The 72,089-nt window shown below is 40.5% G+C and overlaps 1 long non-coding RNA gene across 5 annotated transcripts; it reads left to right on the top strand.

Annotated features, from left to right (window-relative positions):
• Positions 1 to 34,891: 34,891 nt before the first annotated feature.
• Positions 34,892 to 61,080, top strand: LOC144327521 (uncharacterized). 5 transcript variants are annotated; one of them, XR_013392598.1, is made up of 5 exons: positions 34,892 to 35,034; positions 48,521 to 48,651; positions 51,123 to 51,165; positions 53,698 to 53,775; positions 60,545 to 61,080. It is a non-coding gene; the product is annotated as an uncharacterized LOC144327521 (long non-coding RNA). The 5 variants fall into 5 exon arrangements; XR_013392599.1 differs by having other exon boundaries at positions 53,695 to 53,775; XR_013392597.1 differs by lacking the exon at positions 51,123 to 51,165.
• The last annotated feature ends 11,009 nt before the right edge of the window (positions 61,081 to 72,089 follow it).

The following is a 72,089-nucleotide window of genomic DNA, read 5'->3' as shown; positions in this document are numbered from 1 at the left end:
GAGATCAGCCCTGTCCCTCCAGAGACCAAAAGAGAGCTGTGTTTCAATTTGCATATTGTTTCAGAAAGTGCAAGTCTGATAAAGTCACCTTTAAATGCAAACTGAATTGAATTCCCACCCCCACGCCCGTTAAGGGATCAGGGACTTCCATTACATCCAGTTCATAAGTGGACTATGCAGCATCTGACCAGCACAGTAATAGTGTATTCAGATTAAGAACTGGGACCAGCGATTTTTCCACTGGACACTGATCTCCTGCCTCTTTGTCTCCTCCGTCCCCTTTTAATCCTTGCTTACTGGGCTGCTGGCACACTGCAAATGCTCCAATGCCGGTGATGCCCCCTCTATCCCAATGTTCACAGAAGTATCTATATACACGTGTGAATCAGCATGTACTAACTTGTGTCACGAGCCTGTGCTCTGAGTCCTTTAAAGACCTAGCAACAACCCAGATAGTGATGGTCTTAAAATATGCGTAACACCAGAACAAAACTGCAACTAGGTTTGATACGCATCCCTAATTTAGTCATTTACCACTATGCAACATGAACTACATAAATGAACATAAGCCCTCTTCATTGTTCCATGGTGATTAAAATTGCACCCAACATGTCTTATCTTCTAGACTATTCAATTTTCATGTAATTCACGCATTATTATTTTTAAAGCAACAAAGCATTGCCATTGGCCTGCATTAAATGTACCAGTACAAATTTATGCATCTGAACCCAGAAATGGCTGTATTTCTTTGCTTGGCTTAACAATGCTAACATTAATTAGTACCGTAGCAGCCTGATCGGATAATACTTTCTAACCCAACAGCTGACTTCTGATTCATCATTCTGATGTATAACTATGTCACCCATTCAGTACCACAAACTTCTGATTTAGTATTGCTTAGTGCTAAATTTTACAACATAAATTTGAAAAGCTGGGTGTAAATAATTTCCTGACTGCTTTACGACATAAAATAATCCATAGGAACATACAGGCAAGTTTTTGTGTGTGTGCAATTTGCTTAGAAAACCAAAAAGAAAAAGGGAGCCATTTGGCTTTTCCTTTCCCTCCAACTTTGTTTGATTTAGGCCAAGTGAGGACATCTTGAGCTTAAACAATGAAAACAACCCCATCTACAACCTCAAAAGAATAATTCCATTTGACAGGTTATAGAGTGGAAACCAAAATCCATTCTTAAATTTTCAAAGGCCAGGGTAAAGTGGTGCATCTTCAGCAACCAATGGAAGGTGGAAAAGGATGATGGGAGATGCACTTCCGTAGGGAGAGAGTTCTACATCCTCAGGGCCATCATTGAGAAGGCCACCTGAGCATGATAATAAGGACAACAGCTCAAGGCTGAAGCCTCAGATGGCAATCCTGTTTAAACTACTTGGAACTAAAGTTGCTATCCCATGTCACTGCCACGTCATACATTTAAAGCATGCTTACACCATGTTAACATTCCTGGCTTCTTCCAAAGAATCCCAGGAACTGTAGTCTATTCTGGGTGCTAGGACTTGCTGCTCCCTGGTGGGTCTCCTAACAACTCTCCACACCCTTAACAAACAGCAGTGTCTAAGATTGGGGGAAGAAATGACACCTAAAGGGATATACGAGAACATTAAATGTAAGGTGTGGATGTGACATTAAATTAGGACCTGTTGGTGTTACTTCTCAGTAAGCATTCTTAGGGTTGCACTGCAAGTCCTGCTGAACGTAAAGTGGTCTATTTCTGAGAGAACCTGCACATGGCAGAATACAAGCCTAACCTTTTCTATTAATTTCTAGATATTTGTTCAAAATATTTATAGACCACTTCTCATTAAAACACCACTCAGGTGGAATTCCATGTAGCCCAGTGGCATTCACTTCTGAATAAGCATCTTTACTACAGGGCTGCAATAAATATTGTGTAATCTTAGTGTGATAGTGAGTTGGGAGAGCCACTGTTCAGCTTTTGGAGAAATATATTAATTTACAGGTTTACTCCACCTACCCGAGAGGAATTATAAATATGTATTAGGTTTGAAAGTGCACACTAAAAATACAGATACCTGTACAGAAGGCTATTAATTGCACACCTACTGCAGTTATTTATTAATTCTCTGGCAAAATGTGGTAAGATAAGATTTATGATTATCCGTTTTGTGCTCCTATCTGCTTAGAGTTAAGTTACTGCCCTCTGGCTGGGACACATTATGCTTATGGTGAATAAATATGGGATGCCAAAGCAGGTTTCAAAGAACCTGGGCAGGGATTATTCAAATAGAAAAATGATTTCATGTGGTCCCTCATCCTCAGTAAGGAGGATTTTATGGTATTCATAAATAATATAGAAATTTCAGCTGATCCTCTTTAACGTTTCCTCTCTTTTTCCCTCCCTTTTCACCTGTTGAAACCAAGGAGCAGTTTCCCGTCAAAACGTTTGAGCTGCTCTTCTAAGCTAAGCCCTAAAGACATTTGGCAAGCAGCAAGGGAAGGTATAGCTTTGTAATTCCCTTAAGGTCAAATCTTGGCTGTGGTGCAAATCTGTAGTTTGAGAAAGTAGTCACAGAAAGTATTCAATCCAATACAAAACACATTATAAACATAAAACAAGATAATAAAACACCATTTCTGTTGATGCTGTTATTATTTATTTTATTTATAAATTGCTTCTTAGGAGGCACTCCCCAAAATTACAATATAAGAAAAAATACATAAAACAGTTACATATATGAAACAGTTAAAATAATTGCACATATCCAAAGAAGTTTTTTGTGTCTATTGTTTTATTTTATTTTTTTCAAGCTTATTTCCATGCTTATTACATACAAAAAAAACAATACCGAAAAGGGGTACAACTTAAGAGGGGAGGGAAAAGGAAAGAAAATAAATTTTACACAATCTGTTAATAAGATAAAAATTATGACATACAATTATGACATACAACAAGCGTACAATTATATATAAATAAACAGTTTAAAACAACAGCAGCATATACATAAAGTCAATTCAAATCCAGTACTGGCACCAGCTGGAATAAAGATCTCCATTTAGATAAGACACCTGCCTGATATATAATGGGAGAGAATCCGAAGGTTAACTGCTACAACACTAAATACCTGATTCTTGTACCTGAATGGTACCTGAAGGAAGGTAGGCCATCTATTTGATCTCTGGATCCCAAGCTGTCTAGGGCTAATACAGTGGTACCTCTGGTTACAGACGCTTCAGGTTACAGACTCCGCTAACCCAGAAATAGTACCTTGGGTTAAGAACTTTGCTTCAAGATGAGAACAGAAATCATGCTGCGGCAACACAGCAGCATCAGGAGGCCCCATTAGCTAAAGTGGTACTTCAGGTTAAGAACAGTTTCAGGTTAAGAACAGACCTCTGTAATGAATTAAGTTCTTAACCTGAGGTACCACTGTACCTAGCTCAGTCATTAATTGGGAGCCAGCACAATTCTTTAAGCAATATTCTGCCCCAGTGACCAGTCATGATGCTACATCTTGCATAAGCTGCAGCTGCTGGTTGGCTTTGCAGTAAAGAGCTCCAGGGTTTTCCCCCTTCTCAAACAGCAGGCAGGTGCATTGCTCATACACTTCAATTCCAGAAATACAACCCAACTAAAAAAAATATTCATAACCATTTTCTATATGCTGAAACGGTATAAGTTACAGTAGCACAGTTTTAAATAGCTGTGAATTAAAAATTTTAAAAAATCTAGGCAAGTGAAAATTCAAGCTGATGAGGAATAACTTTGAATGGGTAATTTTAGGTATATAAATATATACTCCACAGTTTTTTAATTCTCCGCTCCTACCTGACTATGGTTTGCGTATATTTCCCAGACTATAACAACTGAATTTAAAGAGTATCACAACCTCATTGCTGAAATAAGAATACACAGACAACCAGCTCTTTAAAATGTTTCTCTCTGTTTCCAACTCCAGATTTCATTCACTTGCAACAATTCACCAAAGCTGGATTCCTGTAGCTCAGTAGAGCATTGTGTTCCCTAAAGGTAATTTTCTCGGCTTCCATAACTCTCCGCATTGTCCTCCTCCTTAGCTTCTTCCTTGGTTGCCCCAACTGCACAGTGACAAAATTCTCTCAACACCCTACATACGTAAGCCATGGTAGCAGAGCTGCCCTCCTTCTCTGATGCTAATGCAGCTCCTTAATTCTTTTGTTAACCCTTTGAAAAGTGGCAAGTCAAGATTTACAATCTCTTGTCCCTGCCGGGTTCGGGGGGGGGGGGGGAAGAGCCATCCAGATGGTGTAACAGAACCCAGCAGCTGCCCATCTCCTCCTCTGCCAAATGCAGGAATTCTGCTAAAGGCACCCAGCGCTCAACACAAGAATGTTCACAAGCTATTAGCAATGGTGCATCAAAAAGCATAATGAAGAAAAGGGGGAAACGGGGACTCCACACTCTGCATCCCCTGGGCTTGTTGACAGCAGCATATGCGAGAGAAATCGGTGTCACGTTTTGCATAATGAGTGCTTCTTGACATGCCACTGTATTCAAAGAGACAAGATGGCTTTGCAGTGGAACGGCGGGAGATTAGGAAGAAGGAGCCAAATCAGCAACAATAAGGCCTGGCACTGGAACTTAAAAACCATATGCTTCAAACTATTACCCCCTAAGGACTCTTTACTGATTCAGCTTAATAAAATTGACACAGATGAGCTTTATGTATTGCACAGAGAGTTAATATCACTGCAACGCATGAACATCACAATGTAAGAAGAGCCCCGTTGCATTAGGCTAAAGGCCCATTCAGCCCAGCATCCTGTTCTCACTGCGGCCAACTGGATGCTTGTGAGAAGCCCATAAGGAGAACCTGAATGCAACAGCACTCCCTCCAGTTGTGTTTCTGAGCAACACAATTGAGGCATACTGTGGCTAGTAGATGTTGACAGCCTTATCCTCCATCAATTTGTCTGTCTTTTAAAACTATCCAATCTTGTGGCCATTCCCCCCCCCCCCCCCCAGTTTCTTTTTAAGTATAGAGAAAAGAAAAAGGAACTGCTTCCATTTGACTGATCTTTGCTGCTACTCCGACTCCCTCCTTTGGGACCTTCTGAATGGCTCTGATATTTTGACAAGCTGACAAGGACACACTTGAGGTGGGGTGCTAATTAGGACATACAGCAGAACCAATAATATAAGCCACGCTGCAAGAAGGCAGAGGTTACTTTGGAGGGGGGAATGTATAACTTTGCAATTGTAATTTTAATGCCAGAAGACTGTCATTTTGTTATAAATTGTAACATTCAAAGGTTTACATCTTGGCTGTACATATTTCTTCAGACTGAAACTTGGCACACAAGGCTCTTGCTTGAAGCCAAAAGTGTACATTGCTAATTCCAAGCAGGCTTAGTCCGTCCTACCTACCTACCTACCTACCTACCTACCTACCTACCTATCTGCTTTTTTTTTTTTTGCTTTGGCATTAAGCCAATTGCTTAACATGACTGTGATTTGGAAGACACTTTAAAATACCATATTGACCTTAACTAGTGACATTTTTACATTCAGTGGCACTTTTCTACAACAGATAAGGCAAAGGTTGTTATCTGTTTCCTATTTGGCAAATAGTCTGTGGTTGCAAAATGAGGGGGAGAAACAGGTAGGAGCAGTTGGGCTGGGCAAAAAGAAATCTCAGCCAATGGTAGAGACAGCATGTCTTTGCAGAAAAATAGTACATGGTTAAATGAACCCACACCCAGCTCATATGAGACTTGTAGGTATAACATATGGGCTAGCTGTAGGCCCCATAAAGCAGTAGACATGAGCATCATGCTACAATGTTCTGAGCAGGCACAGGGCCAGGTTGAGGGGTGTATGAACTGAGCAACACTTGGGTGCTAAGCAGAAGGTGTCACTGAGCTGAGCTCAGTGGTTTGCTTTTTGTCCCACCCTAACAAAGTCCCCCCCAAAACCCTGGCTACGCCCATGTTCAGAATAATGTCTGCTGTGTACTAGGACAGAATTACAATACTGTATTTAGAAGTAGCTCTGGGCTCCTTTCACAGACATTGATGGGAAAGCCTGGAAGAAGGAGAGCCTTTTAGTTACAAGGCTGGGTTTTGAAATCCAACACAAGCCACACAATTTAGGAACACCTGAAAGCTGACCACAGGGAGGGCATTGGCACGCCTTGCTCAGCCTGCTATTTATCCTAGGGCTGGCCTGAGTCAGGTATGCTGGGTGGGTGGACTATAACAATCCCTGTCCCTCTCTCCTCTGTGGATCTCATATGGTATTGCAGCAGTGGTTGCTAGGTTCAAACACAATGCATATGCACACCATTCATGGTTGCTTGATCTGGTGCATTTTGAAAGTGAATGGGTGAATATATCAGCCTACAGGGCAATGGATGGCATAGGTATCGATGGGGTTGTTCACGCCCAATGAATGGATCCACAGCTTCACCCTTTTGTACAAACTCTTTAACTAGATCAAAATTTTGTGGTGTGTGATCCATGATTTTGTAAATCTGTCCTGCCAGAACTAAACAAAATACCATCCTCATGGAATACATATATATGGCAACCTCAGAACTGTAAAACAGTGAACAAAATAGAATCCTTTTAGAGTGAGAGGTATATGGCTATACTCTGTCTGCATTGTAACATAACTCATCTCATAACTGGATACATTTTTATAAGCCATTACATTATACAGGCTCTTTAGAACATTGATTTACCCATGAATAATTGACTAGAGATTTGTGCTGCTTTATTATTATTATTATTACTCTTTAGTGTAAATAGCCACTAAATGACAGAAAAGGAGCAGGTTTGCGAAAGGGGTCGGGGCAAGAAACAAGCTTGTTCCAGTTACCTGCCCAGTGGTAATCGCTACATCATAATATTGATTTGGCTCAATATTTTTTTCTCAATCATCTCCTCTATCAACTTCCATTTCCCTTACATTTTCCTCCAGCGACTGTTTATGTATTCTTTCTACTGCACTTGATTCTCTTGCTTCTTTGTCCATTTCAAGGAACTTGTGCTCACCTCCTTTTCTTCTGCTAAATGATCCATAGTTGGTTTCCTCTCTTTCTGGTTCGTTAATTCTCTGGGATTAATTCTTTGCTCCATCCTTACTTCCGTCAACTTAAAACTCCTCCTGTTTATGCTCATGGTCGTGTCCCCCCCCCCCCGAAAGCTGCTTTTCATTTCTCTACGTCCGATAGTTCTCTTTGCTTTTCATGCTTTTCTTTCTGAATTTTCCTTTCTCCTATTTTGTCCCTATTTCTGCTTCAGCCATTCATCATATTCCATCTCTCCCCACCTGCCTTTAAACAGTTTGGTAACTTGCTTCATTTTTCAAAAATATAGGAGAAATTCAACAGAGCACTATGGCAATTGTTCTGTCGGGCCTTTTCAGCTTGCCTGATGCAATGATATTCCCTCTCATCCATATTTTAGGGGGCTAAAGGGGGGACACAGGGGTTAGAGAGAAGGGGAAGACCTATTGTGCTAATGGGAGCCCTTGAGCTGGCTTCTCCTAGCGTGACTTGTTTGTTGAATCTCACCCTAAATGTTTACTATTTCATTGGATTCTGGTTAGTTTATCTTCAAAACTGCTTATTTCTGCCACTAAAACCACCCCCATACTGTTCTTCTTTGTTGGCCAACTCTGAGTTCTCTTCTTTCTTGTTTCTAAATTGCTTGAGCATGTTATTTTCTCTCAGTGTATGGATTTTATTTTATCATTTTTTTTCTTTTTGAGATGCTTCTCAATGTTTGTCATTCAGCAGAAACTTTCCTTAACTTTTTATTTCCTTTTTATTATTGTGTCACTGCAGAATTCCATTCTTAGCCTTGGCTTACTCTCCTGTTTCAGGGTTGAATGCTTATTCCTTTCTTTTTCTTTATATAATCTTGATTTTTATGGTTCTGCCTTTTCATGGCTTTCTACTTAGCATTCTAACTGTAACAGCTCCCATTAACTTTCCATCAACAACTTTTCTTTTCTTCAAGATACTGGGTTCCCCAAAGTTCTATTTCTTTATTTAACATTATTTATATATTATTTAGATATATTGCTTTTCAAAATTAGTTTACAAAATGAAAACACAACAAGGCATCTTCTAAAATCAAACTAAGCTAACTATAATTAAATTCGGTCAGCAGCTGCATATCAGTCAATAGCCTCTTTCAGTCAGTTTTTGTCAGTTTCCAAAGAGCCATCAGTGACGGGGCTGAGTTCACCTCATGAGGCTGGTCATTGCACGGTGTTGGGGCAACCTCTGAGAAGAGCCTGTTGCTGGGAGGTCCCAGTATAACATTAATACATTTGAGCAGGGTCTCTCTGACATTGTGTAGGCTCTTTGCTTTCCATTCTTTGCTCTTAATCATGATGACTTTGCTGTCAATACTGAGGGCTCATCCATACTTCTGCTTGTCCCATGCCTAGAAAGCACAGGGCTGAGTGGTTTCCTGCTTAACCTGTGTTTCTAAGAATATGTCAAAGCCATTTTCCCCTTGCTCTGCTCCTTTCCAAGGAAAAAATCTGCTATTTAGCAATAGATTGAAACAAATGGCAATCTGGGAAAAACTCAAATGACCGTTTGCTCTGATTGAGCACTAAAGAGCAGTTTTCCTGGGAGAAAGCAGCGGGACAAGAGGAAGTTTGGATGAGCCCTGAGTTGTTATTTTTTGTCCTCTTTTGCCCATTGTTCATCATGTCTTTGAGCTTCATGGCTTTCTGCTCATTTTTCAAAAGTAAATTTCAAAGACAAAGTGTCTTATTTTTCACCCAGATTCTTTCTTTTCCCTTTCATTTTTTTATACTGTTGCTAATCTTATAATTTCTTTTCTATAAACTAGAGTACTTGGTACCCTCTCTGTGTGTTTGTGTCTACTATTTATGTTTAGCTATATCCTGCCATTTTCAGATGTAACGTATTGCTAAAAGTCTTTATTTTCTTTCTGTCGATTCTGCCTATGCCTTTGGTAGGATTTCTTATTTTAGCCCGATTTCATTGCTGTAATGTTATTACATTCCATTGTTGAGGATCTCCCTCATTCTGTTCCACAGCTAGTTTGGAGATTTTCATGTCCAGGAACTCTCTGTTCTGCTGATCTGCTATGATTTTCTACAGGAACTAAATTGATATTTTATTGCATACACTCATATCTGAAGTCTGGGAGGCAGAGCAGTGGGTGGGTGGTGCAATACAAACTCACAAGGACAAGATAAAGAAAATAAGGACTATGGCTTCCATAAAGAGAACTGAATACTGTAATTATAAAAGGACATTGTGGCCTTAGAAAAAGAAATTGAACTAAGGGATACCCTTAAACAAAAATGAGGAGCCTCTGAAGATTTAAAAGGCAATAAAGTAGAGCTAAGGAGAAAAGTAGCACTCTATTGTTAATTACTTTGAAACAAGAAAAGAGGCCTCTCTGGGGAAAATCAATAAAGGCCTTAACTTCAGGCCTCTCTGCTTGCTTGCTTTCACATTCAAGATACTGTCTTTATTTGAGAATTTATCCTCAGAAATACGGTACTGTAGTTTGTTTATTTAAACACTTGAGGTAACCTGAGGTACCACTGTACAGACATCCAGTATGAACAATTATTAACACCTAATTTTGAGACTGAATTAATGTTTCTTTTATGTGGAATGTCTGAGAGGTCATTTCTGGACATAAATATCAATGAGGAAGAAAGTAAAAATGCTTTTCTTAAAAAAGTATTCTTCTTTCTAAAAGTGTAAGTCAATAGTGGTCTGCTTGGTACTTAAAAGATCCCGGCCTCAGGCTCTTATTTGCAAATGCTAATTTATATGCATATGTGCAAATTTAGAAATAATTGCTAGAATTTACTTTTCTCAGAAGGAAAGCCACTTAATTTCCCATTCAAATCACCCCAAATAAAAATTTCAATCAATTTTTACCCCATCACAGGCCACCCAAGTCAGTTCAATTAATTTTTCCCATTGCCCCCAATTAATTTCTTAGGCAGATGATCCAGGTCCTGCTCCTAAGTAAATTTCTCTTCCGTTATCCCTTTCATTAATGTATTTTAATGTATTTTAAATGGGATAGTTAGTATACCTTGGCTATCTGAGATCTTTTTCTCATCCTCTTGAGATGTTATTGCACCTCTTGTAGATTCACATAGCTTGAAAAGTGCTGGTAGTTTTAATACATTTTTCCATCACAAAGAACGCCTGTGAATGCTAGAATCATATGAATTGGCCACTCATATGAACAATTTGACTTAGCATCAGAGAGAGAGAGAGAGAGAGAGAGAGAGAGAGAGAGAGAGATGCATTGCATCATAAAAAGGAGGAAAGGGGATGAGAATGTGCACATGTCAATTTATATGTACCATTGCATTTATATTATGCAAATGTAAATATGCAGCTATGTATAGAAATAATTACTGTGATTTCAACAGAAATACAGAGTCAAAGATATAGGTCCCCAAAAGAACTGAGACAGTGGCAGGCAAATACTGCCATAAGCTGCAGTATATCCTGTGTGCTTTATGGATATTTCCCAAGAACCTTAAAGTCTTTGCTTGCTTGCTTTCCTTATTTAGTCCACCTTTCTTGTGCACAGACACACAACACACATGCTCCATTTGTCTTCTACTACGCAAACACACAAATGGCCTACCCTCCTTGCTCCTCCCCTTCCACCTTACCTGCTGCTGAATGACTCAGGGCACCACTGCATGAATGGCAGACTGATGCTTCAAGCTGTCAGTACACCTGCAAGCAAGCATTAACCATGCTGCCACCTCCATACTTCCTAATATATACAGTCCGTATAATGTACAGGGTACACTGGGTACATCAAGTTGGCAAGAAATATCCATGTCCATAATAGCTGCCTTGGGAATGAAAAGGTCTGAATAAGCCAAGGTACCTCCACAAGCCACAACACAGAATTAAGTTTTGCTTGTACAACTTAAGCCCTCAGATGTTGGCTTTAATACTTGAATGAATATGTTTTGCCAATGCGCTGCAAAAAATACACTTCATACTTATTGTGCATTATTAAAGCAGCCTAGGCAAAATTCAGACCTTTTCTTAGCATAATAAAAAGAATACTAAATGCAAAGTTAAAAGCATTTTCAAGCAAAAATTCAAATGTGGATTTAAAAGTAAAGCAAATAAATGAATTACCGAATAAATGAGCATGCACTGCATTTAAATACAACCCTTGTTGAAATGAAATTAATTCAACAAATTACTTTTAGGCTTTCCCTTTTTTAGTGTGATTAAATTGTTTCTAAAATCTCATTAACTGAGTCTATGAAATTCCAGCTTCATGACTACTGATCTGGACTTTCCTTCGCCCACCACACACAAGTTTCAGGCTGTTATTCACTTAGTGTGGTCCCAAAGCAGTTTCCAACCTAAATAGAACATATCAATAAATTCACAAATAACAGTTATAAACAACAGCACCAACTTGAATGGCTTTATAAGAGAGTCCACCTCAGTCAGAGGAGCATACTACTGATAATGCCAAGGGTGCAGGTTTGACCCCTGTAAAGGATAGCTGCATATTCTTGCATTGCAGGGGTTGGACTAGATGATCCTCAACTCTACAATTCTGTGATTCAATGAGGAATTACAAATTTGTTGAAGATAAGGCTATCAGTGACTACTAATCCAGATAGATTTGTTCTACCTCCACAGTTAGAGGCACAGTGTTTCTGAATATCAGTTGCTGGAAACCACAGGACAGGGGAGGGCTGTTGTGCTCAGGTTCTGCTTGTCAGCTTCGCATGGGCAGCTGGCTCCATGCTGTGAGAACAAGATGCTGGACTAGATGGGCTGGTCCAGCAGGTTTCTTCATACATTATTTAAAAAGCAGAGACATCACCTTGCCAACAAAGGTCTGTATAGTTAAAGCTATGGTTTTCCCAGTAGTGATGTATGGAAGTGAGAGCTGGAGCTTAAAGAAGTCTGATTGCCAAAGAATTGATGTTTTTGCATTATGGTGCTAGAGGAGACTCTTGAGAAGATCAAAGCTCTCCATTCTTAAGGAAATCAGCCCTGAGTGCTCACTGGAAGGACAGATCCTGAAGCTGAGACTCCAACACTTTGGTCACCTCATGAGAAGAGAAGACTCTCTGGAAAAGACCCTGATGTTGGGAAAGATGGAGGGCACAAGGAGAAGGGGATGACAGAGGACGAGATGGTTGGATAGTGTTCTCAAAGCTACCAGCATGAGTTTGACCAAACTGCGGGAGGCAGTGGAAGACAGGAGTGCCTGGCGTGCTCTGGTCCATGGGGTCACGAAGAGTCGGACACGACTAAACGACTAAACAACAACAACAACAACATGGGGGCTAATCTGTGTCCTCTTCTGCTTTTCTTTTTTGGTGATGTATTACCCACATTTCTGCAATGCTTTGGAGATTACCCTACATGACAGCCAAGTAGTCCCACAGATCTCAGAACAGAACTGGAAACATCTATGGAAATTTTACTACAGTTTATTTTAAAATCTTTTTCTTCGGTAGGTTCCTGTAGAGATCACTCTCTTTCTCAATATTTTCCCTTTCCCCATGGCTGCTACACCTCAAGATAGTAGAAAGCCAAGACTGTAAAGCCAAGATATAAATCACACATCATATATGCCCAGTCTATTGATATCACTGCCAGTTGTTATGGTATACACATAGCTGCACCAACTCCAGAAGTGCACCCAATATTTTAGTGAGCAACAGCACGTCGCATCATATTCTTACATGTGAAAATGACTAAGGCACAGCTCTTGTCTGCTGGAAATAGGTCAGGATCTTTGCTCACCTGCTTTGCGCCTGACCTCAACTACTCTGTCGAATCAGCTTTTTTCTCTGTAAAAAGGGAGTAGGAGTTGTTAACCCCGTAAGTGTGACGATGCCAATCTGTTAATGTATGCAAAGTAATCATTCTAATTCCCTATAGATAACATTCATGAGTCATATTTGTTGCTCTGCAAGAAATAAAATGTAGTGACTAGTTTTCCGTAGACTGTTAACTCTGAACATCTGCTCATGTTTTATACAGAATTTTATGCTTCTCTTTATTCAGAGCTTTTCCTGAGTAAACTTAAAATAAAAACATTTCATGCCAATATACATCTTCTATGGTGAGGAATTTGAAGCAATTGGAGGAAGCAAAACTATGGCAGGATGATAAACTCTATCATATGTTACAGATGGAAGCAAAAGTGAGCTAAAAACTTTTTGCCTTCCCTATGAAGGTGATTTAATTTTGCAGGTAAAGACTAGAGACAGTGCAAGGCTGAACTGTGTACTCACAATCTAAATGTACACATCATTGTTGAAATGGTAGCAAATAGAGCTTGATTAATGCTCTATAGCCAGGCTTCCTCAACCTCGGGCCTCCAGATGTTTTTGGCCTACAACTCCCATGATCCCTAGCTAGCAGGACCAGTGGTCAGGGATGATGGGAATTGCAGTCTTAAAACATCTGGAGGGCCGAGGTTGAGGAAGCCTGCTCTATAGCTGATATTATGGAGCAAGGCAGAGATGCTTACTTGACCTTCCATAACCTTTCTCACTGCTGCTTACTGGGAGGAGGAGTCAAGGCCATATGAGTGCTACTGCCCCACCCTACCAACTTTCCCTCATCTTAAAATCTTCAAAATGTTCTTCCAGTGCTCTGTCCCCCATGCATATGTGGGTGTGAAACACTGAAATAGCAAAAAGATAAAAAAAGGCTCCCAGTGTTCCTGGCTAGGGAGGAAATAGTTCGGGGGCAACATAGAATACATTGATGTTCATATGTTAGACCCCCATTATGATCAGCACGTCTCACCAGTCAGATTCTCCATGCAAGGTGCAGGGACACAGATGGATAACAACCATCTTCTTACCCCATAATAAGAAAACACTGATGGCATAAAAAGGTGTCGTATTAGATGAAATAGAAGTCATAGAAACTGAGAAGGCTATTGAAAAGTAATAAGAGACATAATAAAACTGCCATTATGAGTTCAAAGCTAAAAATACATGATGCACCCCCTGCATTTCTAGCCCACACACTCAGTACGGCGGTGGGCAAGTCGCAATTTATAAAATCATGAGCAGAAATCCAGCAGATATTTAGAGAACGGAGGCACATATACTAAAGCAGCCCACACACTGAAGTTTGCCTGCAACCACCAAAAATCAGACCAAATAATGATAAAGCTCTAAGAATGCTTCTAGAATCTGTTCAGCCCAATTCAGGGAGACACCACACTCGCCTCTCCTTCTCTTATCTTCTTTGTTGCAACACTGGGCTGAGAAGTGAGTTTTGAACCCCAGCACTGCAATGGGGTGATTTCCTTTTCTGTAATGGCACCATCACCAGAAGCGCTTACTAGTCAGGAACAAGAAGGAACAAGTAAGGCTTTCTAGGAGTGCCATACTGGAAGATGCACCTTTGCAGAAAGGAAAAGAAGCACCTGATCCTGGCTGGTGGGCCACTCATTGTGACTTTGCAGGTTTCATCCAGCTGATGGTTTGCCACTCCAGGACCATGGAACTACTTGCTCCTTCTAGTTTGCCATAAAATAAATGGCATATTCTTTGACTCTATGTTTTGCTCTGTGGTCTGGCTGCTCATTCCCTCTTGTTTAAGTGTTGTTTGCCCTGTGGTGCAACGTGACTCAGCTAGCACATGTTATTTCTGCTCATGTGGATAAAAATATGCAGGAGCAGACTTCCGGTCGGTGCCAGCGCTTAATGGCGGTCCTACCTCCGAGTTCCGGAGAAGGACTGCTCCGCAAGTTCGGGTCTTACCCGCTACGGCGAGTGGGGGACCCCTAAAATCTCAGGCGCGGAAGCCTGAGAGCAAGGAGACTCGGTGGGCACCTTTGCGCCCCCCGGTACTGTGAAAGAGCCTTTTTAAAGGCTCCGGAGCGGCATCGGGAGTGAGCGCGGTGCTGAGAGTCGCTACCCAGCCTGCGGAGTGAAGCCGCGTCGCCATTAGCGGAGAGCGCCGATTCCTTCCTGAAAAGAAAATCTGGACTGGATTCCCGTGAGTAAGAAGGGAAAAAAAATCAGGAACCTTTAAAAATAGAAAATTTGGCTGAAAACGGGAGGGCAAAAAATAAGGAAGTCTGCCCCCCCCGACTGCAGGAATTTAAAGCAACGAAAGACCTCGCTGCAGTTATTAGAAACTTAGTTGCGAACTGTCAAACCTGAGCTGTCAAAAGTATCTCTCCCCTCCAGATTGGCAGGAGAAGGGGGAAAAAAGACAGTCTTGTGAAGATACTTTTAATTTAAAGGGAAACAAAGTTTTTCACTGCTCTGATCCCCGGGACGACCTGCCAGGACTTAACACCGGGAAAACTGTTCTTTAAAATAACTTTGAAGTGGATATAGACTATACCTTAAATGGTGAAAAAATTTTAAGACATTTAAGATTTGAATGGGACTTTGTTATTGACATTGGACTAACCAAATTTAAATTGGAGAAAAAGTTTTACAACTTTAATGGCGGACTTGAGATTTTCTACATCCGGCTTTCTGTCTCTTTGTTGTTTCTAACTTGGAAACTTTTAACTGCTCCCTCTTGAGGGCTAAGAGGGAAAAATTGCAAAGTAACTGACTAATAGTGGGATTTTCCATTGCAAGTTTTTCCTGTGAGAACGGCCTTGGGATATGAGTGGCACGGCAGAGGAGATAAGAACCAGATCTAAAGCTAAACTAACACAAAAGAAAAGAGGTTCAATCTCTGGCAACACAGTGCCTGCACCGGACAGTGTGACAGCAGCATCAATGGAATCTATGACACAGGCACTGCTTAAAATAAATCAATCCCTTGAGGCCTTAACAAAGCAATCTACAGAAAATTCAAAGAAATTGACAGAACTTACAACAAGATTGGATCTGAATACCACATCGGTGGCAACAAATACAGAATCTATAAATAGACTGATTCAGGAATCTTCAGAAACAAGGAAAATTGCAGAGAGTGCAAAATCTGTTGCAGGTGAGACACAGGAAAGACTCGTGCCGATTGAGAAAAAGGTGAATGAGCATGAAGCGGCCCTCTCCTTACCTTACTGGAATTACAACGGAAAGAACGAAATCTGAAATTTAGACAGGTTCCAGAGAAAGAAGAGGACAATCTGGCGGAATTTCTCACAGAGGCAATTCTGGAAAATTGGCAAGGAGATCTGGAGGAAGATGAAGTGGGGATAACAACTGCTTTCAGACTTGGTAGAAAGCAAAGCAAGAAGTCAAGGGATTGTCTGATTACCTTTAGAACCAAAGAGGAAAGAGACAAGATACTGAACCTTCATTATCAAAAAGCTTTGGTGATTGGAAACATTCAAGTCCAAATCTTTAAGGACATCCCTAAATACATCTTGGAAGTGAGGACCTTTTATAGAGACCTTGCCAATTTGCTGAGGAAGAACTTCATACCCTTCAGGTGGGAATTCCCACAGGGGTTGTCCTTCAACTACAAAGGGAAGAAAGTAAGAATAAGAACAGTACAGGAGAAAGAGTACTTTTTGGAGAGAAACCTAGAGGACCTACAGAAAGGTACGGTGGATCCGGCAAGAGAAGGACAAGGATTAACATCAGAAGGAGGAGGGCTAACGGACATTGCAAATCTATCATTTGGACTACCACAACCGCCAACTGAAGAGGAAGAAAAACTTGGAGCAGTCGGAGGATCAAACATTTAACAAACAAAATGTCTCTGCAACTTCTAAGCTGGAATTGCAACGGTTTGAACCATCCCAGGAAAAAACGACAGGTTTTCCACATTTTGAAAAGGGAACAACTGGATCTGATATGTCTACAGGAAACTCATATAACTAGAGCACACAGGAAATTGTTGGTGAACAAAAGATTGGGACAAGAATTTATATCTTCCGATAAAGTAAAAAAGAGAGGAGTAGTGATTTATGCAAAGGAAAAATTGGACCCAAAATTAAAATTTAAGGATGAAGAAGGAAGATACCTGGCGATTGAAGTACAGATCCAGGGGGAAAAATATTTGATAATTGGAGTATATGCACCAAATGATGGGAAGGCAGAATTTTTCAAGAAGTTGCATGAGACCTTACTAGATTATCTCGACTGCAAAATAATAATGATGGGGGACATGAATGGAGTGGTTTCTACAAATATGGACAAGGCACAAAGACAGACAATATCTAAAGAAGGAAGATTACCAAAGACTTTCTTCGAGATGACGGAAAATATGGACTTGATTGACATCTGGAGAACAAAGAATCCTCTCGAGAGAGAGGGAACTTTTTTCTCGGAATCTAAAATGACATGGACGAGAATCGACCAAATCTGGGTATCTAGTGTGATGGCTACAAAGATTAAAAAAGTAGAAATCTGCCCAAAAACCTGCTCCGACCATAATGCCGTAAAGATGGAAATGAAAATGACAACAACTGGATCCTTTAGATGGAGAATGAATGACTCCCTATTTAGAGAGGAACAATTCTGTATAAAGGCCCTAAAGACATTGAAAGATTACTTCGAGATAAATTTGAGAACAAATGTGGAAAAAAGAACAATTTGGGACGCGAGTAAAGCCGTGATGAGAGGCTTCCTGATACAACAGAATTCAATCAAGAGGAAAAAGCAAAATGAAAGGAAAGAAAGAATTTTAGAAAAAATGAAGGAAGGAGAAAAGAAACTGAGGTCAAAACCAAAGTCTCAAGAAATTTTGAGAGAGATAAAATATTATCAGACGCAATATATGGAACTGACAAATCAAGAGATAGAATGGAAAATTAAACAAATGAGACAAAGGACTTTTGAGTCGGCAGACAAGTGTGGGAAGCTCCTTGCATGGCAATTGAAAAAGAGGCAAAAATTGAATACAGTTACTTGTTTGGAGATAGAGGGAAAGAATGTTCATAAGCCAAATGAGATAAGTAACTGTTTTCAAAGTTTTTTTAGGAAATTATACACACAAGGGCCAGTAAACGAACAAGAAATAGAAGAATTTCTTAAAAATTATGGACTACCGAAAATTCCAGAACAAGGCAAGTTGATTTTGAATGAGAAAATAACAGAACAGGAAATAGAGGAGGCCATTCAAAAGGCACAACTGGGAAAGTCTCCAGGACCAGATGGACTGACGGCTAGATATTATAAAGCTTTGAGAGAAGGTTTAGTGCAACCACTGAAAGAAGTTTGCAATGAAATATTGGAGGGGAAAAAGGCACCTGAAACGTGGAAAGAGGCCTTTATTTCACTTATACCAAAGACCGAGACTGAAAAGAACCAGGTTAAGAACTACCGCCCGATATCATTATTAAATGTGGATTACAAAATTTTTGCAGACATTTTAGCAAAAAGACTGAAGAAAGTATTGACAGGTGAGATTCATAAGGATCAATCTGGCTTTCTCCCGGGAAGACACATGTCTGACAATGTGAGGAACATAATAGACATTGTGGAACTGTTGGAAATGAACATTAACAGAAAAGCGGTTTTGATTTTTGTGGACGCGGAGAAAGCCTTTGACAATATTTGTTGGAGTTTTATGAAAAAGAATCTCCAAGGGATGGGGGTAGGCCAAGGTTTTGAAAATGGTATAGGTGCAATTTATTCTGAGCAGAAGGCAAAGCTAATTGTGAATAATGTGGTAACGGAAGAGATAGCTATAGAGAAAGGAACACGACAGGGATGCCCTATTTCCCCCCTACTTTTTATACTGGTTCTGGAGGTTTTGTTAAATATGATTAGAAAGGACCAGTTGGTTAAAGGAATTCAGGTCGGAGTGAGAGAGTATAAATTAAGGGCATTTGCAGATGACCTAGTTTTGACTTTGCAACAGCCAATCACTAGTACAAAAAGAGTTTTAGAACTGATCGAGATATTTGGTCAAGTTGCAGGATTTAAGTTGAACAAACAAAAAACTAAAGTCTTGGAAAAAAACCTAACAAATGAAGAAAAAGAGACATTCCAGAATGAAACAGGTTTGGAGATAGCAAAAAAAGTGAAGTACCTGGGGGTGAATTTGACATCGAAAAATGTGAATCTTTTTAAAGACAATTATGATAAATGTTGGACAGAAGTTAAGAAAGATTTAGACATATGGTCAAGGCTGAAACTTTCCTTGTTAGGCAGAATTGCTGTTATCAAAATGAATGTATTGCCTAGAATGTTATTTCTGTTTCAGACATTACAAATAATAGACAAGATGGACTGTTTCAAGAGGTGGCAGAAAGACATATCGAAATTTGTCTGGCAGGGCAAAAAGCCAAGAATAAAATTTAAGACATTAACAGATGCGAAAGATAGAGGGGGTTTTGCCCTGCCGGACTTAAGACTTTACTATGAATCAGCAGCGTTTTGCTGGTTGAAAGATTGGCTGCTCCTCGAGAATACGGACATTTTGGATCTTGAAGGATTTGACAACAGATTCGGTTGGCATGCATATATATGGTATGACAAGGTAAAATTGCATAAAGGTTTTAAGAACCATATGGTGAGGAAAGCTCTGTATAATGTTTGGATTAAGTATAAAGACCTGTTTGAAAGTAGAACCCCCAGGTGGTTGTCACCAATGGAAGCAAAAGAGGTGAAAAAATTGAATATGGGTTCTAATTGGCCTAAATATTGTGAAATTATAGAACAAGATGGTGAAAATGTAAAATTGCAGAGTTTTGAGAAACTGAAGTTTAAGGTGAGAGATTGGTTACATTATCGACAGATAAATGAAGTATTTAAACAGGACAGAAAGAAAGGCTTCCAAGTGGAGAAGTCAAAATTAGAAACAGAACTGTTAGAACCCAATACTAAAAATTTGTCAAGAATGTACAACTTGCTGTTGAAGTGGAATACTCAAGATGAAATGGTGAAATCTAATATGATTAAATGGGCACAGGATGTTGGGCATGACATTGAACTTGCTGACTGGGAGCAGTTATGGACCACTGGTGTTAAATTTACGGCATGCAATGCCTTAAAAGAAAACATTATGAAAATGATCTACAGGTGGTACATGACTCCTGCTAAGTTAGCAAAGATCTATCATTTGCCCAACAACAAGTGTTGGAAGTGTAGTGAAACGGAGGGAACCTTCTATCACCTTTGGTGGACCTGCCCGAAGATTAAGGCTTTCTGGGAAATGATCTATAATGAAATAAAAAAAGTTCTGAAGAGAACGTTTGTTAAAAAACCAGAGGCCTTTCTCTTGGGTATGGTGGGCCAAATGGTGCCAAAGAAGGATAGGACATTTTTTATGTATGCCACTACAGCAGCAAGAATTCTTCTAGCAAAGTATTGGAAGACGCAAGATTTACCCACTTTGGAAGAATGGCAGACGAAGGTGATTGACTATATGGGACTGGCAGAGATGACTGGCAGAATTCGAGACCGGGGGAAAGAGGCGGTGGATGAAGATTGGAACAAATTTAAAGTTTATCTTAAAAACTGTTGTAATTTGGAAAAATAGGGGCTCAGAGTTATAAGAGATAAAGAACTACAGTTGTATTAATAACTAACTGAAGTTAAATACATGAAATATATTTAAGTTATGTTCTGAGGGTTGCTGAAAAATCTTGAAACAAGAATGCAGAAAAGGGGTGGTATGGGGAAGTCGTGTTTTTGTTTGTTTATGTTTATGTTTTTGTTTTGTCTTTTTTTTATTCATGGAAAACTAATAAAAATTTATTACAAAAAAAAAAAATATGCAGGAGCAGGGCACTGTGGGGAATTAAAATGGCAGACTTGCACTTAAATGGTTTTAAGTAGGACACGGGCCTGGTTGTGATATCTCACAGGAGCAGAAGAAGGGAAGATTACAGGTTTTGAACATGTTGCAAATGTAGGAATATAGGAAGCTGCCTTGTCCTGAGTCAGATGATTGGTCCATCTAGTTCACTGAGTGGCAGTAGCTCTTCAAGAGTCTCTCCCAGATCTTCCTGGAGATGCTGGGGATTGAACCTGGGACCTTCTGCATGCAAAGCAGATGACCTATCAGAGAGCTAAAGCTCTTCTCCTATCCCAGAGAGGATGCATCAGACAGCAGGAATGGGAGGAATGTGGCACATACTTTAGATTCCCAGATTTAGATTTAGATTTAGCTATGCATAGTCAGCCAACTGGCAAGGCTGAACTTTAAGTCATATTGATGACTTGCCTGTGCACACCTTTATTTCTACCACCTCCGTTTTGTTTCCATAATATTCATAGTCTTCCAAGAAATCCATTTAACTGCTCATATGGAATCTTTTTAGTATTTGACAAATGTGCCAGTGTACATAGCATACATTATTCATGTCATTTCTGCTGCAAATTTTATATACTTTTTTGAAAAATGATTTTTATCCAGGCTTTCATTCCTTGCCCAAACAGAACTGAGAAAGCCCACCAGAGCTGTCTGAAATGACTTTAAAGTAACTGAGGCCACCATAACATGTTAATTTGCATTTGACAACAACTCAACCTTCGTATGCATTTTTCCAAGGTTTGTTTCTCTGGTGCCTGTATGATGCATGTGTTAATGGAAATACTCAAAGTCAAGTCCATTTTGAGCCACACAACAGGAATGGCATGGCCACACAGCACAAACATATATCTTCAACATAAAACCAATCATATGGATATAAGGCGGCTAGAGCTGGGGGAGAAAATGCCCCTTGAAGTTCATGAATTGGACCTGGCATTTGTGTTCCTCAGTAGCAATAACAAAACCCAGAATTAACTTGTATTACCTTTAAGACACTATCTGCATCTGGTTCTTACTTCAGTTTTTCCTAGAGTGGGGTAGTTAAGCAAGTCAAGGCCTACTCTCCCATTGATCTATAGTTCCTCCTAGCAGGGGCAGCCTAGCCCATTTTGCTTCCATGAGGGAAGTTGCTACCCTCCACCAAAGCTTTGTTTACTGGGGTTGTACAGCCATGGCAGCTTCTGGTAAGATTTCGTTGGAAGCTGCCACCACCACTTCTGGTGGCAGATCCCACCACCCAAGGCAGCTGTCTCATTCCACCTCATGGGCCGGCCGGCCATGCGTCCTACTTCTTGTTGCATGTGGAGGTTGTATAACAAATCAATGGTGAGAAACCATGAAGGAAGATGCTCCTAAAACATCTTCAGGGCAACTCTCTTCTACAAGTTTGTTGGTTCTTTACTATTTAATTAGTCTAGGAAATGTCAGTTACAGAAAATGTCAACCTAACTTTATCTACTAGAATTATCATACTAGAATTTATCATACTAGAATTAAGAAGAGCAACAGAAACACATTGCAGTTTTGACACAGAGAAGCCAATGAGAGAGATATTAGTTGTAAAAATAAGTTTCTTAAAAAAGGTTTTGCTCTTTGATCTGAAGGACATATTCTTCATACAAACGTCACACATTAGTTTGAGAGGGAACAGGGTGTAAGGTGGGGACAAGAAACTTAATGTTTTGCAAGAAAAGTCTAGAAATCCTGGAGATGGGCTATTTTGGGATGGAGAATTACGTCAACCATTTCTTTCCCCCCCCCTGTCATAGCTGTTCCTTGGTAAATGCAGCTGCTATCAATGTGAAATTATCATAATTTACACCCAGTAAAGAATCTGGGAGGATGGGGAAGGAAACACAATGCTCAGTACAAGCACACAAAATCATGGCTTTGGTGGTCTTCACATATCGTTACTCATACCTCAAATCCTCTGGAAGAATTAGGCCTGCTACACATCTTTCGACCCTTTGTATAAATAATGACAGCCTGTTTTAGGTTCTTTTTCCTCTCCACTCTTGCTTTTAGTGTGAAACTTAGCAGAGCAAGCTGTACTATTAAGATTTCATAAACTAATTTTGTGAAGTGCCTAGAGGTGTCTTGGTATGATAATGTACTTTAATATTAAAACCAGTGAAGTGAAGGAATATCATGTTTCTAGTTATATATCCATATTCATTTGTACCTACTAAAAGCCTTTGTACATGCAGTGGCAATTCCCTCTCCCCCTCCTTTTTTTGGGGTGGTAAAAAGATCTCACCTCCCCCCCCCCCGGCTGAACTGGCTGACACTGAATAAAACTGCTGGAGGGTTCACCTGATCCCTTTCCTGCATTGGAAAGCATGTGTCCGACAGACTAGCCTCTTCTCCGATGATGAAGCACACAGGGCTCCTCCATTGGATGGGGAATCATGGTTGGCAGTGTGTGCACAGGGAAGCTTCATACATGGCCACCAAGTGCACACATAGTGGGGTGTGGGGTTCAGTGCATATGTCACTGAGTAGGGGTAAGCCTAACTGGTCCAACCAACCAGACAACCTCACATATGGAGGCAGGAGTGTGGAGAGGGCAGCTGAATGGGGCACAGCTGTGGGCAGCCTGCGGAAATACCATCCACTTTGGTTCTGCCCATAAAAAGCAAGTCTGGCATGAGACTTTCTAGACCTGGGTCTGAGAGGTTCTTCTTTTGTCTCACTGCTTTCTTCTGGAAAACCCACAGTTTATTGCTGAATCAGAACAATCTGCAGAAAACCTGTATGAGGTTTGTTCCCATTCAGTAGGGAAAGTAGCGGGACAAAACAAAAATCGCTCAGAAATTATGGGACTAACAGAAGTGTGGATGGTCCCTTAGTTTGCTCCAGCAGAGCTTTTTGTATGCTCTCCAGCTAAAAGTGACCTAAACTAGGCAACACTAATCACAGTCGTCATTCAGAGCCACTTTCATGAGCATTGCAAAATCATTCAATAATATTGTAAAGTTTTTATTGAACTGACAGTTTCCATCTAAAAATGGAAGATGCAGAATAAGGTACCATCTTTCCCAATCAACTAGCTTTATTCTTAAAAAGACCGTCAATTCATAGGGTTGAAAAACATGACTATACAAGCTCTTTTCCCCCATGACCTTATTTATCCCTAAAAGAATATTGGCAAGCATGGGGATAAATTCGCTGCAAATGATCACAAGGGTTAAAATAAAATTTGTCAAAATAAACTTTGTCAACCAAAACCAAAAGCCAACATAAGAAAGGGGCAGGAGGAAAGATACAGGAAGCCATAACTGTGATGGAGCTGGTGCGTGAGGGAGGAGGGATCTCAGAAATAGTGTAGTAATGGATTGAAAAGTGTATATATCCCTCATTGATTTCTCAGCTAAATCCCCTGGTGGGAAAATCAGCAGATTGATTCTGGGAAGTTGGTTAAGGGCTAAAGACTGAAAAAGGGATGTATGGGGAAAGCCTAAAGTAAGCCTCAGGCTACTGAGTGAGCTGAACAAACTTGCCTCAGAAAGCAAGGAGAAAGTGGGGGTTTTTTTGTCAGCTGGCTGCTTTTTGTTTTGACTTATAGTACTTGCTGTTGTCTGAAAGGACATATCAACTGGGTTTTGTCTTGCTGCCTAACAAAAAGAATGGAGAATCAATATAAAAAAATACACATTCCCCTATAAGTTGCCCAGAAGGTTTTCCTCAGGTCTTCCCCACCCTCTCAGCCTTATTTTCCCATGTGAATGTCTACTCTGTATGTAACAAGCTGAGCCATGGAGAGTTCATGACTCAAGTGAGATGTAAACAGGGGTGCTCCTTTGATTCACTATAGCTCACTGGAACTCTGATATATGGCCAGGTAGTATGTCCCAAGTTTATGGGAGGCTAATGGATGTATTAAAAAAAACCTGCCAATGGGTCGCTCCTTAAAATGCTGCTTATAAATGCACTATGTAGCCTTAAACCGCTATTCTCACAGTATCAGCCCCCCATTTACGATGTGAGTTTGTTTAACAGCCATCATGCAATATCATATACAAGAAACTACCAAGCCTTTGAAAAATAAATGAAAATAAAAAATTGTAGGGAAAACTGAAACATGGAGATTAATCAAAAGTATAAAATGCAAATAATAGGCCTGTCCTGTAAAAGTCCTGTTTAGGTTTCAGCTCAACTTACAACCAGTTTACTAACAGCAAAAAGGAATATAATATAATATATCTATATACAGTGAGGCTATCTATTCTGCCATAGTGTGGTTTATAACTATATTCAGGACATAGCTTCAATACAAACATAACCTCGTTTAATGATATTTTTAAGAGCCTTCACCAACCAACAGTACTCAGAATTCTTTGGGAGAAGCTACATTAATTACACTGATACAAAACAAATATATGCTTCTATTGAAGATAAACTTTTAGATACACAGCATGTGAAATTAGCAATAATCTTTTGTATCCAAAGCAGTTTTCGCTTGGGTTTTATATTTGCATAAACTCATATTAGAATTGCATGTTTCACCAGCAGCCCCTAAATTAGAAACTGCATATGACCAAACCTGCTGTATGAAAACCCAGTTGAGAAACACATACACACTTTGTCTCTCCCTTCTTTACTCTAGTATATTTTATGTCCCTCTTCTAGACTAGACTGGAAGCTGTGTTCTCTTTTCTCTGGCCTGCTTCCTTCCGTATTCCTTTAATCTGTCATTGGAGTACTTTACTCTGACCATTTGGACTTGATCTTTGCCTAATTTCTGGACTGTTTGACCCACCTCTTGACTGGCACTTGCAGAATCACTTACGCAACTGATCACATGCCACACACCACTGAGGGAAGGGGAACTGCATTTGACAAGACAAGTTGTACAATGCAGAGTCAATGTATATTGATGGATCAATGTTAATTGTAATGATTGTACATGAAGTCATGAAAATCCTTTAAATTGTGCTATTTCAGCTCATTTACATTGTGTGTTATACACATCCTGTCACCTGAGTGCTGTCTTTTCTATCTACATAACAATTCATTATTCTTGTAAGTAGCGCTTTAATGGATGTGGTGGACCTCTTCGCTCAACTATTCCTGACATTTCAATTAAGCCCTTGTATCACATGTCTTCCAGCATCCGTGAAATATCATCATGAATAGCCACCTGAATGATTTCAAATCAACGTTAAATGAAAGTCTAAGACAGTTTTGCCCTAAAGCCCTGCACATGCACTAAGAGAAGTGGAAAACATTATCAATAAATTGCTATGTGGAAATTACAGTTTCATATAGTTTAAAAACTGAATGGCAAAGGCCCTGCATGGTGAATAAAGTACTGAGATCCCACTCCAATACATTTTGAGGGGAGGGTGTGAAAACTCTGCTGTTAATATGGAGTTCTCTTTCCCATACTAGCTGCCTCATACAGTACTGTGGAGGAAAGGAAAGAGATGCAAATGTACATTCAATCAAAACGTAGAGCCTTGCTGGATCTAGCATCCTCCTGCCACAATAGCCATCCAGATGTCTTTCAGATGCTATGGGCAGGGCTTGAAGGCACAGCCTCTCCTAGCATTCTCCCTCAAAAGCTGATTTTCCACAACCTACTGTCTCTGAAAATGGAGACTCCATTGAATCATCTGAAACTTTTGGACAAGTAAAGGTGAAATGCTATATTGTGGGCCTTCTATCTGGCTCAGCCCTGTAACTGATACAGGGAGCCACAATAATGCAGTGGCTGGAGGGTTCAGACTTGGACAAGGGAAGACTCGGGCTCAAAACCCCTCTCGGTCATGTAACTCACTGGGTGACATTAAGCCAGTGACTAACTCTTCACATAATCTACCTCACAGGTGTGCTGAGGGTAAAAGGGCATAACTACATGCCCAACATGGTAAAAGGTTCCATTCTCCTTTGTGCAACTCCAACATTTTTTGAATATGATTATTTATTGCCCCAATAATTGCAGGAGTCCGACAGCATCATGCTATACCTTTAAAACAATTTTCTATTACATTTGTGTTCAAATAAAATTGATGATCTTTTCTCCACAATTTCTCCCATGCCTCCATGTTTATGATTACTGTGTCCTGAGCCTACCTTATGTATAATCTTTTGCTTGTTCCTGTTTTCAGTCAGAATTTAACAACAGATGATATATCTTAGATAATTGGCATTTGCCTTTCTTTATGACATTTTCCAAATTTTGTTAGTTCTCTCAGCATTACATTCTCCCTTATAAATTTTAATACTATATTTTGGACTACGTTTTGCTTCTTTGACTACTGAAAATTGAATCATTGTTCCATCTTGAAACAGTTGTCTGTACCTGAATAAATCCTTCTTGCCCATCCACTATTACAACACAACCCCTTGTTCTTATGTGATGCCAGGGCTCAAACGAAAGGGCTCCTGTAACCCCATATCTTTTGTGACAGGTGCCTTAACTCTAACGTGGATAACATGACTTCTCTAAACCTGGAGGGTGTCTGGGGTTGTGTTTTGTGGCTGCATTTTCCTCCCCACCCCCCAATAATTCAAGCATGGTGTGATATTAGATGTAGCATTGCTGTATAAATGACCCAGAAGTAATAGTTAGCAATCTGGCATTTAGAATGCAATTAAATTACAACTGAATACCAATAATCCAAACAGAAACATTACATCTCAGCATGTGTTAAAGAGGTATGGAGAACTCAAATGCAGCAAATGCAGTTCTTCATGTCCACACATGTAGACAAATTCCAGGGGCAACAGTGATCTCATCTGGAGTGATCTCATCTGGAGGAGAAAGCACTCAATATGTGATGGTTCTTTGTAATACAGTATTTGGTTTGCTTACAAATCTATAAGTAGAACATATGTGGTGGCAAATAACATACTTCCTGCTATCAGACAGCAGACCCACTGCCTCACAAAGGCTCTCCAGAGAGAGGCATCTGGCAACTGAAAATGCTTCCAAATAACTCTTAATTCTCTCCCTGTTTCTGCCTTACTCTGTCTCAAAACTGCTTCCCTAGTTGGTTTTTTTCAGCGCATTGCTTCTTTGAAATACTTAGGCCACCTCTCAAGGTGGCTTACAGAATAGAAAAAAAGTTTAAAAGCAACAATAGGTTAATAAAAGCCAATGAATGTGATAAAATAATCAATCAGGCCACATATATTAAAATTCAATACAGAAATGCAGCTAAAACCCATCAGGCATTATTGAATAAAACAACAGCTCAAGAGACCAAATGGGTCTTTAAGGCTCTCTGCCATGCATGTGCGGCGCGCTCACACACACCTTAATATGCTGAATGGAAAAGTGCAAACCAAATTTATTTTGTCCAGCAGGAAGCACTAGCTAATTTTTATGGCTAAGTTTTCAAGGAGCTGCACATATGATACAGATCCGGCTAAAATCCTCTCCATCATGCTGTATGCATATGTGTGCAGAAAGCAGGATGCAGGATAGCTTTACTTAGGACACAGGCAGAAACCTTCTCTTCCCTTCCTGGCTGCTGTTCCACTGGGCAAGGGTCCCTGTGTGCTCCATCACATTACTCAGGCAGGAGCCTTTCCATGCTATGCAGGTTATGATCCAACAGCCTGTTTCTCACTGAGTCCACCATGTGGCCCAGGGGGTTCTGTTGAGAGAGGCCTGTGCAGGCTGCTGGATCATTATAGGCAGAGTGTGAAAGGGCTCTTGCCTGACAGCAGTTGGGCCATAGTCCCAGTTTCCAATTCTTTTTTCTTTTAGCATTTTTGCTGTGTTTTACCTGCTTTTGATAGCGTGATTTTGATTAGTGCTCACCACAGGAACACCAACATGGAACACCAAGAGGAGTATAGGAAGGGCCTGGAAACAAATATGTTCTCTTAATGAATGAATGAATGAATGAATGATGAGCCAAGATTTCTGCTGTTATATGCTAGGGTTTGTGTAGAGTTGGAATTGACCATGAGGTTCATCTAGTTCAACATCCTGCAATGCAGGAATCTCAACTAAAGCTTCCATGAGAGATGACCATCCAATCTCTGCTTACAAATCTCCAAGGAAGGATAGTCCACCACCTTCTGAGGGAGTGTTCCACTGTCAAACAACTCTTACCATCAGAAAGTTCTTCCTGATGTTAAGTTGGAATTTCCTTTCTGTTCCTTGAACACCACAGAACCCTATGGCATGCCACTTGTCACTTTTCCCCCCAGGAAGACGAGAAACCATTAGTGAGCATTCTTTGGGTTCGGCCAGTCAAGCAGCTAGAAATCCACTTAACGGTAACCTGATCCAGACCACATTTTACCAACTTCTCCACAAGAATATCATGGGCCACTTGCTTGCACTTTCTTCAGGTGTCGTTTTGCATGTTCTCAGGCAACATGGCACAGGCCTTGCAGGTCACTGCAGGAGCTCCCACGCCATCCATGTCTTCCTTGCTACGTGCCCTTGCAAACAATCCTTACCAATCTTGAACTCTTGCTCACAAGCTCCCAGAAGCTGCAGTCTAAACAGTACTGCTGCTGGCTGTTAACTCCACCCCCAACTCACTTTCTCATGCAGCCTGGCTTCCTCTCGGCAGTAGGCCCTCTCCCTCATGGCCACATACTGCATATCAACTAACCAATATGGTGGGAGATATATTTTGAGCTGTTTCTAATCATCACACACTTTTGCCTTCAACAGAACCACACACCTGACTACTTAGGAAAATACAGACTTGTGCAAATTCCATAGGCTTGGCTATTAATTCTGCATGAATTATCACCTTTTCACAAATCAGCACGAGGCAAATGCTAATGATTTGCAATTTATAGCTCGTAAACATTTAGGTGCTTTATCACCACACATACTTTTGTGCTGCTTGTCACTGCAATAATCATTAATTTATTTGATATCTATGTGGATATCATAGTCTCTCCCTTGAGATTTCAACTGTAATTCAGCATTAATTAAACACATCATTAAGTATTTAGTATTCATCATCATCCTATTCATCTTAATTGATTCATTTGATATTAATGTAAATGTCGCAAACGCTTCAACAGAATTCCCAGTATAGTTCAGTAGCAGTATGCCATTATGACAAGTGTTAGGAGCACAGAGTAAGCTGGTGTGGGGCTGCATTTTATGTGTTAGCATTGATGGACCACTTCCTTGATGTATGGCATGGCAAAGTGGTAAAGAGAATAGCACAGCCACTTACAGCTGATTATTAGAATCAGTAGTCAAATGCAAAGTTATCTATTGAAAGGGATGGCACATAAATAAGCTAGATTGCACATTAATTAATTAATTAATTAGACTTTGTTCTCATTAGAATGATAAAAATAAGCTTGTATGGGATTTCAAGGCACTGTTCCCATCCAACTTCTGTATCGTGAACAGGGTATTCTTCACTTGGGTTAACTTTCACTATGTTGTGCCCAATGGTTTTTTGTCAATAGAGGTATGATATATGTATCTTAAAGAGTCACTTCTCCCACATACAGTTGCCATTTTTGTAGTGTATGTGGCCCTGTCTGGATTGGGAACATATATTGTGTGGAAAGGCGCTTAACCCTTTACCCTCATTCCAGTTTGCTACCAAAAGTTCCCTAGTATTTGCACTTGTACAAATTGCTTCTTTATCAGCTGTTCTTCTGGTGCAACTGGAGAACCTTGATCACCACACCAAATGAATATTCTTTAACTAGCCTCTTCTAAACTGTGCTGGTCTCTTTATGAGTATAACATACAGATCATGGTTATGGGTCTGATCGTTATCCTGTACTGCCACTGTACATACACCCCGTGGAATTATCTTTTATCCTGTGCATGTTTTCAAGCATAATACCTGCTTTGTACAGTGTTGAATGTTCCTTGCAAACCCTTTATGATGAGTAACAGATGTAAATAAGGCTATGCCACATTCCATCTTGTGCATTTCGCCCTCTATGTGAGTTACCCATATAGGCTCTTTATTGCCATCTCTTATGCAAGACACTCAAAACACAAACAACCTTTAGTCAAGTGTTCTTCACTATTCTCTGCATGTATTTTATGCAGCTTCCAGCTTTATGCTTCCAGCTTTTATTTTTCTACCTTTTTATTCTGTTATGTGTGGTAGACTCTCCACCACCACATCACCGGCAAGTCAATTTTTAGAGATAGCATCCATTGCTTTATGACCTGCCTTGCCACAATGACTCCATTTTCCTTTTGTCTTTGCTTTGAAATTGTCATTTGTGGATAGTGTTTCCATGAAGATAACTATTTTTCTTGACTTTTGCTAAAGTAACAGTCAACAGGAGGTGCTTCTGAATATTTTAATCTCTGAGGCCACCACAGTTCGTAAAGCCATCTGTAGATTGTCCTCAAAACTGTGGTTCTCCCCCAGCCTTTAGAGTGCATGAAGTTCCATGAGTCCTCACCCCTTATTTGTTCATTATGCTTATAAAATCAAAGTCTCTGCAATCTCCAGGGGTTTTGGTGTAAAATGTTCCTGCAGCAAAGTCACAATTTCAGCAAGGGATTCAGAGCATGGCTTCTCTGGGTGCGTCAAACCACAAAACAAGTGCACTGCCATTCTCCACATATATAGCAGTGCAGAGACTTTGTTTTCATGTGGAGTACCATGGAGTGGGAAATGCTAGCGCTTCTCCTGCATTTTTACAACCATCCCACAACAATGAATGCGAAAATAAATGCATTTCCAAAATTATGAAGGGGGAGAGAAATAGTCAGTGAAATTCTCATGGGTGAGATGCAATGTTTTTGTTGTGCTTCACTTACATTCCAGGTGGCCACGGGGTGTTTGTGAGTCTACAAAGCATTTCTCCAATGGTCTGCATTCCATAGACTTCATAGGACCCCACATTTCCTGAAAATCCCATAATGTCCTTGGGCTGGACTTTCCTGCAATCCAGAAAGCAGGGATATCACTTACTACATGTCTATTTATTGTTGTTTTCAAATAAAGTAATGTCATTTTACCTTTAAAGTAATCTGTTCATAAATATTTTAAAAAGGACTTTACTGAAAACAAAACCATTGAGCACACTGACCTCAGGTGCTCTGCAGCCACCAGACTTCAGTTCCTTCCCAAACTTCAATTAAAAAACCCGTGTCATGAGGGAAAATGCCATGAAGTTAACTTCTCCTATGAGGCCTTTTGAGACCAGACTGCTCAGGGAGCTGGGCAGCTGTAGAGTGCTGGAGAAATGTTTACTGGAAAGGAAAGCAAGCACCAGCCAGGGATGCCTTGCAATAACAAGGCAAGCTCAAGTCACACCCACCAACAATATAAAGGAATTCTAAAACTCCCTATGAAGAAGGCTATAAAACAGAAAAAGGCACTTCTCCTGTGAAGAATACTGTGAAATTGGAAAACAGGCTTTGGCTGAGCACTACAAAATACTGCTCCAGACATTCAATATAATTAAACCAGTCTTCTACAGTAAACCAGAAGGGTCCATATACCTTATCCGGATTCTCATTTTAAAAAATATTAATCTTCATAAAGTTATTAGATGGTGACCTCACATGCCCTCCCAACTCTTCCTCCTTGAAGCCTATGTTCAGGCCTAGTTTTTATAACATCCCTTAAATTCCACTGCTCTTCTACTGATAACTTTTTATGAAATTAGGTACTACAACAACCGTGAGAGTCCTTCCCATCCTCATTACCACCACTCAATATGTGTGCTGCGTTAATAATTTCTGGAATACAGCACTGTAACAACTGCTTGAGATCTTGGAGGTCTATGGGAAGGGAAGGCAATCTACTTCTGAATCCCAATTGCTGAGAATCACAGGCAGGGACAGGGCGTAGGTGCTCAAAGTCTACTTCACAGCTTTCCATAACATGCGACTGCCCATTATGAGAACAGGATTCTGGACTAGTTGGGCCATTGGCCCGATCCAGCAAGTTCTTCTTATTTTTTTATGCAAATAAAGTATTTTGTTGGGGCATGTGCAGCATACCCATCCAACACACCAGCAGATTGTGCAAATGGAAAACCCAGAATGGGATTGTCAAAGAAAAAACAGCAGGCAGTTTGGGTAGGGCCAGTTCCTTTCCTGAGAGGTAGTCTGAAGTACAATGCAGTTCCTCAGCTTAGCAGTTACACACAATTGTAAAGTAATCTGACCTCAGTCTGCCCCAACAGACAGCAAAAGTAATACAGTGGTACCTCGGGTTACAGACACTTAAGGTTACAGATGCTTCAGGTTACAGACTCTGCTAACCCAGAAATAGTAACTCGGGTTAAGAACTTTGCTTCAGGGTGAGAACAGAAATCGCACAACGGCGGCACAGCGGCAGTGGGAGGCCCCATTAGCTAAAGTGGTACCTCAGGTTAAGAACAGTTTCAGGTTAAAAACGGACCTCAAGAATGAATTAAGTTCTTAACCTGAGGTACCACTGTATAAGGTCTTCTCAGCAACATGTCCTCCTTGCAGCGTTCCAACATAGATTAGGCAGGGGCTGAGAGTAAGCTTGCTACAAACACATATTAATACTTTATTTATTTATTTTTATTGAATTTATATACCGCCCTATACCCAGAGGTCTCAGGGCAGTTCACAGAACAAAATCAAAATATAAAACCACAATATATATAATCAAAATAAAAACAACGCTCTGACTCACTCTTGCAAATTTGCTGACTCACAGTTAACCAGCTGCAGGTATGGGGCAAGCACACCTAAATTCACCCTTTCTTGTCCTAGTGTATGCTCAAACCCACATACACTAACATATAGTTGTACGTATGTATGGTAAAAATAATAATAATGGGGAGAATACAGCACAATTCCACTGAGTTCACCCATCTGTACATTAAGATCTGCAGAAAGGGATGGGAGGTGGTGAGTGGAAGGAGGCTGATTTAGATGAAAACTATAAAATGTTTGTGAAGCAGATTCTCTAACCTCTCTTTCCCCTCCTGTATGTCATCCCAGCGAAGAGATGCTCAGAGTGCTTGCCAGAGGGGGAGGAATATGACACAGAAAGTGAGAAGGATGACACAGCTGCATTTAGACTTAGGAACTGATAGATATAATGAGGCATGTTTTAGTGAGGGTGGACTTCGTTATCAGAAATAGAAAATAAGTCATCTGAGTGTGGGCATTCAAACACCTGCTTCCCAGTTGAATGGAGATGTCGGTGTGCTACTTTCTATGCAAACCTCTCACCTAAATTTTGATGCCTCTTCCCTTGCTTTTTGTCCAAGCTGTACTCGTCATCTTTTGAGCTATTCAAAGCATTGACACTTAGAAGCTGCCCACCAGTCAGTTCAGGGTTGTGTAGTCATGCATATGCCTATATTTCCAAGTAATAATTTCACAAGTGACAAAAATGGGATGGACTGAGATAAAGGACAGATCACTGTGGAAAGGACAAATCTTCTGGATATACGTCTCCAGTGGAATGTGAATGCCATTAACTTGCCTATTTAGTTAACCATAATGTATTTAGGTCACATTTCACAACAGAGTCCTCACAATAAGTGTGAACCATAAACAATTTTGCTAATGTGGTGCAATTTAGGAACAAAAGAAAGGCCCTGCTGGGTCTGTCTAATGTTCTCTTCTCATGGTGGCCAACCAGGTGCCTAGTTTGTGAATCCCCAAGCAGGACCCGGGTGCAAAGGACTTTCCCCACATGTGACTCCCAGCAAATGGTATTCAGAGGCTGCTGCCTCCAACACAGGAGGAAAACATAGCCAAAAATAAAAATAGAAACAACCAAGAGCAATACTTAAAGCTCATAAACCATTATAAAAATTCAGCACTTTCGGCATGCATGTGTTTCCTTTACCTTTCATCACTCATTTCTCGGGCCCTTAACTCGCACTCATGCCTCGCTTCCATTCCCATTTTCCAAGCATCTAATGCCCATCATAACCTTTCTGAGCAAGAGAGCATGTCACTTATGTTCTGTTATCACCCTGCCTAGCACACCATGGGCACTAAATAAAATTTAAATAGTAAGGGTAGAAGTTACTTGAGCAGTAAATCTTCCAAGCTTTTGAGCCTCGCAACATTTCTCCCATAAATCAATGTGGGCTGTGGGCTCCAACATTTTTAAAATTTCATGACAGAAAGCTCCGAAAAGGGAGACAGCAGCAATTCCAGGACGCGATCAGCCAACGCAGTTTGTTAGCAGACATATGCCTCTGTCTAGTCATGTTTGCTTCCTTGGCAGCTAGAGTCATTTGCTGTTGTACATTAGCCGGCATTTCATAAAAAGAGACAGCTTTGCAGTGCTGGATGAACAAGGACATGAAAGTGCCCAGGCTGAACCGTGTTCCAGAACTCTGACTCATATGCCACACTGTCTCTTCCATTTCATTCACCCTGAGGCAGTCACAGAGAGTTGCGAAGAACCACTCTTCAACCAAACATATTGGGAACATGGTGAGTTAAGGCTAATTTTCAGTGGACTTTTTTTTTTTGTAAAATGGAATAGTAAAATGGAATATAAGATAATGTTGCCTGGATTCCAAGTAGGCTTCATGCAGCCACCCCATTTCTGAGAAGTCACACCACCACATGGGCCTGTCCATGGTTTGCATGTTCACAGCAGACTTTGTGACTGTCATGGACTGAGGCAGCTGTGGGAAGGTGGGGACCTTCAGTCTCTGCAACTGTTCCTTAGGGGCAGCTCACAGAGAGTAGCACCTCTACTTTATACCTCTCCTCTGTTCAGAATGGATAGGAGGCTTGGGGTCCAGTTCTGGCATCCAATGAAATGTAAGCATGTTTACGGGAGTGTGTTTAATGTAGGGGAGGCTGCGCCAGTGCAAACAGGAATGGAGCAGGAAGAGCAAACAGGCTCTCAGGCAGCGTGAATTTTTCAGGGGTTCTTTACTGAGACCTGCTGAGGGCACCATGAGAGGTACTGGAGGGCACAGTGGGACACACAGGTGCTGCATTGGTGACCCCTGCTTTAGCATGTAAGAGTGTGTCTGTGCATACATGTGTGTGTTACACACACACACACACACACACACACACACACACACACACACGTCTTGCAGTGGCTTTAAGATTATGCTTTGTTATTTTTATTTTTTGAAGCACGTTTCCCAAAAGAAAAAAAAACCAAAAGCTTTATAGCAAGCCAGATTGGTTTTTATTTTTACTTGAATATTTGTCAAAATAAATATCCCTCAGGAAACAGTTTGGGCAAGTAACTGACTACTTTAGCTGTTTATTTTCCTAATATGGATGTAATTATGGGTAATGCAGTATGTTGTTATTGCATTAATTGTGGTGGAGCTGCTAGTATTTACACAGCAAGATTCTCGGAGGCAGAGTTTGCTTTGTATTGCAGCTGGTATGGGTGTCTTCTGATTAAAATAAATGACCTTTTGAGTAATTCTTCATGTAGCATTCTGACCTAGGATAGTGCTGACTGAAACCAAATAAAAGTGATGAAAGCTTTAAATCCTTTGAGATTAATGAAGGCTTTCCCACACAATCAGCCAAAACATCACTCAAGTGCATTTTTGACTTTTTGATGACAATAGCACAATATCCCATCTGCACAAGATAGATTCATGGAAATGGTGAGAATAGCCTTGCTGTTCTCTCCCCCTTTCCCCCGCCACATTTTTAGATCTGGGTGCATGAGCATGAATGGGGAGATGCACAGCTTCAAAATATCCCTGTCTCCTCCATGAGTACACCACCAAACCCACATGCAGAAAATTCACAATACAGTGGTACCTCAGGTTACATACGCTTCAGGTTACATACACCTCAGGTTACAGACTCCACTAACCCAGAAATATTACCTCAGTGGTACCTCGGGTTACATACGCTTCAGGTTACATACACCTCGGGTTACAGACTCCACTAACCCAGAAATATTACCTCGGGTTAAGAACTTTGCTTCAGGATAAGAACAGAAATTGTGCAGCAGCGGCGCAGCCGCAGCAGCAGCAGCAGCAGCAGCAGGAGTCTCCATTAGCTAAAGTGGTGCTTCAGGTTAATAACAGTTTCAGGTTAATAACAGACCTCCAGAATGAATTAAGTTCTTAACCCGAGGTACCACTGTATACTGGAGGACTTTTGAAGAAGGAGGTAGTATTGCTGATCCTTTTAGTTTGATAGATATCTATAGCTCCTGCCCACTCTTCATCCAGTGTGCTTGACCGCTGGTTTGGGAAGTGGTGTATACAACATGTAAGCCACAACAATATATATCCAGTAGTTTCTTAAGAAATGATGTTTTCTCCCAAACGTGCTTCAATCTGAATTGAGAAAAGGTATGTCCTAGTTTTAAGCCAGTAATGTGTGCACAGCCATAAACTGGTGTCATAGTCATTCTCTTTCTCTGTGGAAGGGAGCAGTTAGGAAGGGACCTCTAGCAGAGAATGCTTTGCCCCCTGACCAAACTTCAATTCCAAAGGTTCATGAGAATGTTATGAACCAATATAAGTTTGCATGGTAAAATTGTCATCCAAAATAAGTATATAATTGAATGCTTATATGCAGGAATACAGGGAGAAGACGGATTCTGGGTTGGTTTTTTATTGTAAAGAATATGCAATCCTTCCTCAAATAAATAGCAGCTAGGCAACAGACAACCTTAGTGATTCATTTGAAGATAATATTTGATATGCCATTCAGTGTACAATTAGTGTCAAGCTTATTATAATGACAGGGTAACTATCAATAGAAATTCTACTCAGTGGGTTATATGATTTAATGAGGCAGGCTTGGATGGCAGCCAAGGGACATATGGTAGGGAAAAAATGACCTCAGGCAGATATTAAAACATGATATTTCTTTTGTATGGATTTTATGAGATTAAAAAAAAAAGCACACGCACAATCTTGTATGGAATTGTTCTAATGAGTGTTTCTTAATGCCGAACACAATTTAAATAGTTTTAATGAAAAATTTCAGAGGAAGTAAGGCATGTGGTATAGTGACAAAAGATGTGTGTTACAGGAATAAGGATCAAACTTACATAGGCAAAAGTCCTTGCACAAATGTAATAACTTCATTGGATACAACCCCTAGTCTTTCATGCCTGCAGCTGATGATCAGCAGTGTAGATGAAGAAATAGTGGAGTCATATGCATATGATCAGTTCCTGACAGCTCTTTTAATGCTATTAATATTACCATTTCTTGTCCACCCTTCACAATAAGGTCCTAGGGTAACCCCATCAGATGGGATGGGTAAGTATATCTTCTCACAACATCTATCTGTGGACAGAACTTAAGTCTTTATGGAGTGTGCATATAAGATTAGGAAATTATAGTGCATGTTGATGCATCCAGTAAAGAGATTTCCTTCCAATATCGTTAGCTAGCCTGCTCTTTTCATAAAACAAAATGAAACAATAAAATGGCTCATTAGCTTACCTTTAATGCAAACTCACTGTTTGTAGTCCTATTCCTTCTCATAAAAGCATAGGTTCTATATACAGGTAAATGTCAAACAAGACTCTCCTTGGAGAAAACACCAAACCCTTCATTTCAGAAACAGACAATGACTGACAATCTCAGAGCGTGGCATTGGGTAAGTATACTCAGTCTCTTGACAGTTATGCTATGGGGTGCCATCTTATCACTAGTGCCATTTAACATCTACGTGAAGCTACTGGGTGTAATCATTAGGAAATCTGAAACATGGTGCCATAACCATGCTGACAATGCCCAACACTGTTACATCTGTGTCAGGTGCAAGTGTGCAAGGCTGAGATCAGTGCCTAGACTTGGTGGTAGGCTAGATGTGGACCAATAATCTGAATCCCAACAAGGCAAAAGCCTTATGAGTCAGTTCCTTGTATATGATCGTATTGTTAATCTGTTCAGATATACAATGTCCCGTGCTTTAGATGACCATTCCATGATGATGATGATTTGTCCCCCAGCTCCATTCTAGCTTCCATAAGGTTTCATATAAACGATGCCAGAGAAGTGAACTTTGATATTCAAGTTGTACCTCTTCTTTTAAACTAGTCATGGAGGTACACTAAGACTCCCAGGAGGCCAAAGGAAAATTTGCTGCTGACTTTGGTGCACTTAGCCTTTTGCCAGTGTTCGGAGTCTTTTACCTCACAAGAAATGGTAACCTGCCCAATGACAGAGATAAATGGCTGCAGTTAGCAGATTGATTTTCCTTGCAAGATATTTCCCCATTTAAGCCCTGATCCTAGTGCATTAGACTGGGCTTAGCAAGCAACGGAATGTGTCTTGCCAAGATTATCCCAAATTCCTTCTACAGACAAAAGAAACAACAATATGCCTTCGGGTGTTTTAGCGCACAAAACAAGGAGATTGAAAAATATGTGCCAGAAAATCGTTCTCAAAGCATGGGAAATGATTTCCATGAAACATTAGTAGTAACATGTCCAGATTACTGTCGAAAGGGAGTAGTTGAATAACAAGAATTCAGTACTGTATGTACAAGTTCCAAAGGATAGGTGATAAAGTTTTTCTTCTCTCATGCAATATATACAATAGGATGGTCCTATATACATTCGAAAAGCACCCCCGGGTGCAAGTAGATAAATAGGGACCGCTTACTAGCGGGAAGGTAAACGGCGTTTCCGTGTGCGGCTCTGGCTCGCCAGAGCAGCGATGTCACGCTGGCCACGTGACCCGGAAGTGTCTGCGGACAGCGCTGGCCCCCGGCCTATAGAGTGAGATGGGCGCACAACCCCAGAGTCTGTCAAGACTGGCCCGTACGGGCAGGGGTACCTTTAACTTTATATACATTCTCAGCCGCAGTAGTGCCATGCACAATGAGGAAAATAATACCAAGTTACCACTGTTGCGAAGTACTCTAAGCATGTGAAGGTGCTATGGGGGCACCAATTCTAGGGGGCCAAGCATTTTTGGCCCCTCAATGTTCCCTGCCATCAGGGGGCAGAGGAAATCAAGCACAGAGCCAAGCGCAGTTTCAGTGGTTGGCTCCACCTCCTCCCGCCATGAAAGGCTGCCAAGTGCAAGAGAGGAGGAGCTGCCGGCCACTGCTTGCAGCTCTGTCCCTTGGCTCTTCCTGAAACGGCATGCAACATCAGTCATCATGCACGTGACATCACACGTGCTACCCGACCCCCTCAATCTTTGGTGTAAGTTGGCACCTCTGGCGCTATGCAAATGTTAGCAGTAGCAGCGGTCATGGTGGTATTTGGAAATGTATTTAAAGCAAACATCAAGGGAAAGCTTTCTTTTAAAATGAAGTGATGAGAGGAGAAAAAGAAACCACATAGGCAGATGTAGTCCGTTAAGCTTCATTTTGTGTACCCAAATTGCTTCCACTTAAGACACCACAGGAAAAATTAGCTACTCAATATTCACTACTCAGCAGTCTGCACTGCATTTCTTGATCCTTCACTAAAAAGTGACTACGCTAGGATAAAAGATACATGATTCCCCTCTTTTCTCCTTGACTCACTTGAGCTTTTCCTGGATGAGACTTGAGCCTCCCCCGGAAGCCTTAGAACCCTTTTGCCAAATGAAAGTGGCAAAAATTGCAATTTGACACCCACACAGAGAACTATAGAAGTAGATTTGGAGGCTTGAACTACCACATGCAGAATAAAGCACAGATTAATTCCATTTCCGCTTTTTGCCTTGCTTTAGAAATGTGATACAATTAATGTTGCATGCGATGGATAGATGTCAGCATTTTACAGGTAAGTAGCTTGGGGTTTATGACACATGATAATCTAGGCCATAGTATGCCAACCACATAAATGTCACAGATGGACCATAAAACGTGGTTAGAACATGATTAAAATCTCAATTAGAGGCCAGATAGATGGCTATGAAATAAGATACATTTGTTTTTTTAAAAAAATTCCAGGAAAATAAAGTCAGAATGATTGAGTCAATTGCTTAAAAATGAAGTAAACATGTCAGCAGCCCCGCTATAAAATGTGGCTAGTTTAAATTGTAGCAGTTGCTCCTTATCAACCTAAAAGGCTATTGGCAGCAGCTGCGGAAACGACAACAAAAACAAGCTGCTGTAGAACAGTATAGTGGTGAAGAGTATGTGCTATTAATCAGGAAGGTCCCAGTTTGAATATTTTCTATTACCATGAACTCCCTAACTGGCCTTAGGCAAGCTATTATTTTTCAGCCTTAACACACACACACACACACACACACACACACACACAACCAATAAATATGGGGAATAATAATTTAGGAGCAAAACAATGGAAGGATAATGATACAGAGTTTTTGTAAGAGTAATACAGGTGGGACACTTTTAACCCTGAGAGAACTTTTTTTCAACAGTTGCTTTTCATTCTGACTGTGTTGGGGAGAGAAGAGATAAGCTTCCTATCCCCCACCCATTGTGTGCTGCCTTTTTTGATAAGGCTCGCTCCCCTATGCCTGTGAGGAAGAACTAGACATGTAGCTACATGTCATGTATCTGGTAGCAAATGTCTAGTTTGGCCCTGGGTTTTGGTTTAACTGGTTCAGTTTGGCTTTGGCTGGAATCTCTCTTTCTTGTTCGTCACAACTTCAGCAGAAGGACCATAAACCTGGACGTGGACAATGCCGCTAACGTGCTGAGGGCAGCAAGGTCCCTAGCAGATTCAGATGAAATGGAAGATAGCAGCATAGCTGTCAACGTTTCCCTTTTCTTGTGAGGAATCCTATTCGGAATAAGGGAATTTCCCTTTAAAAAAGGGAAATGTTGACAGCTATGGATAGCAGGAAGAAGCTCACGAGGCTGGAACAGCTCAAGGGTGCAACCAGCAGCTTTAGAATCTGTCTCATACCTGCCTCTCCCCACAAGTGGATTGGGTTATCACCCAACAGGCATAGGTCAGCTCAGGCTTGAGCTTAGTGGTAGCAGAGAGGTGCTGTGAGCTGCTATCTATCTATGCCAGTCTTGCTGGACCACTCTTTGGGAGGGATTATTAGAGCGGAGCTCTCCACATGGGCGGAGCTATGCCATGCTCACTCAGTAAAGTTGTGTGACCTGTCTAATTCCAAATATTGGTGTCCAGCTTTTTCTCACCTTACTCCACTCTCAACTGTAGCAATGGTTCATTGGAGGCATGCTGGAAAGATCTTTCTCTTTCTGTAATATTCCAAAGTATAAATGCAACTGAAAGTTAGGGCATACCAATAGAATCTTCCTCCTTGAAAATGTAGAGGAAATCTGATGTTCCAAAGACATTCTTCATGTCAAACCAGGACACTATCCACATTGCTGTGTGACCCTTAATCCCTGGTGAAATAAGGAAGAGACTGCCCCAGTTTTATCAAAGTCATGCAGAAAAGAATGTACTGCTGACAAGTGCGGGCATGATGCCAAAAGGTGGCCTGAGTACTGTGCTGATCAGAAGGCTACTTGCACATAAGATTGGAGGAAAACTAAAATGTAACATATTTTTTTACAATTGTGGAAACACACCAGGAAAACTAAGTTGCCTGTTCATTCTATGTAGTCTGTGAGAAAGTGAAGGCAGACCAATGATATTTGGTCTGTATTCCTTTGAGCTGCCTTTAGATTTGCATAACATTTTATAGCCAATGATGTCATGTTTTTCAGATTTGATCTTGACATGGGGGCGAACAATAAAATGCATTGCCCAGACAGTCACATATTTGTGGCTTGTGAGTACAGTGGGAATAACACCAGTGTTGGGTGAATTTGGGGCACAACTTTATTGATGAAACAACAGGTAAGTAGGCTTGGCATGGCAGTGGGGCAAGGATTAATTCATCTTCCCGGTCATTCCTTGCCCATGGAATGGCATTGCACTCAGGATAGGTAAGAACTCAACCTGCCAGCTTGGTAGTTGACCAGCATTGAACACTGGTGTGGTGGAAACCAAGTGTTCAGGGGCCCACTAGGCAACCAATGGAGAGATTCTAGCCAGGCAGAGCATCTGCCAGGGCTTAGGACATGCCTTGAGCCAATTCTCTGACCAGGCCCCCTATTCCCTGCTTTACTATGCCAATCCTGACTAATGCTGTTTTATCATGGAATTGTAGAGTCGTAAGTTGCAATGCAGAAATCTTAACTAGATTGTACATGACAGATGGCCATCCAGCATCTGCTAAAAACATCCAAGGAAGGAGACTCCACCATCTCTTGTAGAAGTCCGTTCCACTGTCCAACAGCTCTTACTGTCAGAAAGTTCTTCCTGATGTTTAGTCAGAATCCCCTTCTTTATAACTTGAATCCATTGGTCCCAGCTTCCAGAGCAGGAGAAAACAAACTTGCTTCATCCTCAATGTAGTAACAAAGTTCTTGCAATCACCTAACATAATGAAGCATTTCACTGAGGGAAAGGCAGGAAAAAACCGTAATCAAGGTATGTGTGAGGTTGGGAGGAAATAATTCCTTTCTGGGCCTGTCAACCAGTGTCCCAAGTACCTCCAGGGGGTGCGTCTAAGACCAAGGTGTGTGGGAGGGAGAAAACTTGTGCGGCAAGATGGCTCCAACCACTTGTGAGCAAGGCCTTTTTAGACCTTGGCCTTTCCTCCCGCTCATGGAATGTTGTGGGACAATTGTCATCCCATGAGATATCACTAGCTCCTACACCACCAGACAAAGTTGCCTCATACAGAGGGCTCATCTGGAGTGAGACATAATGCACTTGTGTTGTTATTCTGATGTTATGTCCAAGTATGAAGACACCATGCCTCCTGTGTGTTCAGTGCTCGGTAGGATCAATTGTTGTTTACAATATTTTCTTGCCAAGATGGCCAAATAACACTACTTATCTCCCATAGGGTACAGAACATCCAAATCTCAGCAGAGGTACAACACACTGTCCCATTTGTTATATCAAACTCCTTAGTTTTAGAACAATTCCCAGTTCCTGTAGTGATTTGGCTATTAGGCTGTCTCAATTAGCACTTCGGAAGCTGCATTGGGGACCGTTACTGAGCCCATTTCCCCAGGGCTGCACAATGGAGCTTGCACGACAGACAATTCAGTGTGATGACTTTGGAGTATTGAGACTATTTGATTGATGGCTGCTGCTTTTCCAACACTGGGACAAATCCCAGTTCCAGTAAAAGAACATAAATTTGCTAATGCCTGTTAACGCAGCACCAGAATCAAGACTATCCTTGGAAGGGCAAGACAAGACAACTCATTTCAGCCAAGAGATGCACAGTGAACAGGTTAACTGCTTGCAGGTGTCGCAATCTGCCGGTAGCATTGTGACTCAATGCCCACCGGCAAAAGATCCCACCTGTTCAACTCTTGGGCATTCACATTATGCAATGCTGAATGAGTAAGTTGCTGGGGGGGGGGGGAGTAGTCACAGAGAAGCTGGAGAAAGAAAGCAGTTTAATGAAGAACAGCTTTACTATTATGTCCAAAGCCTATGGGATAGCAGCTCCATAGGAAAAAAAGGATTAATTCCTTCTTAGATAAGGCTATATAACTGAATATGTGGATTTCTTAAACTATGTTGTGATTTCTTTTGTCATTTATCTGATTTTAATACAGAGTTTTACTACAGGGCAATAGAAAACGCTGCCCTGATTTAAAATGTGAATAAAATCCCAGCCCATTCAAACTAATATGAATGGTTACACAGGATAACAGAAATGAACGCTTTTTTTATAACTAGTGAAGATCTGTTCAACATTTGTCCAACCAATTGACTCTAATTGTAGATGTCTACTAAGAGAAAAAGAAAAGGGCAAGCACGTTGTGACAGAAGGACAAAAACAGATGATGGAATTATGAACAGACTTATAATGTGTAAGATTTTATTTTGTTAATGGAGGGCCTTTTCTTCTGTAAGTTTTTCCTGCACTGGAATGCTTTTTGTCACAATTTCTATGAAGCAATAGGGCTAAGTTTGAAAGGTGAGGGTTATATCTAACAAGCCCTGCACCAGGTCTTCCATTTGCCAGGTCTCTCCTTCCTAATGTGGCCTCCATGACCCCAGATATTGGCTCAGGGCAGACTGTAGAACCCACAGAACAGCAGGCAGAGAGTTCCATCTGGCAAGCTGAAATACTTACGCTGTCAGAATGATCAGCTTAGTGCTATGTTGAATTCATCCCATTGTCTTGGCGATTTCCCCAAAGAATCCAGAGAATGGTAGTTTGCCCCTCACGGTGCTACAATTCCCAACAGCCTTAACCCATGACATCTCCCAGGATTCTTTGAGGGAAGCCATGAACTTTAAATGCATGGTGTGGATGTTTAAATTTCCAGAGAAAGTTGTGTCAATAGCTATTGATAATTATTGCATATCATGAACACACACACACATGCTGCATATTCTTATCAGATCAACTTCACAATTGATAATCATCAGCTAATTTTGGCATGCCTGAGCCTCTTACAAAGAAAAAGAGGACATTCAAGGAGACAGAATGAAATGCCAACATGTTCATATTACATTGTTCTCGAAGACAGGTTTTTTTCGTTGAGTGAAAAAAATAGATTTTCTTTGACTAGGAATGGAAAAATAGCTCCCTAATCTTTTCTTCCAGAAATAGACAAAAATGATTCAATGACAGAGGAATCTTATTCCTTTGAAAGGAGTGCACCCTTCAGCTGTAGAATTGCTCACTAAAACCAGACTGAAAACACATAAGTAATTGTAATGGTAGCTATCTATGGTTCAGACCAATCTCATTCCTGTCATTTTTAGTGGCTAAAATCATAGTACTTGATAAAAAGAAATCTTAGGTCACAACACACTCAGGGCTCCTTTGGCCAATGCTCATGGGAATGCACGAGAGACAACCAGGGTACAAAGGTCTCAAGTTTACAGCATGTCACAAACTCAGGTTTTTCTAGTTATGGGTCACATCATATTTTGTGCCCTAACAGAAGAAGGCATAAATAATATATGCTAATTGATCCAGTACAGAATAAGAGCTAGTACAATGGTCATTTCTTTGTATCAGACTGTAGAAATACAAAGGAAATCTTCAGGAAAATCAACCTTTTGAGGTGTGATTAGGGTTGGGGTGTGTGTTCAGTTCAGTTCACATTTTAATGCAAATTTATGTAATTTATCTCTCACAAAACAAAATGCTTCTAGCCTTCAAAATTCGTACCTCTCAGAATTTTGCAATCCACTTATCCACCCAAACATGCATATATTAAGCAACATACCGAAATGCAATGCATTGGAGAAGATGGCTTGTAAAAATTAGACAAAATTGCATGCAAAAATGTGAATATTGAAAGAATTGTGCAGATGAATTTTCATTAGGACTTTAAAAAAAGAAAGAAATTTGCAAACTGATGCAAAACTGTGACAAATATTGGGAAAATGAGAAGCTGTGAAAAAACTGAAATTAACAGATTCGTCCATCCCTAGCTATGATTAAAAGTTTTATTTGCTAGTAAGATGTTGAAAATTTGATTGCCTTGTACTCACTTCTTCGCTCCTTATTTACTTTTAAGAGCTCCTTAACGTTCTCAGTGATGATGAGTTCTATGGAATTCAGCACCTTCCATAATCTTTCTTTGCACCAACTCATCATTCCCCCGCCCCCCGCCACATCTACAATCTGAAGTGTAAAAGTTATAGGACTGTTTTACTATCACATTAAAAAATATATATATATACCAAATTTGGAATAGTGATCTTACCTTATTTCCTTTACTAAAACATGATGCTTATATTTACTAGGCTTGGTTGTTATATTAACTGTTGTGTTAGTATTTTTCATTTAGATTTTAGATCTAATGTGTTTCTCCTTTAAGTCCATGGCAAAATTTTAAGAGGGATACATTACATGAACACACATGCACATGCACATGTCTTTCCTTTCTATCTAAAGAAAATATAAAGTCCTTTCTTGGTGAGAAAACCTGCTGTGATCTTCAAATTGAAAGAATACTGCCACTCAATCTTTGTATAGCTGATGCTCTCAATATTAAAAGAGACAGATTTAACATCTTTTATATTCTTTTTATTTTACCTGTTTGATGCTCACAGTGGTAAAATTCCATAAGATAGAGGAAGAAAGTTGTAGCAATCAATAAAAACTAGCAGATACAGCAGACTACTAAACTGTTTAATTTATACGACATTTGCTCAGTTCAGAGGAACATGGTATGGATATTATTGGAAATGTGCCATGAGCTCTTCTCTCTCTCATTTCCTCTTATCAGTTCCCTTCTCCATAACTGAATTACTTGTGACCAAAGTTTGCCATGCCATGCCAACTGAACTGAACAACTTTGTTTAGTACTGAGCGCTTACCTCCAAACCATTGTTTACAAACCTGCTTCATAACAACACTATGTTGTTATGTTCCTGAGCAGCTCATGTCCAATTATTCATGCGCAAATGCATCTTTTGTCAACTAATCCAGTTGTCACATGAAAGGACCATTAGTAGAAATTTTGTCTGGAGATTAAATATTTTGTGCACTGGTGCAAAATGATTTTGTCTGATGATATAAACAGTCTTGGACCATTAATTCTATGGCCAACAATTTGGCCCTCAGTTCTATAAATTTACATACCTGTGGTGGCATGGAAAACTCTTGTTCAGAGGTGCCATGATAGCCTCTTCTTGCAAACGTATTGTTTCTATCTGGAACTGCTCCAAAGGTCCATCTTCCTTCCCAACTGACCTATTGTAGAAAACCTAGGTAGAGGAATCCTGAAAATAGGATCCAGGTCTAGTGACAGAACCTCCATGGTGGGTTGTCAGAACACCATTATATTTTGCTGTATGAAGAGATGTATTCACAAGTGACAAAGGTGGGCTGCACTGTGCCACTTATTTCATATAGGTTACTACTACTTCTCGTGGGCCATCTAAACATCTTTAAGGAATATGATAACACGTGTTTGATCGCTGGAAAATATTTGTCTTCTGTTTATGAAGTTGAGAAAAGGAGAAAAAGAGAGAAATAATCCAAGGGTCAAAATAAATCACATTTATTAGTCTCCCCCCCCCAAAAAAAATGTGGGGTGGTTTCAAGTATACAGTATTCTTCATGGATATTTTTATACACAACAGAAACCCTATATACAGTTTTCTCCCAGACTTTCGTCAAATAGTCATCTCAAGCAAACATCACAGTATTGTAACACTTCCTTTTACTGATTTACCAGTTTATTTTCCTACTTCTTCATTTTTGGTTAAGGTACAGAAGGCCCTGGTTTTTCCTTGTATTTATGAAGACCCACTCTCCCTTTTGTGGTACCTTTCTGAAGTTATTTGTGAGATACTTCTGCAGATTGATTATCTAAATTGCAAAGGCATTGAAGTTTCCAGTTCATTTCCAAAACTACTAGAGAGATTTGAAGGAATCTTAGACCAAACCAAATCATTGTTCCATCTGGATCAGTACTGTCTACACCAACCAGCAGTGGCTGCTTGGGGGTTTCAGGCAGGAGTCTTTCCATATCTGGAGGTGCTTGGTATTTATCCTGGGGTCTTCTACACACAAAGCATGAACTACGCTCCTCCCCCAGGAGCTACTAGTACCGTTTCCTCTTTATTTAACCTTCCTCTTGAGAATGATAAACAGTGCATGGTAGGGTGCCAAGGTCACAGCTTTGCATAACGGTAGCAGTAAATTAAATTTGATCCTGTATAGCACTCTCCCCGCTGCCTCTCAGTTCCCAAATCCCTGGAAAAAAATGCACTTAAGACTGCAAGCCAACTAAAGAGACGGATGACTTAAAACTAAGGCAATCTACTATTTAAAACAATGCTCCCATCCTTAAGTGCAGTGAAACATGACAAATATTCCGCTGTGTTCCTGAAGCCAAAGATGCACTGTTGTTTCTTTTTACTGGTATAACAGAAGTCCTTATCTTATGAAATCATTGGTTCCCAAACTATGGCTCCATGACAAGCAAAGTTTGGGAACCACTGTACTAAATAATCTGATCCATAGGCAAAAATGTGTTCAACTAGTTACTTTTGTACTAAGCTCTTTAAAAACTGTGTTTCTCTCAGTTCTCCCTGGAGATGGTGGCGACTGAAGCTGGGAGCTTCTGCATACAAAGCAGGTGCTTTACCACTGAACTTTGACCCTTCTCACCAGCAAATATGTGACAGATCCATGGAACTGAGAACATAACGGAGAGGTACTTCTGGCTGTTTTAGAAACCGGTGTGTGAAGTTGGCAAGCCATAATGCTTTGGGCATCAGTTGCAAAATGAGTCACCTAAATTTAACATATTGCTGAATAGCATCTAATAGCATCTAATTTAGTAACAGTTTATAATAACATTTATTTAAACATGCTATTTCCTGCCAGGAAATAGTAAAAACAGGGGAGAGATCCACACCACACATTTAGAACACATTCAATGCACATTTAAAGCATAAACTACAGGTCTTTATTCAGGATTCACCTCTCTCACTACTACTTTATTTATCAAAATATTCTCTAAAACTTTGTTTTCAACTTTTTTAGTGCTGTGGAAACTGTCCTGAACACACATTTCACTAAACTACTGGGATGTCCACTCTACTACAGTGGTACCTCGGGTTACAGACGCTTCAGGTTACAGACTCCGCTAACACAGAAATAGTACCTCGGGTTAAGAACTTTGCTTCAGGATGAGAAGAGAAATCGTGTGGCGGCAGCGGGAGGCCCCATTAGCTAAAGTGGTACCTCAGGTTAAGAATAGTTTAAAGTTAAGAACGGACCTCTAGAACAAATTACCGGTAAGTTCTTAACCCGAGTTACCACTGTATTTGGCATTCACTGGCTTACTTTACCATAGGGTATACTAAAACGTCCCATCTCTCCAGGAGCAAATAATTTTGAATATTAACATATAAAGAAATAAGGAAGTGTTTTGTTAAAAAAAAGAGAGTTCTGAGCTATCTCAGGTTCATGAAATTTCAACTGCTTTTTTTAGTTCTCTCATTACTACCATCATCCTCATTGCCTCTTACACATTAAGTCAGTTTTATAATTCCCCATTGGCTTCCGTTGCTTTGTGTCATAAGTTGAGACTGTACTTCCTGACCTACTTTCCAATTTGCATCCAGCTAATATGTTTTGCATCCTTTGCTCCCTCTTTCATTTTGTTAATATTTTTGAAGGTTAAAAGCAAAGGAGGCAAATAAGCAACCAAGACCTAGAAACGTCTGATCTGATAGATCATTAAAATAAATATTATTGTGTATGTATTAAGTGGATTTGTCTTATATCAACATGCTTAGCGTGATCAATTATTTGATAAAAATCTGACTATTTATATAACTATATTACCTTACTAGACTTTTTTCACTGTAGGGAATATTCAGCTCTATTGCTTACTACTGTTTGTAATGCCCATGGAAATGGGAGGATAGCTTCGATTTTCTAGGCATGAAAATTAGAAACATGGCATGGGAATGGTGCAGTCCAGTGGCCTCCAATTAGCTAAGTACTGTGGACCTCCTTTTTCAAAAGCCAAGCCACAGACCCCCTACTTTTGAAAATGTTGATATCTCTGTGCTGGGGTTTTTTTCAGCTGGAACTTTCCGGAATCAGTTCTAGCACCTCTCAGGTGGGCACCATTGCCATTATAAGAGAACAAGGGAGGTGTTCATTGTGAGTTCTGGCACTTCTTTTTCTAGAAAAATTGCACTGTCTCCATGAGTTTTTGTTATGTGAGTCATGCCATCATACTTTCCAACATGTCCCAGTTCAAAACCAGGCCGTGCTACTGCATGAGTCACGTGACCCATTTGAAAGCATGGTGACCAAAAATGCATGTCCAGCTGCGAGAGCACAGCCCCTCAAAATGGGATGTCCCAGACAGTTGATGGGTATGTGCCATGGGCCCCCCAATTGGGAACCACTGTTGTAATCCAAGATCCTTTGGCAAGTAAAACACTCCCAGCTCCTGCCAACCTAGCTGTTCGAAAGCACGTCAAGTGCAAGTAGATAAATAGGTACTGCTCTGGCGGGAAGGTAAACAACGTTTCTGTGTGCTGCTCTGGTTTTGCCAGAAGTGGCTTAGTCATGCTGACCACATGACCCGGAAAAACTGTCTGCAGACAATTGTCAGCTCCCTCAGCCAGTAAAGCGAGATGAGCGCCACAACCCCAGAGTCATCCACGACTGGACTTAACAGTCAGGGATCCTTTACCTCCCCCCCCCCCGAAGTTATTTCCACAGAGTCTCCAAATGGCTGTCAGAAATTACCCCTAAGCTCAAGGAACAATTTGCTTAGGGCTTGGGGGGGGGGGGAGGGAGAAACTTGGGGGAGAAGCCATGTTTGTTTAAAAAAGTAGCTATGATCCCAAACTGCTTTTTGAACTGGCCTAGGGATGATGGTTTAAGTAGAGGTTTGGGTTAAGTAAAAGAGGGTTCTATGGAGACAATTTCTAAACAGAAAACTCTGCGATGAAACTGTATAGAAATAATGTCCCTGCATACATCTTCAGACGATGGCCTATATGTTTGTATTAAAGGGTAAGAAAGGGCAAGGATGTGCATTTTATTCAGTGAACTTCATTATTCCAGTTTTGCTGTTTGCACTTCCACATTCTTCTTGGATTGAAATGGCCCAATTGTGTCACCAATCAATTAAACGCCTATTAATGCTTCTTCCAGGGTCCCTTGACTCATTCACTATGCTGAAGGACATGTGTGGCAGGTAGGGCATGAAGTTATATACAGACCTAAGAAGAGAAATCCCTGTTCCTTATGTAGAGTATTTCAAGGGAAAAAGGCCTTGACTTTTATTAACTCAACTACGTTTAAAATGTGACGAGCCCCCAGTGGGTGAGGATATGCAATCTTTACCTAAGAATCCAAAGAGGAAATAAAGTGCCAAGGTTAAACATACTGCCTAAGGAGCAGGGTTTTATTACCAATTTGTAACAGATTTAATAAAACAGAAACTTCCAATAAATAAGTAACTTCTGTGTAATAACTCAGTGCAAAACTGCTGCTGTTAGCATATTTCATTGGGCATGCACATTCAATAGCCTAGACAAGACATACAGTTTCGGAGATGACTATGAACTAGGATGAATTTAAATTGTGAATTAAAAATAATAATAATACCAGTGAGAAAATCATACTCCAAACTGCCTCATTTGTCTCAACAGCAGTTTCATTTCATTGTATGTATGGACAATCCCTGGGAGATACTGAATGAAATTTATTTATAGCTCAAGGCGTTCTTAAAATTTATGGACGAATTCAGGACAGGGTAGAAGCATGAAAGGAGAAGAAAATTAGTGAAGCCACGTACCAGTGGTGGGTGGGTTTAGAGGCAAAAGTGGGTGTGGTGGATGTCAGTTTCACCTTTGTACAGTATGCCACACTCACTCACACACATGCCTCTCTTTATTCCATGCATCCAAACAAAAGCCATTTTCTGGGTTCAATAGCACAGAGGCAGAAAGCACTCTCTGTGTGAAACAGAGCCAGGGAGGGTTGTGGCCTGGGGAGAGTTCCAAGGGCCATGGGCAGAGGCCTGGAGGGCTGCATTCAGCCCACCAGCAGAAGTTCTCCAATCCTGCGCTAATTCCTCCAGAGGCGGTTTTGGGGAGCGCAACCGGTGTGGTGACACTAGGCACCACGCTTCAGGTGGCACCATGCTCTAGAAGGAGCTCAAGAGGCAGGCGCACCAAATTTTAGCATCATACAGGACACCACTGACATCTGAGAACCCAAGGTCTGCCACTGGTCCCTCCCTCTCAGCTCATTCCAAAACCAAACTAGGAATGTCTAAAAAAAATCCAAATGGTTAAATGCAGCTCCCCCTAGACACAGAAAAACTTTATTAAACAAAGTGAGACCATTGGTCCATCTGGCTTAGTATCGTCAACACTGACAAGAAGTTACTATCCAGGATGTCAGGCAGGAGTCATTCCCAGCCCCCTCTGGGCATGCCAGGGAGTGAACCTGGGTCCAGCTTTATCAAAAGATGTCATTATTAAGGAAGATTTGCATAAAGATTTGCTTTTCAAACTAGATAGAGAATTTTTTTCCAGTTTTGCTCCTATTAAATGGTAACAACTAAATTGCACTAAATTTATGTGCTTGGGCCAAGAAATGGTGGTGGCAACGAGGGGTGGGTGCACAGAAAGAGACACCGGTGTGCTTGTTTTATCCAAGGACCACAATATAAATGGCTCTGCAAATAAATTGTTTATTATTCTATTTAACTAACTCCCATTTCCTTGGGGCTGATATAGTCATAGGTGAGATATAATGAGGCCCTTTCTCTGCTATCTTGGGCCAGGATGTCCTGAATCAGAGATGGGGAACCTGTAGCCTTCTGGATCTTATGGCTCCCCTCACCATTGGCCACACATGCTGGGACGGATGGGAGTTGCAGTCCAACATCTGGAAGACCAAAGGTTCTCCAGCCCTGTCCTAGAGTAGTTGAAACACTCCTAGATACCCAATGCATGGTCCATCCCTAGGCACATTAACTCTGGGTCGTTGCAGAGTTAGCACCTGACATCCTTGGGCAGCTACCAGGGATTCAGGTTTTTATTGTTCTAGTCCAGCACTCCAAGCAGCAGTTGGAGTGTCTCTGGAAGTTAACTGGCTCTGTGAAATTAAAAGGGATTCTAGACCCAGCCACTTGGAGAACCACAACCATCAAAGCCAGGTAAGCCTTCCATGAACCAGTGAAGGCCCACCAGAGGTCACTTTGCCCATGGCCTCTCAAACCTGGAGTGGCCCTGGGTAGGAGAGTTGGGCAGGCTCCCTATTTCTCTCAAGCCTGATAGTCAAAAAGGGCCTCTCTACATGACCTCTGGATGCTCATCAATTTTCTACCTGCCCTCTCCCATATCCATTCTATTTTAATTATGATAGTAACTTGATTACCAGCTTCACACCTGAAATAGAGTAGGCATTTCATTTATTTATTTAAAAGGTGCTTGCTGAAAATCCAGCTCTATTATAACTTTAAGAATTTGGTATCAAAAGTGCAAGTTCTTTCTGCACTTGTAATTTGTCCTTCATTTCTTTGGATAATATTCTCCAACCTTTGAGATCCCTTGCGTCTTGGCTATTAATACAGTGAAGAACTGATAAATAAATGTGGCAAAATGTAGCCTGCATTCCCTGTAGAAATTTGACTTTGATGAGACTGGAAACTATGACTGAAATTGAAATTAATCTGTGTGCTCTTGAGCTGATTCAGTGCTTATGTTCATAGCAGGTTTAAGAATGCAGTGGTACGTAAGCCAGCAATTGGAGAAGGAATGGATTGTTGCCCTCAGAGAACTATTGATTGCTAGTAAGTATATGACAAAAATGAATGATTATTCATCTGTTGTTTTTTTTGTTTTTTGTTGTTGTTTGAGCTCAGAGGAGAGAAGTGAGAACAAAGCCAACTGACCTAAGTGAAACGAAGATCAAATCTGGGCTAGTATTTTGAATTCCCTTATAACAACTAAGTCTGCACATAGATTTCTGCTCCAAGAACACTTTCATGTATACATTTAGCTGGTTCCAATTCTTCAACTTCAGTTCTGTTCACACTTCACTGTTGTTTTATAGCATTCCCATTTCAATTAGTTACTCATAGTTTTCTTCATGTGTTCTACTTTTTAAAATAATGGCTGCCCCAAAATCTTCATGTGGCAGTGTCAGTTCTTGTGTGTTTGACTAATATGGTAGATAGATAGATAATTTATTATGCTCAAAGAATAGCTCGCATAACACAATAAAAACACCATTCAAAAAGATAAAATATACAATTAGAGCAGATTGCAGCAATAGCTCATGAGTTAAAATTGAGATATATACATACACCCGTACAACTGAGATTTGGGCTACCATAAAAACTGACACTGAGGCGCCCCAAAGGTCGACTTCAGCTTTTCCCTAGTAAGCTATTTTATTCTAGAGGATTATCTGTGCCTACAAATCTGGGCGCAGAAGCTGGCTACCAGCCAGGGACTAATATGGTATGATCTTCAAGTAAACGCAGTATTGCCTCAGTTTAACATGAGAAAAGATTTGCCTCATAAATCACAAAACATACTATACCAGAGATAAATTTCCTCTCAAGAGGGCTAAATGCTGGGGCTCCGCTAGGGGCGCCACGGAAGATGGCCGACAATACCATCTCTCCAGCTCCCAGGAGGTAATTTATAGGCTGAGATGGGAGTAATCAGCCTCCCAAATTCTTCCCGGTGGAAGGGAAGATGCAGTCTCATCCGCGATGCCCAACAAACCACCCCCAAGTTCATAAAGAAGGAGGGGGTGGGGCACTGGATGGAAAGCCCCCCCCGAGGGAGTTCGGATCTCCCGGACGCTGTCTCCGCGAGTGCACCTAGTTCTTAAGATAAAAAATTGGATTTAAGTTCTTGGACATACTTCAAGTGAAGAAGGGGTAATTAATCTGCCAATTAAGCCAGCCACTGAGGTGCCAAGAGTGACGGAGAGGAAGAAAGATAACATCTAAGAATAACATCTAAGCCGGTATGTTGGAACGGAATGGAAAGGAGGGGGGGGTAAAACTTTTTCTTTTTCTACTATGATAATACCTAACAACCCCCTCCAGAAGAACCGTTTACATTATTTACAGCAAGTGAGATGGGAAAATATAAACTGTGTGGAAATAATAATACTCTATAACTAAAGCTTTTGTTTTTTGAAACGTTTGGAAGAGGATAAAAGACTCTCCAAATATTGATATTAGAAAGATGCAGGATTTCGTTAGCCGCTGGAGAGACCAAAAAACTTTGGACAAATTCTGAGAAGGGTGATGTGACGCATTCTTTAATTGGGATCCACCATTGTTGGATAAGAACGAGTTGCAGAGATAAATAGTCTTGGGGGAGGTGAGCTCTTAATTTGCTATTATATCTGTACTTCTAGTCCGATTTGGCAAATCTCCCCTAGAAAGACTAATGTTTGATGCAACCTGTCTGAGAAAATTAGTGAGCAAACGCCCAGATTTTATTTCATCGGAACTGAGTGAAGATGGAGTCTACCACCAGAGAAGGACTTTTGGATTGATTCGGCATAAACACCAGCGTGTGAGGACATTCTGCAAACAACAGACTTACCAGCTGCAAAAAAAAGAGAGTCATACAAATTTCACACAGAAGCACATTATTGTTTATTTCAACTCTCTGTGGAAACAACTCAGAGGCCACAAAAGAAGGAAGGATAACAACAGGAAGATTTAAAGAAGGAACTATTGGAAACTCAAGGCAGTAGAAACATAAGATGATTAGAACCCCACTGAGCTTGAAGCATGGGAAGCCCCAACAAAAATTTATAATCTGGCAGAATATTTGGACTATATGATATTTATTTGTATAATTTGGAATACTTAATGTGATTTGATTGGACTGTTAAAATGGAAAATTTAATAAAAATTATTTAAAACAAACAAACAAGAGGGCTAAATGCTGTCCTTTTCATATAGGGGTGATTTCGGATATACACCTTTGAATGTGAAACAGAATCTTTATTTGCTATATTGTACCATAAAGATATTGAGATATTAATCCTAAATCAGAAATTTATAACAACTTTCTGTAATCCCTCTTGCTAAACTCTCTCTCTTGTGTTACTTCCCATTGCCCAGGAAGGATTGAATGGGAGTAATAGTGGTAGAAAGAAGATAGTATATTTCCCACCATTCATTCATCTAGCTTCCCAAACTGAACTGATTGGATGGAAAGGAAAAGCACACTTCTATTGCCCTTTCCAAATGACAACAATGGAGATTAGAACAAAACAGTCCTGGTTCAATTCACTATGGGGAAAGAGAATTATAATGCGGGAAGAAAATAGGGGTACACCTCTGCAAAATACAAGGGATTCAACATAGGAATCTCCCCAAACAGGAGCCTGTGGTTCTCCAGATGTCATTGAACTTCAGCTCCCATCAGCTACAGCCAGCCTGGCTACTGGTCAGGGATGATGGGAGATGCAGTTCAAAAACATCTGAAGGCCTGTAGGTTATTCATCACTGCTTTAGGGGGAGCTATTTCTGTTTTCTTTGCTCATGTTGCAAATTGCCTTCCTCACTTTGCAGGCAACAGTCAAAGTTTAATATCCATTTAAAATGGTCAGAATGGCAGTCAGTAAAGGATCAAGTCCCTACATAATCTCCTAACTTAATAACTGTGAGTCTGCATTAAACCAACGAGTTGTGCTGGGGTAATCCTGAACACCTCAGTGAGAACTGAGGCTCTACTTCAGAAATGATGAAAAACTCTGGAAGTGCTGAACAAATGACATTTTGCTTCCAATTCAATAAGACGAAAGCATCTCAGGAATGAATAAGAAATTTGGAATATTTCAATATTGATATTTCCGGGCTGAGAATTTCTCAGACTTTAGTTTCAGTTTATAAGAATCATGAGTCTCTAAATAGAACTGTGTGGCTTTAGTAGATTTTACTAAAATATTTCAGAGTACTAGAATAAACAGTATATCTGTTTAATATTCAGTAGTGAGATTTCAGGGCTGGTGGGGAGAGACATTAGCTCTGTTTTCAAAGTTCTGTAGTTCACACAGGTAATCTTTGTAGCCCTTTTCATGTTCATACTAAAGGGATTTAGAAACTGCTATCTCAAAATTCTTATCCTGAAATGACAATCTTTCCATCCATAAAGGAGGTGTTTCAGGTTTTTTTCAGTTATACTCTTATGCTGACATTTTGCTGCAAATTCCACCCATGAGAGACAACAATAACAGCCATGCTATTATTAACTTCATTACTCATCCCATAGAAGGTCCCTATATTGAGCTGTTTCAACATAGGGCACCCATTTTTTATTACATGTTTTCCTCATCAGGCTACATTAGCTTCAAACACATCTGAAGCTGTCATAAAGAGCATGGAGAGCTTTTCTGTGCACAGATGAGGCAGAGTGTGACAAAGCAAGAAACCTTATCCATCTGCTTTTCTGTCACATATTCTACCATGTAAAATAGTTAGCAACATCAGAAGGGACCTTATGGACCACCCAACCCTAGCTAACTGCTGCAGAAATGACTAATGCAACCTAGAGCTGTGAACTCTCAGCATAAATGAGAGTTCATAAATGTCAATCATGTCTCATGGATACAACATCCATAAACTAATACAATATAATAAAACGACTTTAGAGACCCCCCCCCCAATATAAGCTTCCTTGGGTAATTGTGGTCATCAGAGCTGACCTCTTGGACTACAGAAAGCATAGGGTAGTAGTTGGCAAACTTATTTGCAATGCTTCCCTCTTAGCCAATGCACTTTAACATGAAAAGAAGCCCTGGATAATTATACTTTGAGAATCACTGGACATCATAAGCTGGTTTCTGTGCACGGTTAAAGCATAGAACTAGCTGCCCTTTAAGCTCTGATGTGAAAACTTGTCTTAACAATTTGTATTCACAGCTGGGAAGAGAAATGCAACTGAGTTTATAATACAGAAGGCCAGATGGTGATGGGAGGCCAAGAGTCATGAGTTTGTTGAACTCTTTCTGCTCCTCTCAAATTCAGACGACTTGCTGTTGAGATTATGGCTCTTCTTGATGAGAGAGATAGGAGGCTGGAGAGCTAAACAGTTCTCATTAAGAAAAGGTCAGGCCAGCTAGTCAGAATTTACATAAAATCAATTGAACTTTGCAGACATTTTCCTGTACTCAGATTAAGGCAGAACTGTTGTTTTCATCCAAATATTGCCTGTGGGTAGACAAAAGCATACACATGAGCAATCTCTTGTGTTTTTCACTTTATACATGTATAAAGAATTATTGTGAATTTGTGTGATACACAGAGATGGGTGAATTCCCCAGACTTTATTTAGATCAGGCTCAGCAACTATGAGTGAAATTGGGGCCTCTATTTCTTTTCTCTCTCTCTTCCCCTCTTTGTTGGTCCAGTGGCAGTGGTGCAATGAGAGCAGAAGAGGGGAGGTCAACCTATCTATCACCTTCCCAGCAGTGGAAACACTGTTGCATGAGTGTGTCTGCAATTTTTCCAAGGAATCTGATCTTTGTAAATCCTCTTGTCAGGTGCACTAGGAAAAATATATTTCCCAAGGCTCCCTGTACATGCTACCTAGATATATTTCATGTGCCAGATATATAGGGAGACTGGGTTGTGAGATAAGGGAATTTCAAGATCACTCTCTCCACCCACAGATTACTGGAGTTACTGCAGCAGCAAAGTTGGTGGGAAATGTTGGATCACCTTGTGGCAGATCAAAAGGTACAAATGTTGGGGATGGAGCCATTGAAGTTATGCCCTGAGATGTAAAATTCTCAGTTACTTTAATAGTAATTCCAAACATGGAATCATCTGAAAAGTTTAGTTTTGAGTTAGTTTTCAGTAGGCTCAGCCTGGAATCTCTGGTCACATGAAACATGTCTTCATGGGGTGGTAGGGGTGGTGGAGTTGAACAATTGAAGCACCTGAGCATGTGTACATACTGTTCCCTTTCTCTGAATAATTCCACCATACATCACACACAGCTTTCAGGTTAATCAACCTGTGTTACCTCTGCATTTTGTAAATATATCTGTCTGGTTTATTTTATTGGAAGCTGGAGAGGAAGCTGGAATATTGACAGGCAATTAGACATGTGTAGTCTGAGTGGAAAGTGTGATATGTGTAACATTTCTAAAATAGAAGTCTGACAACTGAATGCCTGTAATTAATTTCTGGTCATCAGCGACCTCTTATTCACAGTTAAGAATGGCAGTCATTTAGTTCCAGGGGTGTTTTTTTTTAGCCCTCTTTACTCTGTGCAAGTCCACTATATTGGATGGCATACAACATAAATTTGCCCCATTATATTCAAGAAACAGCTAATTTGTAAAAACCTATGGGATGAAGATCAAAGTACTTGTTTACATCTGACCAGCAGAATCAGAAGATATATATATCAAATTCTGGTTGCTGACACAGCACCATAGATCACACAGTAGATGCACTTAGCAGAAAGATGCACGATCTTTCAGGGATGCATGCACTGAGAATGTATTGCCATATATTTTATTTTATGTGTGTGTTTCTGTAGTTCATGCACGAGACATGGATACTGCTAGGGTTGCCATATTTTGAAGAGCAAAAAAGAGGACGCTATGACAATTCTCATTTTCAATACCCCTACTTTATGTAGGCTATAGAAGCTGTGATATATTGCTGAAGGGGGCAGGAGAAGAGAAGCCGCCAGTTACATCTATGTCTCATCCAGAAAGTATAGCCAGAGACATTTTGGCAAATTTAAAAAAATCCACCTGGACAGAAATTTCACCCCTGAAAAAGAGGGTGTGTCCTGGAAAAAGAGGGCACCTGGCAACCCATGCAAACGACTAGGTGCAAAACAATCTGCAGGTGAGGCAGGCTGAATGGAATTCATCATGAAAATACTTCTCTGGCCACAGAAATTGTCTTGAAATCCCCTTTTCTCCAGTGATCTGATCAAGCATCTTCTAAAAGCTACTGGGTAGTTACAGAGTGCTGTGGAGCACAGGACTGAGTGGCTGGGGGATCAAAGACACACAGGTTCTATAACCCATGATCTATAAACAGAACACATAATCTAATGGCGATATCAGGTAGACTAATTGGAACTAATCTGCATTATTTCTTCAAATGGGGTTGCCTGAAGACTATCACTTTTATCTGTAATGATTTGTAATGCTTCAAGCAGTGTTTTTTGTGTGTGTTTTTCTCTCTCGAAGGTCTGTGGGCTGGTGTCAGTATCTTGTGTCAGTATCACTTTGCTCTATCTCGCCAGTATTAAGAGCTTAGGAAGCTACCTTATACCCAGTCAGACCATTGTGGTTCCTCAAACTCTATATTGTCTTTGCTGGCTTGCAGCAGGTCTCTAGTGTTTCAGAAAGACTATGGGTGCTATTCAGCTATGTTGTACTCAGAGCAGACCTATTGAAATGGCTCTTAATTTTGACGGGTCTACTCTGAATAATACCTAGTTGAATACCACCCTTTCCCAACTAGCCCTTTCTAGAGCTGTCTGAGACTGAATTTGGGAATGTTTTCATGCAAAGGATTTACTCTACTACTGCTATGTTCCTTCCCCAAATAGTTCTTCCAAGGAGACAGAGCACCTAGCAACACTACTACCCAAGACAAATGAAGACTGAGAATACCCAGGAAACATTGGTCATCTTTCTTTTGGTCACAGAGCTGCAAAGTTCCACAGCCCTGAAGCAGTACATTAGTAAATCATTTCAAATGGATTGTTTTGGAGAAAGTGATTTGAGCACTATGGCCATAATCAATCAAGCTTTTGAGGCATAGATGGAAAAGGTTATTCAAGTGTCTGGCATAAGTATATATTTTAAATGGTCTACTGGCGAAGGGTGTCTGGAAACTTAACGATGGTTTGGCTAGTTCAAGATATCAGGGTTTGCTATTCCAACAGAAGCAGAAGACAGAAGCAGAGCTTTTATATCGAGTGGTTCCATTGGGAAACTGAACACTGGCCTTGTTTAAAGGAGAGTACAACTGGAAAAGTGTAGCAGTAATCTATCTTTATGTGCCTTTCAACACCATAAAATCCTTTAGATTGCAGTTTGTGCATTTCAAATATAGACATTAATAAAGCTGTACTGGAAGCTATCCATTAGAATTTATTGTCTAAATTGCACAGCACTTCTCAGCTATTGTGTTAGGCTAATTTAATAACTCCTTTATAAGGTGAAAAGATAAATCAAATGCACGTCACTTGAAGTAAATATAATCACAGCTTGACTCATCGTAAACACAAACATTATTTATAAAAGGAAATCTTGTTTCTTGGAGAATTATTTAACAAAGGTACTCTATATTTTAAAGATCCACTGGGGGGGAGTATTTATGGCATTCCATTTGTTTTATTTTTTACTTAGCTAGCATAAGCTTCCCAACACCAAGCAGTTGTTGGACTGCTAACAGATTAAAAACAAGCACTCAGCAGAAGACCATGTTCATCTTCACACTAGTTGCCCCATTCAAAAAAATAAAATCAATATTTTTAATGTGCAGTCCAGGCTTACAAGCATATGTACTCAGAAGTAAGTTCCACTGAGTTCAAGGAGACTTGCTCTTAGATAAAGGTGCCTAGGACTGTAGCCTTAAACGGCAACTCTGTTTACATATACTCAAAAGTAAGCCCTGCTGAGTTCAAGACTTGCTCCCACATAAGCGTGTTCAGGTAGAGCAATCTCAACGAAGGCACAGCGAATAAGATCCTTGGTTGCATCTGAAGCCCTGTCAGCTCAGGTCACCCAAGGCAGAGGCTGAGGACATTTTCTTTCCTTTTCTTGTTGTAGCTAGGAGCTAGAAGACTGAGCCTGTTGGGGGATGTGCAGGGCTTAGAATCTAGTTGCCACAGGCACAGGCAAACTCAGCCCTCCAGATGTTTTTGGACTACAACTCCCATCATCCCTGGCTAACAGGACCAGTGGTCAGGGATGATGGGAGTTGTAGTCCCAAAACATCTGGAGGCCAAGTTTGCCTATGCCTGATCTAGCAGATCCCCCCAAGTCTCTAGCACCTCCCACTGCCACCACAACACCCAATTTCATGGTCATTCCACCAGCTAGCACCAGTGGGTGAACCACAAACGGTAGCTTAGTGCCCACTTGGATGGACCTGGGCAGATGTCCACTGTAGCTAAGGCTCCTCCAATGTGGAATGGTCCTTGTGGCACCCTTAGCTATGTTGTTATGTCGCAACAACCTTAACTCTGTAGTTACATTTAATATATATGTGAGATATATGAATAATGTGTAATTTATTTTGTTTATAATTTATTTTGTTTATTAATAATGAAATAATGCAGCCAGTACTTAGTCAAACCTTACACCTTTTCCATCTGGAACCTTTCGATTCAATTACTTCAGTGGCTATCAGCCCAGAATATATTTCCACAATGTTTCATGAGTGGCATACATGAACTTAACATGACTCAAGCATTAAACTGCCCTCACTGTGCCCAAACCACCTTATGGGGAGCTGTGAGCTTGCCTCCCTGTTACTGGGTAGTTTTAAAAACATATGTCCTCGAAACAGCTCTTTGGGAAAGGACCATGGCTCAGAGTAAATGTTTTTGCATGCAAAAGGCCCCATGTTCATTCCTTGGAATCTATTGGCAAAGTTTGGAAAGACTCCTGTAGGGAATCATAGAGTTATAGAGTTGGAAGGCGTCTGAAGGGTCATCTAGTCCAACTCCCTGCAGTGCAGGAATCCTGCCCACAGCCATCCCTGGGTAGGCTCAAACCACCAACCCTCAGCTTAACAGCCAGACACACTGACCCATTGAGCCACATCCTGGAGCAATGTTGCTAAGTCTACATAACCAATTCAGAGCTAATTGGACCAAAGTTCAAGGCAGCTTCCTGTGGTTCCTAATGCAGGTGATACAGGTCAGCTTAGCATTGGCACAAGACAAATCACTGTTGCAATCAAGCTTGCAGACCTTCAGAATCCCCCGCTAAAGCACTACAGCTCTACTGTAAAAGTAACTGCTGTGTTCTTTAGATTCAGTCCCAATACACATTTTAAGAAATGCTATCCATAAGTGTTGGGAGTTTCCTAAATAGCTTCTTGAAGGTATCATGTTCTGTTCATTGGAACACGGGCCTTTTAAAACAGGTGAGCTTCCCAAAATACATCAATTTTATTTTTACTGAGTTAATAAAGAATCAAGTACACTGGTGCCAAAGGCCTCTTGCGGCTTGTTTCTATTGACTATGAAACTTGATCAATGTCTCTATCCAACTCTGTAGAAGCTTCCTGTCTCAGTGAGAATCTCTATGATGATGTCTCTGTTTATTGACCTTTCTTTGTTACATGAAATAACATGCCTGCCAGGAATAATATGTGCCTAAGGATGTGCAAAACTCTAAGCATTTTATTTTCATGGGTATTTTTTACCTTTTTGAACATTGGCACTCCATGTTTGGAACTTTTATCTGCAAATACAGATACCCTGTTTCTGTTTTGGTTCGATATTAGCAATTAGAGTGCCCATGTGGTATAGTGGCTAGGACCTGGGAGATCAGGGTTCAAATCCACAATCAGTTCATTGGGTGTCCTTAGGCCAGTCACTGCCTCTCCACCTAACCAACTCACAGAGCTGTTGTGGCAATTAAATGAGGGAGAGAATCATATATGCCAGATTGAACTCCTTGATGAAAAATGGCGGAATATAGATATAATAGATGAATAATCATTTCAGAATATTCCGCATTCAAGAGCACAAACCCAACACCAATCTGAATGTCTTCTTCTACAGCTGCATCTTTTTTTGTGGATGTGTAAAATTGTTCATGACCCTGTTGCTTCTTCAAGATGTTTACACACAATGATCCATATGCTAAAGATACTATTTGTTCTTCAAGAGCACAAAATGACCAATATTCACAGCATTCCTGCACCTGCACCTTTTTCACTTCATTTGTATCCCTGCACACAGGGACAGCAAATAAAGAAAAGGTGCACAGACATTTGCTTCACTTTCACATATAAGATACAAGAGCATGGCACTGAATTTTGAAATTGTTTGTTGAAGGTAATGTTAGAGCACAAGGAATCCATAGCTTTCTTCAGATGATAGAGCTCCCATGTTGTTTAACACAAGAATAGTTTTGTGTCCAGCACACAGATCAGCAACATGTAGTGACAGAGCCATGCTAAATTTCCACATAATCCAGAACCCAATCAAACAGGGTTCCAGGTTGCATGCAAGCTTTGCATGTACTGTATGTACAAAGACTCCATTTCTACAGGTGGTTTCAGCAGAAGGTGGAGCTACAGAGTTCAGCTTTATTTGGTTCTTTAGTGGAAAGTACAGAATGAATGACACAGAAAGTCCTGTGTGGAAATTCCCAAATACTATGTGCACATAGGAGTAAAGGAAACAGGAACCATTACTGTTATTATTAGGATTATTAATATGAAAATAGTTGGGTTTTCAAGAAACCACCCAGCTTTATGCCATTAATAGAGGATAGCACTGTTAATCAATCAATTAATTCGGTGAGTAATCAGTTTAAAAAGGCAGGTGAGTAAACAGTTAATGCCACCAATCTATATATGCCTACTCCAAAGTAAGTGGGTATGGATTACACCGCAAGAGTTCTTTAATTTGTTGTCAGCCCCAGCCTTCGCCCAGCTATAAATAACTGCAAGAATGGAAACTCTTATTTGTAGATTTATTAACTTACTCTGGAGCATTAATAATGCAAAGATAGTAGCATATAATTTATTTAGTCTATGGATCTTTATGAAAATGACTGTGAAACTCTAAGTTCCACTCTCACAGTTCTCTTCCTGAGCACCATTGTACAAGTGTACCCTCAGCCTCTGCCAGTTACTAAGCCTTATTATACTATTCTTCATGTTAAGAGGGTATTTTCTATTCCTTCCTTTAGTCTATTGTAAAATACTATCCTAGTAGGCCAGGGCAGACATCAAAATGGGCTTCTGTGAAAATGGATATAAAGTACATTGGCATAATGAAGAGAAGAAAAATGTGCTGGAGGTAAAATTTAACTTATTGTGCAGGAATTGGTGGGAACTGATAGAAGAAGAAGAAATCTGTTTAAAAGTGTGAATCAATATAAATTTTTTATCTCTCGAAAGAATGAATTGCATTTATTTCGGCAGCCAAATGAGGTAGCTGAGGTAAATAGGCTCCCATATTAAATGGTTCCTTGAAGGATTTCTCCACAAAGAGTCATTGAGGAAGGGGAAATGGGATCATGCCTTCACTCAGGCATAATGAATGTGCCTCAGCTGAGCTCTGCCTGAAAAGGATTAGCTTTCATACTGAAGAAACCAAGAAAGAGCTGGGCTTCTGCCAGGCCAAGCCCCCAACACCAAGGGGTCTGGAGAATAATCTCGCCACTTCTGCTGGAGGAATGTGACTGACTACAAATATTTTTTTGTAATGATAGGTCTCTGGTTTGGGGATCTTTCAGATATGGCCCTTCTGTTTGATCCATGACAGCAACAAGGGTGCCTATGCATGTAGGGCCACAAGGCAATTGTTTCTTCATTCACAAGCCTGAACTGCTATTTCAAAACAAAGTGGGGTTTTTAAATTTTATTTAAGGGGATAATAACCTGGAGTTTTAGCCATGCAGGGAAAATCAAAACCATAATACACAGAATTAAGCACTGCCTCAGAAATCCAGTAGAAACTGTTTTCCTAGTAGGGTTATTGAGATCTGCTGTGATCTGGCTTCCTCTCTCTGAGGCTCTGTGGGGCATCTTGTTTGACGCAATCCTGTTCATGTCTACTCAAAAGTTAGTCTCATTGAGTTCAATGGGACTTACTCTCAAGTAAAGTGGGTACATCCTAGGGGTTCAACCTACTAAGAAATGCTTGAAATTTTCTCAGACTTCTAAGCATGCTTGTGAAAGAAATGTCTATAAACATCTTCCTGCCAGTTCAGCCCACAATAGCCAATCCCTGCCTTTTTGTGGGACAATTTGTTAAAGGATAAGCTTTAAGGCTGGTAAACCGAGAACTTAGTCTAGGTAATCAATTTTCCTTCTCCTTGAAAAAGTAATTGTCCCAATTTCTCCTTGCTTTTTTCTTAATTCGTTAAAGCCATTTAGCATGGAGGCTGTTTGAAAACTGACCGACTACTGACCCTCTCCTCATAACTTTCATTGTTCATTGGAAAATGGTGAACATCAGAGATGCATTTATCGTATGTCTCAGTATGCATTATGCAAAATTATATACTTCAGTAAAATAGGACCCCAATTCAGTCATCGTTAAGCATTTGTTAGACCCAGTTTCTGTCAGTTCAATTGCCATTAAAAACAAAAGGGCTTTAAAGTCCTTGACATTGGACTGCATTGTAGCCTAAATACTTAAGGGCTTATTTTGACTGAAAAGCCTTTTTTTTATATTTCAGTAGCATTTCTGGAATAGTACATCAGTGGTGAATAGATTTCTTTTCAGGAATGACAGCACAGCTTTTCTGTGACAGGGTGAGCTACAGCAGACTTCACTATGTTAAGAAAAGAACAAGAAGTGACAAACATCAAGAATATATGTAGCACTAAGAAGAATGTTATGTTTTGAGTGACAGAAAACACACTGGACACAATCCAGGCCCCACAATCCAGTGCACAAAGTCATTGATTTCAAAAAGTTCGGGTACCAGTCTGGCTCAGTTGGTTAGAGCATGGTGCTGATAATGCCAAGGCTGTGAGTTAAATTGTGGTCTTTATGTTCTCTTGGGTAGGCTTTTTGTTTTTGCTTAATGGGATATAGTTGAAAGATTCTGTTTTCTCAAAGTCACCTTCGTGTTCTTTCCAAGCCAAAACTGGTGCCATTATTGCAGCAAAAGGAAACTATTAAGAACCCCCAAATAATTAACCTACCTAACCTCCATGTTTTCTACAAACACAGAGAAAAATTTGAGTTCCTTTAATGTGGAGATTCTATGTATAGGAGGAAGTCTGTGAATGTTTTGGACTTCATAAAACAGGATTAAGCCTGAGAAAACAGACATGGAAGTGCCACAAAATAGACACGTACATCTCATTTAAAACACTTCATTGTTCATGTAAATTTATGTAGTGGCTTTTCACACCTATTTTTAAGAAGAATAAATTTGAGAGCTCTAACAGACATAAAAAATTACTGCTAGATAACCTATGTTCTCAAAGAAACTGAACATGAAAGCTGCACTATTGCCAAAGTGAACTGTTCATAAAAACCTAAGAACAACTGAATGAACAACTGAATGTGTAATTAAACATTTTGTATAGACTTCCTTTAATTAACCAACTCCACTATTGCCATTAGAAAGCATTTTTGTGAGTGGATGGTCCAGAGACAGTCCTGTCTTTGCGACCCCCAAGCCAAGGAGATAAGTAACTACAGTGGTACCTCGGGTTACAGACGCTTCAGGTTACAGACTCCGCTAACCCAGAAATAGTACCTCGGGTTAAGAACTTTGCTTCAGGATGAGAACAGAAATTGCATGACTGCGGCACGGCAGCAGTGGGAGGCCCCATTAGCTAAAGTGGTGCTTCAGGTTAAGAACAGTTTCAGGTTAAGGCCGGACCTCCAGAATGAATTAAGTACATAACCTTAGGTACCACTGTATACAATCTTTAAAAGACATATGAAGGCAGCCCTGTATAGAGAAGGTTTTGTTTAATGTTTAATGTTTTATATATGTTGGAAGCCACCCAAAGTGGCTGGGGCAACCCAGTCAGATAGGAGGGGTATTGTTATTGTTGTTGTTAAATAAGACGTCCCTATTTTCATCAGAGAAATGTTGGACGGTATGGTCTTGCAGCAAAGTGAAGTGTCATTTTTCAGGCAGTGTTTGAAGACTCTATGGCTACAGCATCAAACAAGCTATGCCTTATAAACCAACTTAAGTTGTATTTCAAGTTCTACAGAGATCTCAGGAACTGTCCCCCCACACCAGCTCTCCTGGAGCTAGCAGAAGTGGGTATTGCCCTTTCTAGTTCCTGGTTCTTTGCTGGAAGCACAACCCACACAGGTTGTATCTGGTAATTCTTTCAAACTGTTAGATGAAGGCAGGAATTGATGTCTGAATGATGCAGAAAGACTTTAAAAGCCCTAGGTAGGCATTTGCTATTTGAGCTGCACTTCAGGCAGTAAAATGTCTTGGGCCAGCAGTGGAGTGAATTTTTGAGGATTAAACTTTTACATCTACCGACAGTGCCAATATGTATATCATAGAAGCTCAGAGGAACTCACCAAGCTTATGGAACCCTGTGAGTCTTTAGATCTAAGACATGTACACCAGCATGCTATCTTGATTTTATTGACAACTTGTCTCAAGAAGAAGGAAATATTTTTGCTGCAAACTGGTTAACAGTGTGTGTGTGTGTGTGTGTGTGTGTGTGTGTGTGTGTGTGTGTGTAGGGTAGATTTCCCCTAAATGTGCTATGATTTAGTAAAAGTTAGAATCAACCTAGGTTTGAATAGGTAAAGGTAAAGGACCCCTGGACGGTTAAGTCCAGTCAAAGGCGACTCTGGGGTTGCGGCGCTCATCTCACTTTCAGGCTGAGGGAAATGGCATTTGTTCACAGACAGCTTTCCGGGTCATGTGGCCAGCATGACTAAGCCGCTTCTGGCACAACGGAACACTATGACAGAAACCAGAGTGCATGGAAACACTCTTCCCACTGCAGCAGTACCTATTTATCTTCTTGCACTAGTGTGCTTTCGAACTGCTAGGTTGGCAGGAGCTGGGACAGAGCAAAGGGAGCTCACCCCATTGCGGGGATTTGAACCACCGACCTTCCTATCGGCAAGCCCAAGAGGCTCAGTGGTTTAGACCACAGTGCCACCCACGTCCCAGGTTTGAATAAACTCTGCTAAACACAGAAACCCCCTGGATTTAGTTATGCTAACAAGCCCAGTGGGCAGAGCTAGCTGGATGTGCCATTAGTAGGGGACAAAGGCCAGTGGTGGCCCATCAAGGAAAGCATCAGAGGACAAGATTGCCAGGCAAAGGGGTGCTAGTGGGCAGAGGCAAAGGGCGGGTTTAAGGTTTCAGCTTTGCCTCAGAGGCAAAGGCTGAGGTTGGTTGGGGTCCTTGGAGTCAGCGGTGAGAAGGAGAAGGCGGGGCAGAACTCCATGTGAGCTGGTGATGACAGGCTGGAACTAAGAGACTGAGGAATGTTGTTTGCTGTCCTTCAAATCCTATGCTGCCTTTAATGTGGAAGCCAGACACACATGGCAAGTGAATGCTCTGCAATCCCTCCATCTTGGTGCAGGTTGTGTATATTGCGGTCAGGGGAAAACCATGTATCATAAGAACACCACAGTTTCTTTTATGCCTCGTTGTTAATTGTTCATGACATGAGACAATGCATTTCTTTTGGGGTGCCGTTTAATAGCAACACCACTATTTCTATGAAAGTGGATGGGTGCATGTACTAAAAGACTTTCTATTCAACCATATCTATTGAGGGCCCTGTGATACAGAATGAAACATAGAAGAACATTTTACCCAAGCTATTATACAATTTATGATGTTTCCTGTTTTATTGGGGATGTAAAATCAGCCAAACGGAGCCATATGGCTGTCGTGTTACAAAAATGAGCACATTGCTCTAAATACCAAGTCTGACTCATTTTTTAACAAATATAATTTTAGCATGTTTAAGAGCTTGCCTATACTAGCGCGTGAACTACTATTCATTCACTTAAATATTTGTAGCCTGCCTTTTGACTAAAAGTTTTGAAGAAGCTTACAAAACATCGGTAGCAATATAAAACCAAATGAGATGCACTATTCTCTAAAAACGAATTAGCAGCAGCATTGATCAGAGCAGCTGAAAGGGAAAAGAGGGCAGACCAGATATGCTTTGGAGATTACTTTAATAATAATAATAATAATACATAATACTGCAAATGAAATGAACTTCCTTAGGTTGAGCTTCCACAACTTTGGTACCACCACAGAGAAGACCCTGTCTTGTTTCAGCACTGTTGCACTGCTGACAGTGGGGGCATATGAAGCAGGGCCGCCACTGTAGTATTGGTACTACTTTATACTATTATAGGGTCAGAGTCATGTTAAGAGTGAGTTGGGTGCATCACATTACAACATTATATTAACAAATCAGAGGGGGAGCAGGTTCTATGGCTCCTAGCTGGAAAATGATTCAATAGATTGATTTTGAAACTTGGCAGTGTAGGAGTGAGTGACCCACAATTTGCTTCCATTTCAGCCAAATTTTGACTAAGATTTAAATTAAATTTTTCATTGTTAGATTAATTTGACCACTCTGTGTGCATTAAAAAAAACAACCCTGGAGAATAGTACTGATTACTACCTTTACTTTTGCTGTCATTAATTGTGACACTATACTGTCAACTTATGCAAATTAACTGACACTTTTGGATTGGCTGTCCCCATTATGAAAGCTGTGGGTGCTGCTGTATGATTAGGATGCTGTCATTTCGGCACAGTTACAGTCTGAATATAAAATGCATTCAGCCCTGTGACAGGCAGCTGTTCTTATACAACATAAAGCTTGGGCCACATGTGGCATTTGGGAACGGGGCTGCGCTCATACTGGTGTATCCCAAATTTGCAATCCTGATCTACAGATGGGTTCATGAGACATGGTAATGGTCCCACAGACACTCTTCTTTCTCTTTGGAAGAAGAAATTCTACCTTCTTTTAGCAGTGCTTCCATTAATTGTGCCACCCAGTTTAGAATACATATGGTGATTATGCCTGCAAATGGAAAATCTTATCATTGTCTACTTCAATTATCAACTGCATGCCTCACACACTGATCGTATTTCAAAAAGCTGGCAAAGGAGGAAATGAATATTCCTCATTCATGGGCTATGTCAAGAATGTAACTTTTTTAAAAAATGAAATAAAATGAAAAGTGGCAGGGAGAAACCACACCCCTTCTTTTTTAAAGAAAAAAGAAAAAGAAACAGGTTGGATAGCTGCCATGTAGCTTTCCTTAAGTAGACTGCTAGTTACCACTAATTGCTATTCCTGAATTATTTTCCCTATGTTTATGTTATTTGAAAACTCTGGCATCTGATCCACAATGGGCAGTCTGCCCAGGGAACCTGTTTCTTGCATGAATTACCCCCTGGATCAAAAGGGTTTAAAAATCAGTCCAGAGGAACACAGCAACCTTTTCTGGATTTAATTCATGCACATATCCCCTAATAAGCTCCTTAATCCTTTAATGAGTGAGGTATGTGAGAGCTGGGTGCATATTTGTTTTGGGGTGTTTTTTAAAAACCTCATGCATTCCCTTTTAAGCAGGGTTTTGGTTGCAAGGTTTATTTAATCTAAACAGATTGCTGCACACTGTGTTACAAAGTAATGGACTGCATAGGCAGCTTGTATAACGGTATATATTCTACCACTAAAGATGGGGAAGGCTATTGCCGTCACTACCCTAAAGGCATGAACTTCAGCAAGGCCTCACAAGTGTCGTATAAGGTAAGTGTGTCAGGAGAAGCGCAAAATGGGTACATGGTGAACTAATTAGATGACTGCGTGGCTTGAAATGTGTATTTTACCATTCTGATATCACACTATTAAAAGGGTCTTGAGAATTGTCTCTAAGTAGTCATGGCAAGGCTGAAAAGCTTTTCTCTTTCCCCTTCATTGCTGCTCACACAAGATCAGCTAGTACTGCCAGAGCCATTTAATGCTTTCACAATGTAACCTATAACACACGTTAAAACTTAATAGGGTTTTGATGTAACATTTTCAGGAAAGTCCATAGAAGCTTGGGCAGCTCATAATTGCTGAACTGAGCTGAATAAGATCTTAAATAAAAAAAAGCCCTGCAGCATTAAATGTTTTTGAACAGAGTCTTTTTCATTGAAACTAATCAGAAGAGAAATGCCATTGGTAGACTAAATTGTATAAGTGGGCAGCACTGATATAGTAAATGAAACCATTCCAAGTGTTTAGGCCGCGAGTGTTGTTGCTTTTGGAGCCAAAAATGCACAGAAACCAGAGACAGGCATCAAGTTTGAGGGAGCCTCAAGGTTTGAAGAAGAAGAAGAAGAAGAAGAAGAAGAAGAAGAAGAAGAAGAAGAAGAAGAAGAAGAAGAAGAAACAACTTCGGGGAGGGGGGGAACCTT

Source organism: Podarcis muralis, chromosome 4, assembly GCF_964188315.1.
Source record: "Podarcis muralis chromosome 4, rPodMur119.hap1.1, whole genome shotgun sequence".
NCBI lineage: Eukaryota > Metazoa > Chordata > Lepidosauria > Squamata > Lacertidae > Podarcis > Podarcis muralis.
This window is presented reverse-complemented; position numbering and strand designations above follow the sequence as displayed.